This window comes from Poeciliopsis prolifica, unplaced genomic scaffold (genome assembly GCF_027474105.1).
Source record: "Poeciliopsis prolifica strain line A6 unplaced genomic scaffold, Auburn_PproV2 SCAFFOLD123, whole genome shotgun sequence".
In the NCBI taxonomy this organism is placed as follows: Eukaryota; Metazoa; Chordata; class Actinopteri; order Cyprinodontiformes; family Poeciliidae; genus Poeciliopsis; species Poeciliopsis prolifica.
In genome coordinates, this window is record NW_026562498.1 from 633,347 (window position 1) to 687,366 (window position 54,020).

Genomic DNA, 54,020 nt, shown 5'->3' on the forward strand with positions numbered 1-54,020 from the left:
ATTCATTTTGGGTAAAACTATTGAAATATTGTTAATTTTATCACTTTTCTTTTAGTTACATAAACTACAAAGTACTCAACAAAAAACAAAGTGCAACATGCAAGATGAGAATCACAGATGGAGATGGAACAACGCTGCCCAACATTTGAAGTTGCATAAAGAACAGTAGGTGGTCATTTCCATTACTACCATGAGATAGCTGACTTCAGCTAACTTTGTGCTATTAGCTAGTGTTCTCCAGGCCACGCTGAGTTTCTAGCAATCTTTGTCATGCTTTTTTAAAACCGGTGCTACGCGCTCATCCATGAATAAGTTGCAGCTCGTTTGCCGTTGAATGGTGAGCGGGGCTCAGAGTCAGAAAACTTCACTTAATGAAGAGTTTATCTCAGTTTTCTCTCCACCGCAACGTTGACGTTGGTCCGTTTAGAGGACAGATCATGTACTGGAAGACATTTGCATGTTGACAATAGATTTACTCCAGGCAGTTAATTTTTGAGTGAATGTTTCTTTCTTCCTCTATATTTACTTTAAAATATAGAGGAATTATTTTAGGATTACTCTTTTTATACTTTGTAACTTCAGTTGCACACTTTGTCATGGTTTGAGATAAATGCAGATTTATCTATTATTTACATTTAACAAATAATTGCAACTTTGTTAAAAAGGACAGAAAGGACTTTGAATTCCCAGTTTAAGACCTGGAACTTTTCTGAGACTTGACTCAGACCTCGAAGATAAAGACCAGAGTCTTGCAGAGTAATGACTTGGTCCCACTTGTGGTTGTCACATTAACAATTAAATGTTAGTTTTTTCCTAATTTAGCAATCTACCCAGGGAAGTTGTGGGCTACAATGTAGCTTACCGCCATCAGCATGTGAATGTATTCATTTATATTCACTGAGTGTGTTTCACTATACACAGTGTTTCATTCTTACAAAATAACCTAAAGTTAGAAATTCAGGTAAGTTGTCGATCTGAAGCTGTAACCCAAGCCATGTGTTTTGATGAAGGTAGGATGTTGTGATGTTTTTTAATTTGTCAGCCATGAGCTACCTCCATTTTAAAGTGGTAAGTTTTTCTGAGGTAGGAATTTGTTACATCAATATGTTACGGTGGCCCTGAGGTGCAAAACACAACAACATTAACAAAAACACAACAACATTAACGAAAACACAACAACATTAACAAAAACACAACAACAACATTAACAGAAACACAACAACATTAACGAAAACACAACAACATTAACAAAAACACAACAACATTAACAAAAACACAACAACATTAACAAAAACACAACAACATTAACAAAAACACAACAACATTAACAAAAACACAACATTAACAAAAACAACAACATTAACAGAAACACAACAACATTAACGAAAACACAACAACATTAACAAAAACACAACAACATTAACAAAAACACAACAACATTAACAGAAACACAACAACATTAACGAAAACACAACAACATTAACAAAAACACAACAACATTAACAAAAACACAACAACATTAACAAAAACACAACAACATTAACAAAAACACAACAACATTAACAAAAACACAACAACATTAACGAAAACACAACAACATTAACAAAAACACAACAACATTAACAAAAACACAACAACATTAACAAAAACACAACAACATTAACAGAAACACAACAACATTAACGAAAACACAACAACATTAACAAAAACACAACAACATTAACAAAAACACAACAACATTAACAAAAACACAACAACATTAACAAAAACACAACAACATTAACAAAAACACAACAACATTAACAAAAACACAACAACATTAACGAAAACACAACAACATTAAGGAAAACACAACAACATTAACAAAAACACAACAACATTAACAAAAACACAACATTAACAAAAACACAACAACATTAACGAAAACACAACGGAAGAGGTAGGTCCCAGTGGGAGACCTAAGAAGTCGCTGATTGGACGACAGGTCGTTTTACTTTTGAACCGGAAGTTATGCTGGAGTGCTTCTTTTGAATGAGAACCCAAGGAAGCGGGAATACAGTCACTTCGCCATGTATTGCCCGAACTGTGGGAAGGAGGTGGTTGAGCCGTCACCAAATTTTTGCAGTAATTGTGGCAAGAGGCTTCAAGAAACTTGTATGGCGGATACTCCACAATGTTCAAGTAAGTTAAAAAGCATAAAGGAAGATTCATATTTCTTATGGATGTAGTAACTTGCTAACGCTAGTGGTCTCCAGACCGTGTCCACTGTCATTTAGTTGTTCATTATAAATGCAATTAAAAGTACACAAAGTCGCTATAATACAGCAGAATTGTATTAGCTATATATCGTAAGGTCCGTTACAGCCTTAGGCACTACTTTTTTAGGATAATTGGTGTCGTTCTGGTTCTGCTGCACTGCGATCAGGCTAGCCGCCTTTTTGGAAGCGAACTCGCACTTAATTTATACTTGTGGCAGCTTTACTTCAGTTCGTAATACATATCGTCTGTTTGCATGAATGTGATATGCGACATTTTTTATTTGCTTTACTTCTAGCACAACAGACTATCCCATCCTGCCCTACACCAGCCCTCAGCACCTTCCTTGAATACAGAAAAAAGAAAAATGAGGAGCGACAAAAATATTCTCTTGGGAAAAAGGGGTTAAAACAAAAGGACAAAAAGAAAGTTAGGGTAGGTCCGGTATGGCTCCAACCAAAACAAGCAGCTTTTAACTAATGGACTTGCTTAAAGAAAGTTCTGCATAGCACAGCTATACAGAATAATTGTTTAACAGTAACAGCAAACTGTCAATTCATGATCAGTCAAAACAGTAAATCATCTATTGATTAATTACTGAGTAATAGTTGTCAAAGCATTGTTCTGTTTGTATCCAAATCTGTAGTTCAAAAGTAAAAGCTTGAAAATGACTGATATGAATAGCTAATGGATCTGTTTGCATGTTATTGTAATATAAGCCAGGAGGAATTAAAAACAACACATTTTTTTTTACTATTCTTTAAAAAAGAAAAAAAACATTGCTCAATCTTCCACATAATTTTTTGTTTCAGATAAATATTGGATTGATGACCATTCTGAACAATTGTCTAAAGCCACGGCGTGGAAAAACCATTTCGGTTGCAACAAACCCAGAAGTCTCTGCCACACCTCTCCTCAGTCTTGCTATTAAAAAAATGAAGGACTTCAACAAAGATGTCAAAGATGGACCTTTCCTCCTTCTGTACCCAGATGGGACAGAGGTTATTAATATCCCTGGGACACAAACACCTTTTACCCTTGCAGCTTACAAGGCTGAAGTTGGCAAGACATATCAAAGGATATGTCTTTTCCTCTGCTTGAAAAGAGACTTTGAAGAAGGTAAGCTCAGATGTCTGCGCTTACATTGGCACATTGCAATAACTGCAATAAATCTAAATCTTAAAGCTGTGCAATTAAGCATTAGTGGCATGAATCAATAAAGTAATAGGTGTACATAGATTGGCTCTGACATGTGAAGTTACTTTCTGGACACTTGATAGGTACATTCAGTTTTTTGTTTTTACCAGTGCTATGTTTGTCCTTTCTGATACAATGTAATATAGTTGACCGAATACAGTACTATCACTTAGTAGAAGTTAAGTTGGTTTGTTTTTTTCCCCTTGTTTTGCAGTTGGAAAATTGTCAGACTTGTCCGATTCTGACCCAGAGATTGTTATTAGAAAATCCTCCGACTTTGATCTTGCTGATACACTGGTAAGTCCAACTTCAAATGTATTTGGTCTGTCATTTTTATTTGGTTGAGTGATCACAACAAGCGCATTTTACCTAAGCTTCATTGGACTATGAAGATGTTAAATTGTGTTTCATTTTCTTCAGCCATGGGAACCTATGGATGAGAGCAGTCGTTTACAACAGGTGGCAGAAACACAGTAAGTTATTTTAGGGACATATCATAGCATGATGTGTGTACATGTATCAATAGTATTATAACCTTCATTGCATTTCATATAGTATGGATTGGTGACATGTTGAATGTGGATATTTGTAAATTATGTGGTTATGGGAACATGTCCAATGAAGTTTTTTTTTTTTTTTTTCAAGATGCTTGTTTTTAAATGTTGAATATACTGGATTGGAAATAATTATTAGACCACCTTTGCTTTCTTCATATGACTTCATATGTTCAAATTACCCATTAATATGTTTTTTCATTGTCCTTTAAGTAATGGTGTTGGGGATCTTGCACTTGCAAATGAAGTAAAACAGGTACAACTTTTTATTATGTCACACCACAATCCACAGATTTTTATCTCAAACCTTTTAGTAAAATATTTTGATAATTAAAATAACTGTAGAATAGTCAATTATTAAGTTTCATTTTACTCTTTTCTCTGTTTTTCAGGTTATGGATTTGGATGACAACAGCAACAATCCAAGCACCAGTGAATGTGTCCCTGTCCAGAGCTCCTGTTACAGGTGTGTAATGGCTTCTGTCATAAAGAAGAAGGGTGTGTGTTGTGTCATCATGACAAGGTGATACTGATAGATCTATTGTGTCATCTAAAGTGCATTTATTTACTTCGAATGTTGTAAATATAACTTCTGACATAAATGGAATGTTTTGTGAAGGACAGTTGGAAGTTCCCCCCCCTCCATCTATATTGTGTGCACGTTTTTGCTCCACAGAGACTACACCAATCTCTTTGAGCCCATTGTTATTGATGATGATGATGATGATGATGATGATGATGATGGGATTGAATATTTAACCGAAGACAAAAAGCAAGACCTGCCCCCAGAAGAACATGCGTTAGTAATTTTAATATTTTGTATTAAATTAACCAGCATCCTGCTCATGCATAATTACATAATGCTAAGTGTGATCAGTCAACTGCTTTAAAATATTTTTTTTCTAGAGAAACAAATGTGCAGCCACATGATATTATTGCAGAACTGGCCATGGGTATTGACCACAAGAAAGTCAGCCGGTTCAATATATGTCGGACTGATGTGTGGGATGGAGCTGTTCGGGGCTTTCAGAGGAGCACATACTCCGACAAGAATGACATGTTCATCAAAACGATGATGCTGGCTGGTTGGAGGAAGGGTTGGACACAGGTGGCCCGAGGCGTGAGTTTCTCACGCTTCTCATGGCCATTCTGAGAAATCGCCCGATCTTTGATGGACCCCAGAAAGTCGTTACATTGTGTGCAATTCGAGAGGTGAGACATTTTTTTGGGTTTGTGAAGTGGTAGTACTTCTAAAATCAAAATTTGCTGAAAAATCAGCTTATGTTTTTGTCATAAGCAGATCTAAGATTTAATTACCCACAGTAATTCTGTGCTCTGTACAACAGCTGCCAGGGAAGATGAGTATTTTTTAGCAGGAAAGATGATTGCCGTATGTATTGTACATGGGGGACCAGCACCACATTTCTCTCAAAGAACCTGGTCAACTACATGATAGGGAATCCAAGTTTCAGCGCCACTGTTGAAGATGTTAAAGATGAGGAGATAGGGAAAGTTCTGAAACAGGTAGGAAATTACCTAGGCATAGGGAATAGAGTTATTGTATGCCAACTGGAGATTATTTTCATTTTATTTATTATTATTTTCAGATTGAGATTACGAAATGATTATGACAAAGTACCAAGTTTGTTTTATCAAAGCTTGACAAATGTTTTTGCTGTGAAAGGCCCGATTTCAGCCTGTCTCAACAGATGTTACATTACAAACACACAAAATGTTAATGCTATGTTTTTATTCATAACAAAGATGTTTTTAAATTATAGTTCTGTACTTCTTCTGGAATACTGCTTGTTTTGTAGGTCCTGGAAGCTGATTCAGATGAATCTCTGCTAAATGTAATTTTGCAAAACAGTGGGATGTTCCAAACTGCTGGATGCTTCAGAGGGGTGAAGGCTTCTGAGAAGAAAGCTTTTGTAGAGGAGTATCTCAGATGGTACATCCTTGACAGAAACCACAGTGCCATTCAACGGTAATCAATAAATAGTTATAAATAATTAAAAACTATTCTGAAGTTCTATGCTCAGTACTCAAGATCATTGAGTGTTGATCTAGAGTATCGATGCTCAATGTCAATACTGTGAACAACTGCCACTGACATCATGACACTAATTAACTAAGAAAAACTAATTAGGTATAAAAAATTGGGATCAGATTAGAGATATGACATTAGTAGATCAGACATCAAATTTAACCAGCTTCCTTCCTTAATTGTTTTTGTTTTTAATCTGTCGTAGGTAACACATCTTTTTTTTTTTTCTGAAAAATTGTGTGAAATATTAGAATATACAGAGCAATACTTGCCAAATTCTGAGTTTCACCACTTCTATCATCCATTCGGAATTTTATGTGCAACAGGTTTTGAATCGTTGTTCACCATTACACAGATTAATCATAGGCATGGCACATGAAAAATATTTCAATGTGACTTATAAAAATATACTGTTGCATGACAATTTCGTTTTTTGCACAATGAAAACATTTTTTTAAGTTTCGATTTTATATTTTACTTTTAATGATAACTTTTGAGCACTGTGGAAAATTAGCTTTACTTTTATTTTTTGTTTATCTTTTTGACTTTATATATACTCTATCAATACAGTACATTGCTTATCGTTAACAGATTCAAAGATGGACTGGCAAGTCTTGGTTTTTTTGCTGCACTGCAGCAGCATTCCAGTGTCCTGTCCCCAGTCCTATGTTTCTCTGCCAAGGCTCTGACTGCTTCAGACTTGGAGACCATGTTCCAACCAGATCTCAGCCCTGTAGGAAGCAACAGGCGGCAAAAGGAGGGCAAAACAATTGTTTCTGGGCAGATTATTTGCTTGATTGCGAAGGTTAGTAAGAACAAATTGTGTTATTCTAAAATTGTTTGTTTTATTGGAAAACAAAATAAAAAGAAATAATTTGTACAAGGCATTATCTATTAACTACATTGTTTATCATCTTTCAGAGAAAACAACTGCTGTATCTCTAGAGGAAGTCCTGATGTTTGCAACAGGTCTCACAACGATTCCACCAGCAGGGATGATCCCATCCCACATCTTGAGTTTTTGAGTGATTCACCCTTTCCTATTGCAAACACCTGTGCAAACACACTTAAACTGCCACTTTTGGAATCTTACGCTGATTTTAGAGCTAACATGGACTTTGGAATACAAAATGCTCCGGGATTTGGATGTTACTAAAATTGAAAAACATGGTTCTTGGTTAAATGTGTTTCCAAAAAATAGTTTGTTTTGCAAAACCTTTTTCTTGTTATGTTCTTTCTCGCAACTTTTAGCAAGTTAAAACAAATACTCAAAACTGTTAATTAAGAGTGTAATGTCAGATTTTATCTTCATAGTTCAAACTAAATGCACAATTTTGTGTATTAAAAAAAGTTTAATTCTGAATAACAATGAAGTTTTCACTTTATATCAACAAAATGAACAGGAGACAAAATATAAGATTTGATGTTGCTTGTTTGTGTTCACAGCCTCGCAATGTTTTTGAGCAATAAATACAATTCCATTGCTGACTCCCAGTCTTGTGACTGCTGTTGTCCATGTTGTTGCATGGCTTCCTGTAGGTATTCCTCGATGTCTTTATCCCCACACAACTCTGTCACCTGACTTGCTTCTGGGAAAACATCCAGATCGCTGTCCTCAACAGGAAATCCACAATCTCTTGATCCATATCTGCAAAGTCAGAATATAATTAATAATAGAATTGTGACAGCTGTTTTCTCTATTTAGTACAAATACTTGGAATCGTCTTTTTTTTTGCTGGCTATAGTGAGCACTATCAGTGACAGCTTATACAGTGTATCACAAAAGCAAATACACCCTTCACATATAAGCTGTACTCACACTACTTTTCATTGTGTCAAAGTGAATTGTTGGTGTTATCCCATGACAAAATATACTTTAATAGCTGCGGAAATGTGAAGGGTGTACTTACTTTTGTGTACATTAATAGCTATAGGTTACTTGTACATAGATAATAAGTGTCCTAACAACACTTCTGCATTATTATGTAATGTCAAGCATTATTTCTATTTGTGAAGATGTCAATTACCTGTGAGGCAAGAGATAGAGTTCGTTAGGAATCCCCCCAGGACATGATGCAAGTCTGCTTGGCCGGATCCTGTGGTTATTCCAGAGACCTTTGCATTCATCCAGGTCTTTCTGCAGAACTCTGGTGAAGCAGAATCTGAGCAAGCACTGGTGCTCATGGCTTCCGTTGAAGTTTCCAGAGTCTCTTAAATCTCCGAACAAGTCCATCCAAAACTGAGACCTGAGGATAAATTGAATTAGAAACGGTTCTGTTCTTTTTCATATTAAAATGATAAAAACAAATTGTCCTTCTCCATGTCCATAACATTGAAAGCATGCTATAAATGTATGTCACACTGAATATCGCGCCCTACTTTTCCACGTGCAAACTAAAACTTTGTATAACATCTGATACCAAACAATGAAAAATTATAACTTGGACAAAAAAATTGCAAAAGCCTTATGAAAATAAATGTTTGAAACAAATTCACTTATTACCTGGCAACACGATAGCCATGTGACTATCAACTCCATAGGCACTTCCTATGAAGTTGTCATGACAACAATAAACAAATCACAAGCTTAAACCTGCCTAACTAGAAAAATTTGCTTCACTGACATCTGACTTACGTGTATGTTGCTATAATCACCAGAACCTTGTTTTTCACACAAAGAGTTTGGACGTACTTTATAAATCCGTTTAAACTCAGACTTTATGCTTACATGGACTTTACACTGTGATCAGCTTTCGCTGTACTTCACATCTGAAAAACACAGATGTACCCACCTTCCTCTCCTGAAAGAAGACCACCATGACTCGATGCGTTGATTCCCTGTGGATGATCCGTAACTGTGGCTTGATGATCCAGCATAATAATCCGTATGCGCATGCCGGAGGGTACATTGTACTGCTGCCATAGTCCCGTTCTCTGTGCCTAGGTCTGTTCGCAGTCTCATTGGTATTACGCCAAGACTCTTGACACAGTTTATGTAATGCTGGGCAATGACAGAGGGATTGTTGTTTGTTGCCCCACAAACAAGCCACATCATTCTTCTAGAAAACCCATCAATGCATCCTGAGATGGCCAAGCCGAATGGCTTCAGTTTGTCGTAGCCATCTACATGCCATATGTAATTGGGCCCCATAGAGTGGTACGTGCGTCTGGTAAACTTCCTGCGAGTCCTCAGAGCGATGCCCTGAGGATTCAGCTGCCTCAGCAGTCTCATTACAACATCACGTTTGACACGCAGGTTGTGTTTTTGTTTGAGAACCTGCCACATGGTCCGATAGCCAAATAATTGGCCTGGTCCTCTAAGCTCGGTCATAATGGCACGTCTCACGTCAGAAAGTGGAGAGTAGTTGCCTCGTCTATGCAGCCCTGCTACTTTCAAATGAGCCTTTAAAGAACGCAGGCTAACCGACACTTCGTGGTTGGTCTGGAGCATGTCCAGTATCACCTCGTATGTATATCCTGACTCAAAATATTCCCGAATAACGGTACTGAGGTTTGGATCACTGAGAACATTCATGTTTTTAGCAATCAAGTTAAAGCCAGAATAACTTCCGGTTCAAAAGAGAAACGACCTGTCGTCCAATCAGCGACTTCTTAGGTCTCCCACTGGGACCTACTCTTCCGTTGTGTTTTCGTTAATGTTGTTGTGTTTTGTTAATGTTGTTGTGTTTTTGTTAATGTTGTTGTGTTTTCGTTAATGTTGTTGTGTTTTTGTTAATGTTGTTGTGTTTTCGTTAATGTTGTGTGTTCTGTTAATGTTGTTGTGTTTTTGTTAATGTTGTTGTGTTTTCGTTAATGTTGTTGTGTTTTTGTTAATGTTGTTGTGTTTTTGTTAATGTTGTTGTGTTTTCGTTAATGTTGTTGTGTTTTGCACCTCAGGGCCACCGTAATATGTGCTACCCAGGTATACAAATCCCTTTCATACTGTAATTAAAGGATTTTAGTGTCAACATGCACTACATCTGTTTTTTTAAAAGTAGCTGTTATGATAAAGGATTATAAAAATCAAATAAAATCAAGTTTATCAGTATAGCACATTTCAGCAATAAGGCAGTTCAAAGTGCTTCATATAAAAACAAAATATAACGTCATCAAACAGACAACAATTGAAAAAGTGCATCAACATGTTCTGTGTCTTTATTTTGTATAAGTGTTGGACGTTCTGACAAGTTTTAGTGCTTCAACACTGTGGACCACGACATATTATTGAATCGACTGGAGAGTTGGGTTGGACTCTCTGGTTCGGTGCTCGACTGGTTTGAATCCTACATAAAGAACAGGGATTTCTTTGTTTCAATTGAAAACTTCTTATCAAAGAGGTCAAAGGTCACATGTGGGGTACCCCAAGTTCAATCCTAGGACCCCTCTTATTTAATATTTATATTCTCCCACTAGCTCAGGTTATAACAGGAAATGATATTAGCTACCATAACTATGCGGATGACACACAGCTCTACATTATGATGTCACCAGGTGACTCTGAACCCATCCAATCACTGAATAAATGCTTAGAGCAGATAAATGTGTGGATGTGCCAAAACTTTCTCCAGCTGAACAAAAACAAAACTGAAGTCATTATTTTTGGACCTAAAGAGAAACGATCTAAAGTCAATGCTCAGCTTCAGTTATTACAACTAAAAACTAGCGATCAGCCCGAAACCTGGGAGTAGTGATGACCTCTGACCTGAACCTTCAGAGCCACATAAAGACAGTAACAAAGTCGGCCTTCTATCACCTGAAGAACATCTCCAGGATTAGAGGACTAATGTCTCAGCCAGATCTAGAGAAACTCATTCATGTGTTTATCTTTAGTCGCATTGATTATTGCAACAGCGTCTTCACAGGCCTGTCCAACAAATCAATCCTCCAGCTGCAGCTGATCCAGAAGCTGCTGCTCCTGTTCTCACTAGAACCAGGAAGATAGAGACATAACAGCGGTTTTAAAGTCCCTCCACTGGCTCCCTGTAGCTCAAAGAATAGATTTTAAAATACTGTTGTTAGTTTATAAATCACTGAACGGTTTAGCACCACAATACATCAAAGATCTGCTGTTGTTGTATCAACCTTCCAGACTCTCAGGTTCTGGTTCTGGTTCTGCTCTGCATCCCCAGAACCAGAACCAAGAGAGGAGAAGCAGCTTTCAGCATCTATGCACCAAACATCTGGAACAAACTTCCAGAAAACTGTAAAACAGCAGAAACCCTGATTTCTTTTAAATCGCAACTAAAAACACACCTGTTTAGAGTTTGATTAGAAATGTAATATGGAACAATGTGTTGTTTATTCTATGTTGCATGACTTTGTGTTCTTGTGTTTATGATGTAAAGCACTTTGAAATGCCTTGCTGAAATGTGCTATACAAATAAAATTTGATTTGATTTTGATTTGATTCAATAAGTATCCTATAGTTGGTTAAGGTATTTAAAATGAACTGGATTTAAATAGTTATTTTCCACCTACTGACCATTCAAAAAGCTGAACACTAGAACAGCATTCACCCATTTGCACTCACACATTTATACATTTCTCTAGTGTATTGGACAGCTGCTAGCATTGACTTTTAACAACTTCATCTAGTGGAGAACAGAAATAATTACATTGTTTCAAGTTAAAGTTTGATTCCCAACACTCAAAAATGCAGTTTCCTGTTCAGGGTTTACAAAACCCTGCATGTATAGAAAATGGATGGATAGATTGATGGACTATGAGCATTTATAACAAAAGGACTGGGATAATAACTTGGTTGTGTGTCTATGTACTTCAAGCACATAAGATACTTTGTGCTTTAGTGATATTTGTGTCTTCATTCGCGTGTTCTTGTACCAGAACGCAATGAGCTGTTTCTTTCATCGTCATCTCTCAGGATATTTACTTGTTTCTTTGTATCCTGTCTCCTTTCACTGCTCCTCCAATCAGATATTTTAATTTCAGTCTCCTCTGTGGCTGGTATGTCTCTCCTGTCTCCTCTCCTGCTTCATGTAATCTGCTGTTAGTGGTGTATTGAGGCCCAGGTTGACTTTGGTTGGAGTTGGATTCCTTCCATGATCTCCTTCTGTTGGGCTCTTTATCCACACTTTCTCTGTCGTCCTGAACTTTCTAGACTTGTCTATCTAGTTGACTGACACTGAGCAGCTTCTACTCTTTGAATACTTATTAAACAAGCAAGAGGTGTATGATGTTGCATATTTTGGTATTGATCTGATGCCAAGTAAAGACAGGGCCAGTATCGCCAATTCAGAGTCTTTCTAAAGGTAGGAATTTATTGCTACCTTTACAATAAAAAGGTAGCAATAAATTCCTGCATGTCTATTATGCAGGTTCCTTACAATATGAAAGGAATGCAGATTCCTTTCATATTGTAATTAAAGGATTTTAGTGCATTCGCATGTGCTACGTCTGTTTTTTTTAAAAAGGTAGTTTATGAAGACTGTTTTTCATGTATAAGTCTGATATGTCCTGAAACTTCTGACCTTTTGGTGGTTTTTCCTGTGAATTTGAAACCTAGAACATAATTTAGACCAGGGGTGTCAACATCCTGGTCTCAATTACAGCGGCTCATCTAAAGGTGGCCGCTGTCCTGCCACCTTTAGATGAGCCTCTGCTGCAACACCTGACTACAATAATTAGGTCATTAAGGCTCTGCAGAACAAGGAGGTAATGAAGCCATTTCATTCCTGTGTTTTGTACCTGGGATTTTTAGACATTTTTAGAGCAATGTCTAAAAATCCCTCTGAATGGTACTAATTCACAACAAATGTGTTCTCAAGGCCTTGATCATTTAAATTCTATCACACACACATTCCAATTGATCCTGGTTATCAATCAGTGTAGCAAACTCGATCAGTTATTCTATCGGCGGAAACTCAGCAGATTACAGTCATTGACTTACAGCATTCAAAGTTAAAGCATTGATCTTACCACGCTAGTACCGACCCAACTTGATATCAATATTATCGATATTTTGAATTGATCCTCTCACATGTGAAATAATTTGCTGTTCCTCTGAAGAAGACTGCTTTCTTCTTCAGAATGGCTGTTAGTAAAATTAGTCCAATATTAATGTTAGCAGGGAACTGCAGCTTCTCACTAACATGGACTTTATTACCTGTTGTTTCAAAATGCGGCAGTCAAACACCTGGAGAATTTATTTCAATTTCTCACAGGAACACTTCAGTCAGCTGCAGCACTGACATAAAGTTTCTAAATTAGTGCAGGATTAAAAAAACAAGAATATAATTTTCCCTAAGATGCATCAGAGAAAACAGGAGACAAACATGCTTGTTTTCGAATCTGTTTAATCAATTATGAGGTTAAAAATGCTTTATTGCCTTTTTGAAATAATCATCTTCACAGTTTATTCATGCAGTCTGGATACATTTATAGCTATGCGTCTTAGATTCCTTTGGAACATTCTGATTATTTGAAAGAGTTTCACAATGTTTTTATTTTTCTGTTGTCATACTGTTGTGAACACTTAAACATGTTTTCTACCTAAAACAGTTTAATGAACCACTCTCCACCTGTGTGGGTGGAAATGAAACTGCATATAAACACAATTGTTCCTACAATAACCTCCACCATTAATTATAGTTGTTTCATCACATCTTTCATAAACCAGACCATTCATGTTTTCTGTATTCCTGTAATTGAGACCCTTTCTGATGTTTCATAAGGAATTATGTAGCAAATGAGCAAGATTTTCCCTCCTCCACTCTTTGTTTGATGATAAATTTATTTTGTATTACATGAAAAAAGTAACATCAAAGATTTAATCAGTGAAGTCAGAATAATGACTTTATTGTTGCGTCTCCAGCTGATTCTCTGCAACATGCTGGTATTGCAAAGCTGCTCTGCTTCCTTCATCCATGTTTCTTTTAATTCGTTCTAGTTTCTGGACTTTCCTGTCTCCTTTCTCTTTCATCTTCTCAATCAGAAAGTCCAGCTGGACTAAAGTAGATGCTGAATCAACTTTCAGAGCAATCTTCTCTAGTTTGACCACATGCTTGTAGGACTCATCCAGCAGCTCATCTTTCTTTGCAGTCAGATGTTTAATTTTTGTCTCCAGACCTTCTAAGTAACTCAAGTTTTTCTCTCTTTCAGTTTTACTGTTTTCATACTTTTGCTTGATTTCTTTCAGAGCACCTTAAACATTTCTTGTCTTGGTCACATATCTCCAATTTCTTTCACATGATCAGATGTGGGACACTTCCCACTACAAACGATGCAGTGGCCATCTTTGATGACATCACAGAAGGCAGGACTTGGGGCCAGTTTGCATCCAGGATAGTGACAGTTCTCCTCACAGCGAGTACAGCACATTGCTCCTTCAAAAGAACCACCTTTAAACCAGTTTCTGGCATTTATAGGTTCTTTGACTTTGTAGGACTCCTCTATTTCTATAGTAAAATTTTCATTCTCTTTCATCTCTTTCTTATATTTCATCAGGTCACGTTGAATCTGTCTGATTTGCTCCTGTTTGTGTTCAGTTTCAATTATTCTTTGCTGCAGATTTTGAATGCAGGCTGTCAGTTCGCTGCGTTCCTTTATAACAACAGCAGTTGCCTTCACATTTTGAGGTCGCGCCTTTTCCAGAAAGGCAGTGAACTCTGTCAGTCCTTTCTCTGTTATCTTGTTGGCCCCTTCCAGGTATTCTGCGACTTCGTCCCGGTCTTCGCTCTGACAGTTATTAAACAAGAAGTAGACAGGCTGCTTCTTCTCATCTTTGGCACACTTAATGGTTGAAACTTCAAGAGCTTGAATGACGTTCATTGGTGTTCTTCCATTTGAGTGAGTGATGAGCGCTACGATGTTGTCTTCTATGTTTTTTCCAAAAAGCGACATGATGGAATTCAAGATATACATCAGTCGGTCACTGAGACGATTATCGCTTGCTTTCATTACCAGACCCACTCCATGAATTGCATGAACACCATCCACTGATTGAAACAAGTCAAATAACCGCTGACTGATGTTAACATCATGTTCTATCCCTCTGGTGCTTCCAAATCCTGGAGTATCGATAATGCTCAAAGAGTAGGGCATGGCTTTACCTTCAAAACCAAATATTTCATAGACAGTCACTTCAGATGTTTCATGGTCCACCTCCTCCACGATTTGAAGCCAAACCTCATCCTGAAACTTCACTCCCATGGTGAAATTGACCAGCGCATTGATGAAAGTGGATTTTCCTGCTCCTGTTTCACCAACCAATAGGATTGTTTTATGTCTCTTGCATCCATCTTTTTCACCAACTGTCAGTTTTGTCAGCTTTGCAGATATTTCCTTTTTTGGCCTCAGCTGGTAAACGGATGGATTTCCTGGTCGAATCAGAGTACTTTTGGAGATCATGGTGTCCAGTAGGGAATTCCTAGGAGAGGAACAAATTTACTCAAACCATTTTGACAACTTACATACTGATTTCATCCTTGTTAAAAGTAGCAATATTGAATATTTATCACGCTTATACTTAAGCCTTAGAAACATTTAAGACTCACTGACTTCAGTATATGGGCATCTTAAATCTAGGAAGTACGATAATTTACAATAGCAGCTTGGATGGAATCAAAAACCACTGAAGGAATATTAATCTAAAATATAATCAGCAATACCTTCAGAGTGATTGCAGGTTTTTTCCACTTGTCCTTTGCATCATGTCCTTTATAAACTAAATGTGTTTTTATTGATAAACTGTATAAATAGGTTATGTAGGGTTCTATTTTTATGTTTGAGTGAATTTAGGTATTTTCATGTAAATTAATTTAGTTCTGAAATATTTTTGCTATCTTAGTGATGCCCTTCTTAGGGCAAATAGTACCTAAGCAGTTGAATTTTCTGATTGGTTACAGTGGAAAAGGTTGATAGTTTTGTCATAGCCAAGCTGTCAGGTATAAAACCATCCTATTCAGACACAGAGCGCCACCGGTGGTGAGTCAGTAGTTGGAATAGTGAGTGTGATTGTAGCAATCATTGATTGATGCCATTTTTCAGCTTTGCAAATATGTGATTCATTTGCCATGTGGTGGATACACAGCTCGAATAATAAGGTTACAGGTGTTAGTAGTGCTAACAAACACTGCTAACAGTGTTTGTCGTGGATGTTTTAAAGATTAGCTTCAGGGAAGATTCCTCCTTACGTACCTCGCTGCTGCACTGCTGATGTCTAGAGAGGGAGGTTCTGCTCTCAGTTTAGTTCGAGGCAGAGGAGCAGGTGTACGAGCCGGTGAGGTAGAAGATGACGGTGGGCACTTTGAGTCACTCACCTTGCTTGGAGGTTTACTGGAACATAAAACATAAGCATGAAAACCATCTCCTATGTTTAGGTCAGTTTATTATTACGCTTTATGTCAGATACACCAGTAGATATTTGTATTTGTTCAAACAAAAAATAAATAGAATTTAAATGCAGCAGAATAATAATGGATATTATTAAGATTTGCACAAAGGCAAATCTGAGATGGTAATGTCTCACATACTAGGTGTCCAATATCAAAATGAGTATATAAGAAGGAAAAGATGTAGCAAATCAAACTTGTTCCTGCTCTGATGAAGGGTTGAAGGGACTAAAGGCAAGACTCCAGATTCCTGTTGTTACCAGCAGACTATCTTTAAAGACTCATAGTCCAAAACACACTGGTAGAGTATGAAGTTGCAGAGAATATTTCCAGTCTAATTTAGAAAGTTTCTGTCAACTTTAATATTACATTTTCACAATGAGTCTGAATTTAAACAGATATAAGTGTCTGTACAGATTCCATCACTGGTTTGAGTCAGATCTAAAAACACACGGACCACACTGTTTTTATCAAACATTTCATTCACAGAAGACTGATAATTTTATGCATTAACTGCAGTGTCTCAGGATATATACAGTCAACCACAACCTCATTTACAAATATGTCACAAAGGAAATAAAAAAAGTGTTAATGGTCCAAAATATTGAGCTAAACTTAGACAGCATTTCTGGTCTATTTTACAGCTAAAACTGATGTATTATACTAGTCAACACTGCACACAGTCAACTTGTACTTTTAAGGCAAATTGTTTTGGAGAACATCTGAATTTCAACTGAACTAATTCTGTTTAGTTCAAGAAAATACTTAAGAAGGTAAAACAAAAACAATTTTCAATATTTTTGATCTATGCTTTGAATTATATGAACATTTTAATGCATCAAAATGGTGTCAAAACATTTAAAATTAAGTGTTTTTCCTATAGATTGTTCTACAGTCAGAACAATACCAACACTAACCTACCCATTGTTAAATATAATACACGGGTTACCAAGAGTAGTGTAATTACTGTTGAACATAGCTGCACATACCATCTTTCTGAATACATTTACATTTATACAAACTTTTATTGGAATAGTGGAAAAGATTGCAAAAACTAACAGGTCCCAACATAATGCTAATTTATCAAGTTTGCAATTTTATCATTATGATACATCCTCATTTTTGTCATAACATATTGGTTTGCTCCTTGTTACTCTCGCTTCTCATCACAAGAAACAAGAAATGCAGTCTGGTTAATTGTTGTGGTTTCTCTGATATTTTGCATCATATTTTCAAGTTACCACAAAGATTAAATAATAGTTGAACAAATGATAACGCAATTTATTATCTTAAATAATTAAATCACTTTGCCCTTATCAAAATACTTTGTTAAATTCCTTTATTAAAAACCTGATCACAGTTTCATGAAGTACAGCCTTCAGAGGTCATGCACCTCATGACACTTTCTTGTTAAACAGGTTTGTTCTTCACTTCTTTACACGCTTGTTACTCTGCCCCACAAATACTGCAGTGCTAATTTGGTTCCTTCATCCATTTGGGTCCTCATCTCATCCAGTTTCTGAACTTTCTTCATGTCTCCTTTCTCCTTCATCTTTGCAATCAAGAAATCCAAGTGAACCAAAGTGGTCACAGCATTAACTTTGAGGGCAATCTCCTCCAGTTTCATAACATGTTGGTACGCTTCATCGATGAGCTGGAACTTCTCTGATCTCAGTTTCTGTATTTCATTTACAAGACCTTTGACAATATTAAAGTTCTTCTCAACATCACCCTTCTCTGTCTTTATCTCTTTCTTAACTCCTACAGTCTTCTTAACCTTCTTGGTCTTGATGACATATCTCCAGTTTTCCTTCACATGAGCCGATGCAGGACATTTACCAGTACAGACAGTGCAATGCCCTCTTCTAATGACCTCACAGTGTTGGGGACTGCGAACAAGTGTACAGCCAGGATAGTGGCAGTTCTCCTTACAGATGGTGCAGACCATTGCTTTCTCAAAAATATTTTGCCTGAAAAGTCTTAGACTTTTCAGAGGCTCCTTTTCTTTGAAAACAACATCAACTTCAACAGTGAATGTCTCTGATTTATTCATGTCTTCTACTTGCTTGATGAGAGCTTCATGAGTTTGTTTGAGTTCCTCTTGTTTCCTCTCTATTAGCAGGATTCTCTCCTGCAGGTTTTGGATACAGGCTGTCAGGCTGATGCGTTCATTCAGGACATCTGTAGTCGCCATCAGTTTTTGGGCTGTTTTCTTCTCCAAGAAGGCCGTAAAGGTTCTCAGTCCTCTCTCTGAAATTTCAGTAGCAATTTTTATAAATTCAGTTTCCTTTGATCGGTCATCACTTTGGGAGTTGTCAAAAAGAAAATAAATAGGTTGATTCTTCTCATTTTTGGCACATCTTATTTTTGTAGCTTCAAGAGCTTGAAGAACATTTTTAGGTTGTCTTCCATCTGAGTGAGTTATGAGAGCCACAATGCTTTTCTCCAGGTTTTTCCCAAACAGAGACATGACTGAATTGAAGACGTATGAAAGGCGATCATTCACTCGATTATCTGTGGCCTTCACCACCAGACCCACAGCGTGAATCTCCTGAATTCCCTCATCTGATCTAAACAACTCAAACAATCTTTGGCTGACAATAAGATCTTTTTCAATCCCTCTGGTGTCTCCAAATCCAGGCGTATCAATGATGGTCAAAGAGAACGGCAGAGTTTGATCTTCAAACCCAAAGATCTCGTAAACAATCACATCTGATGTCTGACTTTCAGTCTGCCCTCTCTTCTCATCTTCTACAATCTTAAACCAGACCTCATCCTCAAACTTCACTCCCATGGTGTGGTTGACCAGAGCATTGATGACAGTAGACTTTCCTGCTCCTGTTTCACCAACCAGCAGCACCGTTCTGTTGGCCTTGTTCAAGTTTTTCTGTCCGAGAGTTATCCTAGTCAGAGGCCCAAAGTCCTCTTTCTTTGTGCTGAGTTGGAAAACGGATGGGGATCCTGACTGGATCTGGAGACTTTTTGAGATGATGTCCTTGAATTTAGATGATGTATTCCTGTTGAAAAAATTTATAATTTACTAGCTTAAATTCCTAAATGCCTTTTTAAATTAATATATAAGAGCCAAATCAAAATATGCAATTTGGGTAATATATTGTCATTGTATGATGATGTACAATGCTAAAGTATTAACATAGTTAGTATTAATAATGAATGGTACATATCATGCTTATTTTTTAAATATGTGTCACATCCAGGTAGCCATTGCTTGGACTGATTGGGTTCGGAAGAGCTGTTGATTATGAAGAGAAGAGTTTCCATTCTCATGTTCTGAGTACCCAGACCGGAATAAAAATGGAAACAATTATTCTGAAAAGTAAATAATGTTCATATTAATGAACATTAATATGATGTTTCCTCCAGGTTTTTCACTGGTACTTCCATTCAGTGCTTTTATCTGTTTCATCCTGAAAGAAACATACTGGAAAAGTCTCTGGATGAGAATCTGTGACCTTGTAACATACAGACATTTGTCCTTTTTAAAACTATATCTTCAGTTAAGTTATAACGTTTCTCTTCATCTTAAAAAACTCTTTACTCTCCTTTTACTATGCATAAATGATAAAGTGATTGGAAACATGTTAAATATGTTTTTTTAATCAATAGTTAAGTACAGATTTACATAAACTGTAACTATAAATGTTTGACTTACATTCTTTGCATGATGATGAAGCCTTGAAGATCACTCCTGTGAGGTTGAAACAGGTTCTTATGACTAATCAAACACAACAGTAAAGTTACTGCTGTTATCTGTTTTAATCTTGTTTTTATGTCGGTGTGTTAAAGTCATTCATCAGACACACTTTGTTGTGTGCACAGAAGTGACCTGACAGAGGAAGCACAACTGGAATTAGCAGATCTGTGTTTTAAAACATCAAATCAGCTGTAAAACCCAACGTTCATATTCATCAAATGATTCAACAGTTTAAGCGGTCCAGTTTGATGTTTCAGTTTTTATTCTAATCTCCAAAATTCAGGTTCTAACATTAGAAAGTTTCCTACCTGTGCAGACAACCACCTGCTGCTCTTTACGATGCTCAGTGAAAGCAAGAAGAGTGAAGAGAGTCAGCATTCAGGGATTTATATTCTCCCACAGAGGAGGAAACTGGTCACATGACTTCACTGAAGTGTTTTTTGTTCAGCTGAAAGCTTTCTTTACCTGCTTGATAAAGTCACACCTAAACAGTGTAGCTGCTAATGAAACGGACTCCAGGGTTTCAATATTTCAGTTTTGTTTTCATAAAACTTATAACACTATCAAACTTAACTTTACATTGTTTAGGTGTCTGGTAATCAGTTCCAGTTTCTTTGTACTAGGAAACATTTAACTGTTCAGTGTTTTATAGCATTTCTCAAGACAAGCATGAAAAAGACAAACTCAAGTGTTAAACTATTGTGTCTCTTAAATTAAAACTCTTGACAATCTGAAGGAAGTGATGTTGTCCTAATGATAAGTATTACATGTCCTGCCTGATTTGAACTGTAACTGTCTGTCTTTTGGAGCAACCAACAACAAATTGGTTTTATGTAAAATACCTTCATAGGACTGGACTTCTAAATCCTGAATTAAAACATATTTAATTGTTGTCATTGCTGGCACATCAGGCTCTCCTTCTATCCAAACTAACTGAGGAATGCTGAACGTAAGAAGGTAAAATGACACATTTTATCTTTATTGGCTTTACACCAGGCATTTCCACTCCTTGATGAAAAAACAAAAAGAAATTGTTTTTCCTTTAACTGTGTGCAGAGTAATGAGTTTCTCCTTTGTCAGTTTAATTACCAGTTAACATAAGTATGTTGAACGTTTCATTAGCAGAAGCTTAACTGCGTCTGGTCAAAGTTTGTGGTACAAGTCTGGAAAACTGAGCAAAGATTTATTTTTGTACCACATTGTTTTTATCTCAAGTAAAAATACTCAGGTTTGTTTTCAGTAGACTTTTTTAAACCTGTATTGGGAAAAAAATCACTGCAGAAAACTGAAACTAAATGTTTTCATAGCAGCTTTATAGATTTGACCCTCATTGCTTTGCAAGGTCAGAAGACGGTTTCATTCACAGCCACTGATCTGAATCAGCCGATCTGATGCTGTCGCCCGTGTTCAGATAAAGCTTCTTAACATGCATCATATCTAAAGTTTCGTTTTTGGGCATTCAAACGATTGTTGATATGTACTGAATAACAAATGTTATCCTAAGAAAGATCTTTTAGGCTTGAGACCTCATGGTTCATCGTGATATATTTTATTTGTGACTAATTTACTATTAGAAGTTTTTTTTTTCTGAATCAGATTATAAATCTATTTATCGAAGTTTTAAGGACATTGAAAACACTAAGCTCACTAGAAGTTACACTTTTAATGTCATGTTCAGTAATTTCTGTATATATTTAGGTACTGAGAATACATTTTTTAAATTATCCTATTAGGAATAATGCCAAATATTAAAATATGTTTATAATAAGACAACATCTGACAAGCTCGATTATTTGGAAGGATGTTTCCTGACAATAAAATAACTTATAAAAGGTTTTTTCCAGTGAAAATGTGTTTGACATATATAATTTTGTTTTATTTAAACTTAGGTAACTGGAGAAGATTTACATTTATTTATTTGCTTTCATATGACCTGTCGCAGCCTAACATGCGAAGGGAGAAGCTGGTTGTCTAAATGTCGAAGGGCTACTTTGCGCTACAAAACGGATACCTATACATAGTAGATGCTTTCTTGATTGGCTCTTTATCTCAGGGTTTCAGCTCACATCTTAGTGGACAGGTGGCAAAAGTTTTCTCACCTCGACAGAACAAAAAGAAAAAATGTTTTAATGATACTAAAATGTTTGCGCCCTTGGATTTATAGTGTATTGTACATTTAGTGTCTGTCACCAACGTTTGACTTGATTCCAAGTTTCTGACATGCAGCTCAGTAGATTTTAAAGCAGCAGGGCGGTTGTTCTGCACAGGTAGGGAAACTTTCTAATGTTAAAACCTGAAGATTTTAAAGCAATGTCCCCCAGAGGCAGATTAATATAGTAAAGTTTCAGTTCTTTACTTGCCTTGAAGGATCTTCAAAGCAGCTGTAGACACTTATTTCAATAACCTTTGCAAAAGGAGTTTGTCTGCTCCTGATCCACAGAGGTTTGTCATTGTAGTGTTTCAGCTTTACTGAGCTTCAGTAGAAAGAAGCAACATTTTTCTGCTGTAATCGGCTTTGAGACGGTTTGTTGTAAAGCCGGATGACATTCAGTTGTTTCATTCAGAACCACTGCACCGAAACACCCTGCTATGGTTGGTGTCAACTGTTTTCTGATGAAACATTTTAAAAGGCCCAGCATAGTGCACAAGACATGTCGCTTCTCCAAACATCAAAACTAATTTATTTATGATAACGTGCTAAACAAGGATGAGTAATTCACCACTTAAGGTCTGTTTTGTTTTTCTGATTTAAAATAGCTTGTACTCCATTATTATCCACATGTTATTGCCTTTAAGTTATTTATGGGAATTGGAGAAAATCTGATGTGTCACAAAATGTCAAACATGTAATATGTTTTTGTTTGTTTATTTTGAGAAATAATAAAAAAATATTTTCCAGTAAAAATGCAATGCATCTGCTTTCCTTGGAGCAAAACATTTGGTCATGTTTTTTCATAAATTGAAATGTGAATAATACTAAGTAGTCAGCTATTTTCTGTGACGGGTCCAGTGGGCTTGATGGTGACGTCTTCCTGATGTTGTGGCTGCTATTCTGGGCTTAACGGGGCAGAAAGGGATTCAAGGCACCAGATAACTGTTTAATTCCCTTTTATAGTTGCTTATTGCAAAATGCTTGAGATGTTTTACGTTAGAACAACCAATTACCTGCTATTGATGATTTTATGTCATCAAATTTTTGTATTCAGTCCTGATAAGTATTTGAAAGAAATCTTACAGATATGAAACAAGTGACATATCTGTCACCTTTGCACCGCCGGTGGTTTGGTCATGGCGGTCACACAGGCTTCATGTGGAGATTTGTCTTGTTTTTGTCTGACAGCGACACAATGCTATCACCTAAACAGAATGCTATCTTCACATTCCTTTCATACAAACCCTGACAATGTTGGCTCAGATGTATTTAGATGGAACATTTTAAAATGCACAGCATGACACGTAGCACAAAAACAGTCAGTATGTGACCTTGTAATAGGACATTAGAAGGCCACAAAACACACATTAAGTCCTCATATGCATAAATATTCACACACACACACAGATATATGTGCAGGTCAATATGTATCAGATCTGATTCTAACTTCATAATTTAACATGGAAAAGAAAGAAAATTATTTCAAACACTGCACTTCATAATTCCAGTTCAACTTGGTTCAATAAAGAAGTTGACAGTCGTTGCACACAACAACAAATAAATCAATCAAACTTACAAATTTGATCAATGTAGCTACAAACCAAAATATCTTTGGTACCAGACTTCATTGCTGCATCAGCATGGAATACAACTAACAACCAACAATTATCAAATCTAGGATTAGGGGAGTTGCCATTAAATGATAAAGGTATTGCCTTTGATTCAGCTTATTTAGTTTGGTTTTACATTCAGTAATTAAATACGTGGATTGAACTGACCTGAGCAACTGATAATCGAGTTAATAGCTAATGCTAACTGGCGGAGCGTAGCCAGAAATAACGCTCTACTTTTGGTTTAAATATGACATCGACTCACCGTCGAGTAGTGAATTGTTTGAGGAGGTTGATGCAACGTTAACCGTTCGAAAGTAGCAGCAGGAAACTATACCAGCTATTGTTGCAGGTACAACATTGAATCAGATCGTAGTCAGTAACATAACTCACCACCAATCGTCAAGTTTCACATATTAGTCGATTCAGATTTGGAGACGTCAGATTGTTCTACATGCCAACAACCACAGTGAGCAGCAGCATGTGGGAAAACCCAGAAACAGGAAGGTGGTTTGGTCGTGGCGGTCACACCGGTTTCATGTGGAGATTTGTCATTTCCAAATGGAGCCATAAAGTTTGTGTAGCTGATCTATTTTAGGGCTTGTTTTAGTACAACACTTAATAATGACTGACAAGAAACAATGAATGTCAAGAACCACCTTGGACAGGTTGTCAGACTCCAGTCCTCAAGGGCCGGTGTCCTGCAACTTTTAGATGAGCCTCTGCTGCACCACCTGAATAGAATAATTTGGTCATTAAGCCTCTGGAGATCTGATCTACACCAGGAATTACACTGGTAATCCCAGTGTTTTGTACCTGTGGCTCATCTAAAAACTGCAGGACACCTGGAGGACTGAAGTTTGACACCTGTGAACTTGTACATACTAATAGACATGTTTATAATATAGGCCTGAAGTCTTTCTTCCAAAGACTTCAGGAAAGTTGTTAGATTGCACAGAACATGCCTTTTACACTATGAAGAAACTGGATAAAAATTGATGCCATTGCCCAAAAAATGCAAGTAGTCACTAGCAAAATGAACCATGAGGTTAAGCAGATGTATGAAAAACCAGGGAATCAAATCTGACTCGCAAATATGTTGCTGATCAGGAAATGTTATCTTGTACTAAACAATAGTATCTCTTATGTATGTATTTTTCCACGCCAGCAGACGTCTTTGAAACACCCTGCCTGTTGGAACACCCTCATGGCGGCTGTTGGGAGTGTCCAGATAAGGTTTTCAGAAATGCATTTCATTTTACAAAATGAATCTTAAAAACTGTTTAAGTTGTATGAGCAGACTGAGTGAGTGTGGAAAATACAAAGGGAACGTTTCCATTGGTTAACTGACTAAAAAATGACTTAAACTCTGTATGTCAGCTGTTCAGACATCATTATCTTTCTATTAATATAATATATATTCTATTCATGAACACATTGGCATAAAAGCTTTTCATGGAGATTAAAATAGGCATGAAGTGGGGAACAATCAAAGTTTTAACTGCAGAACATTGTTGTGTTTTGATCCTGTGCAGGAGTGTGACGTTTGTGAAGTTAAATACGGCTCTCGCTTTATGCCGCATTGCATATGTATTTAATAAGTAAAAGTGCTGACCCTTGTAGGCGTTTACCTCTCAATCAGTGGGTTGCTGGTTTGATTCCTGCTGCCTGCCTCTATCAATTCAATTCTAATTACAACTGTTTTTGCTAGTTCAATAGCATAATGAAGTAGTCATGTCACCTTCAGCTGTAAAAATGCCATATGTATCAAATGAGATTTAAAAGAAAATTGACTTTATGTGAATGGCTTGAAAATGGGCTGCTGTCTCTTTAAGAACCTCCTATTGCCTCCAAGGCATAGCTCTGTCCACGCAGGCATTTTGCACAGCTGAGATTGATTTATGGAGATTGATTTCTCAAACTTACATGAAAAGATCAAGACAACACTCTGAGTGTGTTTTTCATGAGAATAACATTGAAACATGATGTGCTGATCAATTTTACATAATACTGCCCCTTTAAAATGAAGGCAAATTAATGAGATTTTATCTCGATTTTGTTTCAAGGCAAAACTTAAAACACAAGTGACAAGAACAAAGCTTTTTCAGGCATTTATTAATCAGATGTGTTCATATTTCACAGAATTGACATCAAATGATTACAAATAGAAGAAATATAGTAAAATATGAACATAATGTCAAACAATGATCTAATAATTTCTTACAATTCCAATGCATCTCTAAGGATAATAGTTTATTAGGAAATTGAAGTATAAAATGTAAGTAAAATCACTATGCATTATTAGTAATAAAGCAGTTGAAAATCAAGGAGAGTGAAACAGTTCATGTAGTCAAAACCATAATCATGATGCTGCTGCTGAGGCAATACAATCATATTATGAACATTTAAATCATATGTAATATAATCACCAAACTCAGCCAGAAAAATACCAACTGTGCTCCTCCAGCTGCCATTTGAAATGTCATCTAAACTATGATAAATTATAATGAAGTATGAAAAGCAGCTCAGTCATTAATCACAATGCTGAAGCTGACGGTTGTAATGAACATGCTAAGGAAGCTACAGTGCCAGTGCACGGACAAGAGGGATATTTTTAGTATTGGGATTTTCATAAAGGATTTTTATTTAATGTCTTATTGTGTGAAAACTAAATCAATAGAAACAAAAATGATGTTTTTTTTACCAGTTACCTTTATCTTGTGATCGTAAATCTTTGGTTTATGAACAGGAGAATATTGAGTTCAATGAAAGGAAATTGGAAAAGTATCAATCTGAGACCCGACCTTGCTGCGCTTTGGCTGGTTCCTCACGTCAACAGTGGTTTGTTTCTTCTGATAGCATTAGCATTTTTTTTTTCTAGTAGTGCTGGACTGATTTTAACATTAGGAATGTGTAGAACTGTTTGACATGTGCTGTTTTAAAGTATTTAACAGCTTACATAAGAAAACCTTATCCAGAACATTTATCCAAGCAACAAGTACATTAATTTAAAGATGCACTGAAAAGATCCCTTTCAGCTGATTCCAGATTTGCTACTTGAAAGTCTGTTGAATTTTTTGGGTAGCTGCTTTCATTTTATCCCATACAGACAGGATGATTGCTCTGGTTCCTTCATCCATTTTGTTTTTTATCTCCTCCAGTTTCTGAATTTTTTTTGCTTCTCCTCTTTCATTCAGCTTTTCGATCAAAAAGTCATATGGGACAAATGTGGACACTGAATTAACGTTCAAAGCAATCTTCCCCAAATTGTCAATATGTTGGAGAGCTTCTTCCAGCAGCTGTGACTTTTCTGCCTTCAGCTTTTCCAAGTCTTCCTCAAGATTACCCAAAAAATTCCAACAATTTTCTCGTTTCGATTTTCTTTTAATCTCATTCAGGCTTCTCCGAACCCTTTTCGTCTTGTTAACATATCTCCACTTCCCTTTCACATGAGCAGATGCAGGACACTTTAAAGTGCACACAGTGCACCGGCCATCTTTCATCACCTCACAGTCCTCAGGCTTTCTAGAGCTTGAACATCCAGGATAGTGACAGTTCTCCTCACAGATTGTACAGCATACGGCCCCTTTTACTAAAATCATCAGCCAAATGTCTCCTTCAATGGCTTCTTTGCCTTTGTAGGCTTCATCAAATTCTACAGTGACCGTCTCATTAGTTTTGCTATTTTTCTGTATCTCCATAGCTTCTTTAATCTGTTTAGTTTCTGCCTCTTTCAGCTCAGACAGTCGGATCCTTTCCTGCAGGTTTTGGATGCAGGCGGACAGTCTGATCCGTTCATTGAGAACATCTAAAGTCACATCTAGTTTTCGGGGTGCAGTTTTCTCCAGAAAGGCAGCAAAGCCACTCAGACCTTTCACTGCTATCTTGTCAGCATTTTTATAATGCTTTTCTTCTATCTGCTCTTCATGTCGGCAGTTATTGAAGAGGAAGTGAACAGGTTGTTCCTCCTCATCTTTGGCACATTTAATCTTGGCAGTATTGAGAGCTTGAAGCAAGACCCTTGGTTTTCTTCCATTGGAGTGAGTGACCAAAGCTACAATGTTTTTCTCTATGTCTTTCCCAAACAGAGACATCACTGACTCAAAGATGTACTTAAGTCGGTCACTCAGTCGATTCACGCTCGACTTTACTACCAGACCCACTGCATGAAGTTCTTTTATGCCATTTTTTGATTGAAACAATTGAAATAATCTTTCACTGACAACAACATCATATTCAATCCCTCTGGTGTCTCCAAATCCAGGAGTATCAATGATGGTCAGAGAGAAGGGCAGAGTTTTACCTTCAAAACCAAAGAGTTCGTACACAATCACATCTGATGTCTGGCTTTCTGTCTGACTCCTTTTCTCATCTTCTACGATCTGGTACCAGGCTTTATCTTCCAATGTCACTCCCATGGCGTAGTTGACCAGAGCGTTGATCAGAGTCGATTTCCCTGCCCCTGTTTCACCAACAAGCAGGATGGTTTTATTTGGTTTGTTGTGGTTTTTTGTGCCTACAGTCAGTCTGGTCAAGGTTCCAATGACTTTTTTCTTTGTTTTGAGCTGGTAGACTTTAGTGGATCCAGAACGAATCGGCTCATTGTTGGCCAAGATTTCTTGTGGATCGTTGTTGCTGCAGAGAAAGCACATTTATTTTAAATGTATAAAGATAAGTTGGTTCTATTCAAAATATACATTGTACAAAACATTGTCTCAGGTTTTCAGTATGTAAGTGTTAAAAATTCAGAATATAAGGCAATAAATAATTTACAGGACTGTATAAAGGACTTATTGTTAAATGAAGAGATAATAATTGATCTTACTTGCAGTTGAGCAAGGCTTTGACCCTTCCATCCATCTGCTGGTCCATCTGCTGCAGTTTCTGTTGCTTCTCTGAGTCTCCTTGTTCTTCCATCTTCTCAATCAGGAAGTCCAAACTTATGTAGGTGGAAAGGGAGCAAACTTTAAGAACTGTCTGATCCAAGTTTGCAACTTTTTTGAAGGAGTTTTCTATCAGTTGTGTCTTCTCTGACTTTAGACTTTCAATCTCCTTTTCCAGAATCTCAAGAAGCTTTATCTTATGGTTTGATGCTTTCTTATACATCTTTTTATATTCCTCTTTGGTTCTCTGCACTTTTTTTGTCTTGGCCACGTACCTCCAGTCGGCTTTAATATGTGTTGAAACGGGACATTTACCAGTGCAAACAGTGCAGCGACTGTTGTTCATGACCTCACACTCTTCATGGTTCAGGGCCATCGTACATCCTGGATAGTGGCAGTTCTCCTTACAGACGGTGCAGCAGACAGCCGATTTTAAGAAGGACATCTCACCACCAATAGGTTCTTGTTCTATGCAGACTTCATCTACTTCGATGACGTTCTCAATTTTCTTCTCTTCTTTTTGTTTCTTCAGAGCGTCTTGAAGCTGCCTAATTTCTTTCTGCTTCAGTTCATTTAGCCTGATTTTCTCCTCTAGATTTTGGATAGTGGCTGCAAGTCTTATTTGTGAGTTAAACCCAAACATCACCTGTAGCTGCTGAGGTGAAGCCTTTTTAAGAAAAGACATGAACTGACTCATCCCTGCCTCTGTCACTCTCCATGCTTTTTCCAGATCTAAGCTAGTTTCCTCTGTTCGAGCCTCATTCTGACAGTTATTGAATGTAAAGTGAACAGGCTGGCTGTTCGCGTCTGTTACACATGGAGTCCCTGCACCTTTAAGGGCTTGAAGAGCAGCCGTAGGTATCGTCCCATCTGAGTGTGTGATCAGAGCCACAGTGATGTTTTCAAGGCCTTTCCCAAAAAGAGGGATCATTGACTCCAGTATGTATCTCAGAGAATCACTGAACTGATGCTCAGTAGCCTTCATCACCATTGCCACTGCATGGATCTCATGAACTCCATCTTCTGATCGAAATAAGTCAAACAGTCTCTGGCTTACAGTCACATCACAGTTCATCCCTCTGTGGCTCCCACATCCAGGAGTATCAATGATGGTCAGAGAGTAGGGCAGAGGTTTATCTTTAAAATCAAAGACGTCATACACAGTCACATCTGATGTTTGGTCATTCTCCTCTTCCTCCACAACCTGAAACCAGACTTCATCCTCAAACCTCACTCCCATGGCGTAATTAACCAGAGCATTGATCAGAGCAGATTTTCCTGTCCCCTTTTCTCCAACAAGCAAGATGGTTTTATTTATCTTCCTCACATCTTTTTCACCTATAGTGACTCTGGTCAGCGTCCCAAATGTCTGTTTCTTAGTTTTCAGTCGGCGGATTGTCGGGCATCCGACACTGATCAGGCCACTGTGGAAAGCAAGCAGTTTAACCAATCATTATTTGATCATTATATGTTTGTCGATGACTATCCAAGGAATCCTGTGTCCAGCAGGAGTTTGTTCCCTGAATGTATCTGTTTTGACTTGTAACCCTCTGTTGTTGATGACGTAGTTTTCCTCTGAGAGAAAACTTTATTTTCCAAGAAACCCATCAGATAGTGACTCATGGATGACAGACGCAATGCGAATTTAAATATAAGTTAAGTGCACAGTTAATTATTACAAAGCAGCTGAAAAAAATCAAGAGGAATAAGATTTCATTCTATGAAAAACGTCAGCTGCTATGGGGTGTCATTTTCAAAGTTACAGTCAAAAATTAATAACAGTTAGGGTTATTTAACCAGTCATTCTTTCACCATGTTATTTATAAAGGTTACAGAGTAAGTATTTATTTGCTAAGCTAAATATTTACTTTGTAAGCTAAACATGAAGGTATAAAAAATCTGCAGTAATCCGTTTTTTTTCTGCATTACATAGGAGAAGATTTTTAATTTACTCACATGTCCATGTTGTTATGTTTTCCTAATTTCAGTGAAGATCTGTCAGAAGATGAGGACATAGCACCTGGATATTATTTCTGGAAAACATTCACATTACAATGATCAAAACTAAGCAGTAGAAGTAGATCAAAAAGCTGAATCACAATTTTCTTTTAGGATGTGGCCATAAGATTGCAGTTCGGGGAACTTTTTCAAACAAATCTTTTGAAATGTGATTTATAAAATATCTTTGTAATTAACCTGCAATTGACATTGTGGCAGCACAATTTTAAATGTAGAATCTGAACATATTTACAAATGTATAAAGGGTGAAACGAATGACAGCAAGTCTGGCATCAAACAGACTGCAGTACATTATGATTGTAGAGTGGAGGCCAGCAGAGGAAAGTGACTGAACTAATAATCCCTGCACTGCCAGGGACATTGAGGAGTTCCTGAACCAGAAGAGCAATCAGAGAGAGATATGGAAAATAAAAACGAATGCAGTGGAGCAGAAACCCACCAGCAGAGTATGGAGGATGATGAGGGACTTTACTTGCTATGGATGGAAGAACAGTAAGTATGGATTATGATGCCATGAGTTCAAGATATTCAGTTATGTTCTCATGCTTTATATATCTGGTTTTTTCTATTAGTTTCATCAGTTATTCTTTCCTTACAAATTGCTGAAAATCTGTGATAAGTTCTCTGTTTATTTCAGGTTTATACTAAGTCTGACCAACAATGTTTATGGAGTCACCAAGCTCCTGTACTTCAGCCTTCAATAATATCCTGTGTTTCTGTCTTTGCTCTGGTTTCCTGTTTATCATGGCGACATCAAATCCATTGTTTAAATTCTGACTTGCTGACCCTGTATAGTCCAGCGTTTTCTAATAAATAAAATATTTAATTTTAATTATCTTTGCAAAGTACTGACTTTTGTATTGGTCTGCTAAATCCCATTTTAGGTCACCATCACCTGATTCAGTCACAAAAACAGAGCAGAAGTGATCAAACATGGATAAATATTTCTTACCCAGATTGTGAGTCCTGGAGGAGATGCAGGAACTCTTCAACGCTGAAAGAAATACGAAACATCGGCATCAGGAAGGAATCTGGATCTGGAGGTTCTCCCAGTTTAGATCTGTGGATGTTTGTGATGCAGAGCTGCAACTGGAATAAAAGCGATTCCTTTACAAACTCATCCTCAACAGATGAGCGAGTGCTTCATCTGTGCTGCAGAGTGAAGAAGTGTCTTTTTATATGAACCACTTTCTACATTTGTCAAGTTTTTTTTGAACAAAAAAGTTTTGGCTTAATATGAATCAAAATGATCTCTTGACTTCCAAAGATGTAATTTATTCGACAGTCAACATGTCAGGCTGTTGCTGTTTATAAAGCTCTGTTCCCTCATTTTAACATGAAATTACATAAATACGGACGGATTGTCAGAGCATAAGTCAGGTATTGTTGAGCAAACTATATCAGAGAAATATGATTTACTCAATAGCTGGAATATTTCAGATGTGTGTGCAGCGTCATAATCAGACAGATCTGTGACCTGATTGCTAGAAATCTAGATCACAATCATACAAAAGGCTGCAGTACGAGTAGCAGCTGGACTGGTGAACAAGCAGAAAGCCGCAGATATGAAATATGAGACGTGGCACGTGCTTTTTATTAGGCTGAATATACAGGTGAGCTCAAAGCCTAAATAAAAATCTAAAATATAATAGAAAAAGATATAAACATTACCAAAAACAAGGAAACACCCAGTTTCTTTTTTGTCACAGAAACCTTTTTAAATAACTGAAGTAATTGTTTAGCATTCAATTAATTTAATTAAATATGTCAAACGTGGTGGTCACAGCAGATTACTATTGATCCAGTAATGATCTTACCTGTTGTGGCTCAGGAATCTGTTCTGATGGCCGTCAGTGGAGGAACGAGCCGAGTTCAGACTTTTTAAGCTCTGTGGGAGGAGACAGGCAGGTCACAGATGTTTAAAGATAGTCTTGCTAAAAACAAAGCACAGCTTTTGAACTGAGGGTAAACATTTTATGTTATAAAATGATTTCTGTCAAACTGTAAGAACAAAAAGCACATTAAAGATTTTACCATGTTTATTTAGTAAAACAGTCAAAATGAAAAAAATATCCCCCCAAAGAACTGGATTTATGCAAAATGTCTTAATCTAAAGCAGATGTGCTTTCTTATGTAACCCTAACCACAGGTTTAGATTCAAATGGGAAAATAAGTAATAAACTACCACCATAATATAGTACCGTTACCAATATGTTTCTGAGTGTTTACTAGTACAGTTATATAGGGCGGCGTTAACGAGGAAATATATTTGGTTCATCAAGTTGTTGGTGTCAGATCATCTGGTACCTGAATTATATGAAATATGTTCCTCATGCTATTTATGGTTACCCTGGTGCACACTTGTCAGCACTGCTTCCTGTCCTCTGAAAGGTCTTGGGTTTAAATCCCTGCAGGCTGGACTGATTGAACTATTCATGAACTCATAGGAAGGGAAACTGAGAATCAAGTAGAATATATGTTACAGGACTCTCAGCTCACCTTGTTAACTGTTTTCCCCATGTATTCAATGCCATTTCTATATTTGCTCAAATGTTACCACTTTATCTCTGAGTAATTATATGAAGCATTAGTTTAAACTGATGCTTAATATCAGAAACGTGAGATTCCCCCGAGTGGCTGGAGAGGAACGTCTCCTTTCTTAGACTGCTTCCCTTGCAACCCGACTCTGGATAAACAAAGAAAGAGAAAATGGAAAATGAGTTTCAACTAAGGTCTACAAATTAAGCTAAATTCTGCTATTACCACAATACTTTTAACTTGCATATAATCTTTGGCCTCCAGTGGTCACAGGCACTATAGGACTTCTTAAATATTGGTATAAAGTATGTATACATATAAGTCTTATATATATGTACAACTTCTTTTGTTTTAGTCATGATCAGCAAAATTTGGCCTTTTGACATCAAAACTGAAGACAGATTTCTACAAACTAGTGAAAATAGTGACTTGAATAATTATAACTAACATAAAATCAGAAAGATCTGTGATATCAAGACTGATTAATAAAGGAGCTAATACCTTTCCTGGCAATCTTTATTAGATCATACTTGTATTTTGATATACAACCGTCACTTTGATGAATATGAAGTAACCCAAGCAATTTCACTAAGGAAAAATTAAAAATCAAATGATTGAGGTACATTGTACTGGCATTTCATCAAATAATCACCCGGCACCTTTCCAAATTCAGTTAGTGTGCTATTGCCAAACTAAAGGATAGTACTGGAGTTTTTAAAAGGTTAGTATATCTGCGATTGCATATATGCTAACCTTGTTGCTAACCTTGTTCTGTATTCTAGCTCTAATGCTACATCAGAGCTCAGCTGCTGTCCTGTGGTCTGTCATGTCTGAACGCTTCAGTGTAGAAATTCACTGCATTCATGCTGAGAAAAATAACAGGTTTGGTCTCAGTTTTATCCAGGTGTCTGCAGGCACCATGTGTTCTCATTGCATCAATCCCTCAATCACAAGTTGACACTTTCACAGGTCAGCTGATACAGAGCTGCCTCCCTTATTGAGTCAGACAAGACAGTGGTAGGTTGAGTTTAGCCCCCTTTTCACAGATTAGCTTGAAATGAAAAATGTTTCATTTTCTGCCAGAACCTACCAGGTATTTATCCATAATGTCTCGGTAGTCATCTTAACAAGTTTCTTGAATCCTTTGGAAGGAAAACCAGCCCACAGCGTCACCATATATATCAGTGTAGATGAGGTGGTTCTCAACATCCTTTGCTTTTTGCCTCTTGCTGTGTTACAGAAAAGCTCATCTCTAGCTACAGCTACACAAACCTATTTTGATTCTTAGTAGTAGTTTCATAAACTATTTGATCATGGACAGATTTTCACTAACAGATAAGGACAAGTTATTACCTCTGGAAGATTGCTATGAATAAATACAACAGTGACTCTGACATACTATGGATTACCTTAATCCCGGAATGGAGGCGATAACTTTCTATGAACAACTGCAGAGTTAAATTCTCCAGTTCAACACAAACTAACATAAACCTGAAAAACCAAATGGGAAGTAAGGAAGGAGGCTGAGAACTGGCGATTTTAAAAAGAGAAAAACAATTAAAATAAAAGGCCATTGCATTGTGCACATCAGTGACTGGAGTTCTTTTAGGAGGACAAAAAGAAATTATGGCTGAGGTTAACTATTGCCTTCTTTACAATAAAAATACATGCAATAAAGCAATTTTCTGACATATTTAATCATACATAATTAATGCTTCAAATGTTGGCAAATATACACGTTGCATATGCTGTGCATTTTAAAATGACTCATCAAAACAAACACCAAATCGAGGTTTGTGTGAGATGAACATAAAGATTGTATTGATTCTGTCAAAGGGATTACATGGCAGTCAAAGATGTCTCTTTCCTCATTACTCACATTTCTGCAGGAAGATTTCTTTCAACCACTTATCAGCATGGAATGTAAAATTCTATCAAAAACAAAACTCATCATTCGTCTCCAGTCAGACTGAACAGATAGTCCTGTTCCCTGATCCGTTTGGGCTCAGCAGCACTACTGAGCATCCTGACACTTCAGTAGCTGCATAAGTCAATCAGCTGAAGACAGTTGGAGAAGTGGCATGTGTTGCGTGACATACTGTGCATTGTAAAAGGTCTTATCTGAAAAAAGCTGAGGCCGACCAGAACTAGAGGTTTCAGTCAGTGGTTCTGAATGAAGCAGTCGTCTGATTTTGTAGACAAAAATACTCTAATCATTAAAGCTATGAGGGTAGCTTAAAATACTTTCAGTTTCTCTTCACAAAAGTGCAAAAATGTAAAGCTCTGAATTAAAAGCAGGCTTAAAATATAATTGTCAAATTTTCAGCAATGGAGCCCTGATGTAGCAAAGCCAAACAAGCAGCCATGAAAACATGTTCAGGGTTCCTTTCTGTAGAGTAAAGCTGCCTTACAGCCTGTGGGCCACCAGCTTCCCCAACGACAGGACATGATATACATGGCAATAAATCACCTTGTCTTCTCATTCACCATTTACAGGTTTTGGGAAATGTGTGTAGCAGAGTATGAAACCTAAAGATATCCCAGGTCATAAAATACATACAGTGAATCATGAGTACAAGGCTTCAAGATCTTTCTTCTGATAATTATTCAATGCATGTTAACAAAAGGTTGAATGTCCAAAAGTGAAACCTTGTATACCATGCTGTGCATTTTAAAAATGCTTTATCTGCACACAGCCAACCATAACAGCTGATTCAGATCAGTGGTTGTGAATCAAACAAGCAATGCAATGAGGGTCAAATCTATAAAGCTGCTATGAAAATGCTTCTGTTTGCAGAAGTGATAACATTTTGTTCCAGTGTGAGAGAAAACTCCTGCTGAGCAACATATTTGTAGTCATTTTAGCATTTCTGATGAAATAAAATAAATTGCCATGGAAGATAAATGTAAACTTAAAGTCCAGACTTGCAGCACCAACATCGTCTGACTGGAGATTCTTCTAAAAGTTTAAAGTACTTGTGTTGGTATAACTGGGATCCTACATACTAAATGTATGATACTCTTAAATTGAGATATCAGGCTCCATTGATCTTGTTTTTAATATTTAGAAATCTATGAACAGTCATGAATTAATTAAATGTTATGTTTGATATTAAAATCAAAAGCACCTTGTTTAACTTAAAACCAGAAACTTGAGATTAATGGAAATTTAAGTGTTTGTTTCACTTCTTGATGGCATTAATATTCATAGCAAATCAAACTGAAATATGAAGAATGAGACAGTGAGTTTATTTAGCAGGTGTGCAGTTTAGCACAGAGTTAATCAATTAGACAATGTAACAAAGATTAGTTCATTGTTGAACAACTAAAGCTTCAGTGAAATCATGTGACCAGAGTTTCCTCCCCTTCGGACACAATATAAATCTCTGGAAGCTGATTTCTCTTTACTCTTCCTGCCTTGACAGCCTCACTGAACATCGTGAAGCGTAGTTCTGTGTCTGACTGCACAGGTAGGAAAACCTTCTAATTTTCACGGCTCGATTACAAACTGAGACATTTACTTGTTTTGTGCACATTTTTAAATAAATACTTAAACAGCTGTTTAACAATTAGTTGAACATGAATATAGATGGTTACATGAGTAGTTGCACTTTCTCCATTATGATTTTCCTAAATATTGTACATGAATTAGTTTTGAACAGATGAGGGCTGGTAAGTAATTCACAGTGTGCCTGATGTGAGATTAACGACACTCAAACATTAAAACTATTTGAGAAATAACAGTAATAATAACTATTGTCTTTGGTTAGTTGCAAAACCTGTTTCAACCCCGACTGGAGTGAACATCACAACTTCATCATCATGCAAAGAATGTAAGTAGGAAAAACATCGGTTTATTTTTTACAAATAAAGTTTACATTTTCACTGATCACACCAAGGACAAGTTTTCAGTAGCATTCTGCAAATGTTACCTTATTGTTTATGTGTAATAAGAGGAAAATAAGTAAAAATATAAGAAGAATTCAGCTTCTGTAAATTTAGAAAATTTTGAGGTCAAAACATTCATCCTGTAGCTTTTTGTGCACAACTTTATCCAGCATTAGTTAATCAGGTTCATATGCACAGCCTGTGAAAGAAAACCTCTAATTTAAATCAGACACAAATAAGTAAATGTTAAAATTATGGAGTTTGCAACATTATGCTCAGTGCAGCAGCAGGTGTTAGTAGACAATGTAAATACCTGCAGAATATTTATGGTGATGCAATAAATACAGCCAGATTCTTCCCATTTCTGACCACCTTTGTGCCAACTTTGCATTTCAAATTATTCAATAACTTTCTATCATTTTCTCTGCATATTCTTTTCATGTATTAGGCAAACACACTTAAAGTCAAATAAATTAGGAATTCTGTAGATTAAACTATTTTTATGTTAAAAAATGCATAAAACAAATTCTTGGTTGACTTTCCCATATTTTAAATAACTGTCTAATAGCCTCTAATCCAATTGAATTATGGTAGCTTTTTACAATTAAACAAATAAATGCACTGACTGAAACTACCACTGAGAAAATGATCAGACCACATTAATTTGGAAAGTATTTCCATTTCAATAGCAAATATTTTCTGCTCATTTAACTGGACCTGGTGCAGCGTGTTCCCAAAGTGTTGTTTCTGGTCTCTGAGTTGCATTGAGCCCAACTCATGATACTGTAGCTTAACTTTAGCAGAGCGCTAACATCTAACATAATTGAGTCAACATAAAGTCATATTTGGGGTGTGTTGTTCAGTTCAGGAAACACTTTAGCGACTTCAGGCTTTCATGTTTCATCAGTTTTCCACTTTGATGAGAAAATCAGCGTACAGCTTGTTGTTCTTCATTTTCTAGCATAATTTAGCGCAGAAGACGTGTGTGTTTAGGTTCATCCTCAAAACCAGGTCCAGCCTGAAACAAACAATAAGGGCTGCAGAGAAGCTAACCTGCCCTCCGTCCAGGACAGGTCAAGAGTCAGGAAAAGGGCAGTTAATCTCTGCAGACCCCACACATCCTGGACACAAACTGTTTAGACTGTTACCTTCAACCTTTCTCTCTGAGTTAGCTTTGCCTGGTTCTGGTGACCTTCATTTGATAGTGGTCAAACACGAATGCGAGTTGTGAGGGCAGGGAAAACATGCAGTAAAGGTCAACAGGTCGAGTCTTGAACCTGTGAGGCCTCGGCGAGAACCAAGGCCTCTGTGTTTGGGTCTCATGCTTTACATTCTTAAGGTTTTTTGGGCTTTATTTGAAGTTTCTCAGACAGGAAAGCAGGTAATGACTGAGAGGGAAGACATGAAGGAAAGGTTTGCAGGTTGTGCTTGACCCCTCCACCACCACAGCACCAACATATTTACATTTAAAGTGTTTTTTGAGAGTGAAATCAAACCAAAATGAAATTCAGTTTTTGTACTAAAATCTGGTGAGATTTTCATGGAATAAAAAAAACTTTAATGTGAGATTTGCTGCTGTTTAAGATGCTGCAAAATTAATTATATGCTCATTCATACTCATCAGCAAGTTGTCATATTTTATCAGTCACCCTCAAGTGGAGCCTCCTTTGGATAATTACCCTTTTTGTCAAGGGTTTCATCATCTAGTGCCACACAAGGGTGTAAAACTATCAACTTGTGATATTTCTGTTTGCTGCCATCTGCTGGTGGTTCTGAGATACTGAGGAAATGGAACAAATTCTTTAAACGTTGCAACAGCACTATCTTATGTTTGAACCAATCACCAAGATCTACCATACATTAAACTCAAAGCCGTCTTTTAACAGTGGAGCAATTTTCTGCATATTTCCTGTCAGGGCAGAGATTTGACTAGACCACTTCAGAACATTATTATGACTTCTAATCAGAAGAAACCCATTGGTCACATTAAAAGAGTTTAACCTAAATCTGCCAGGGGTACAAACAATTTTGGGCAGCCAGTATATTTCTGCTTAAAATAAAACCCCAACATCTGCCCTTCTTACATCTATAAGGGGTAAATTATTGATTTTTTCTACAGGAATTTCTCCACCAAATACAAGGATGTCATCTCTAAAAGTCTTCTGATCCAACCAGGATCTCCTGCTATCTACCAGCTAAAGCTAAAAAAGGAGGAGCTTGGACCTCTGACAAAAGTAACCTTGGGTAAAAAGAACATCAGCAAGATAAACAAAATCATCTTACTTGTTGGAGAATCAGGGGCTGGAAAATCAACCCTGATCAACACGATGGTCAACTACACCATGGGAGTTAAGTGGGAGGATAAAATCTGGTTTCAGATTGTAGAGGAGGAGGGAGGAGTCAGTCTGACAGTCAGACATCAGACGTGATTGTGTACGAGATCTTTGGATTTGAAGGTAAAACTATGCCGTTCTCCCTGACCATCATCGATACTCCTGGATTTGGATTGAATATGACGCAATAGTCAGTCACAGATTGTTTGACTTGTTTCGATCAGAAGACGGAGTTCATGAGATTCATGCAGTGGGTTTGGTGATGAAGGCTACAGATAATCGTGTTAGTGACAGGTTATCATATGTCCTGAACTCAGTGATGTCTCTTTTTGGAAGAAACCTTGAGAACAACATTGTGCTCTTCTCACTCACTCAGATGGACAGAGACCCAGAAACGCCATCGAAGCCCTTCAACAAACAAAAATTAAATGTGCCAAAATGAAAAGAACCAGCCTGTTCACTTTCTGTTTGATAACTGCCAGAATGAAGACCGAACAGAAGAAGACGACGCAGAATTCCTGCAAATGGCAGACAAAATTTCAGACAAAGGAATGAGAGCACTCACAGGATTCCTGGAAAAAACTGCACCTACAAGACTGATGACCACTGCTGAAGTTTTGAATGAGCGCATCAGCCTGATATCCTCTCTCCAAACCTCCAGGACAGAATCCAACTGACTGAACAGAAAGAGGTGGAAATTAATAAAACCCTAGAAGCTATCAGGAAACATTCAGAGGAAATGAAGAAGAATAAAAACTTCACTGTAGAAATTACAGAAGTCTACAAGGCGAAGGAACCTACTAAAGGTAAAAAGTTGATGAGGCTTAGTTATTTGAAAAAGCTGTGTGCTGCACAGTCTGTGAGGAAAACTGTCACTATCCTGGATGTACACTTGTTCCGAGTCCGCAACACTGCGAGGTGATAAAGAGAGGCCGCTGCACTGTCTGCACTGGGAAGTGTCCTGCATCGGCTCATGTGAGAGAGGCCTGGAGATATGTCAACAAGACCAGAAGAGTTCAGTGGACTGTGAAAGCTATGGAAGAGAAGTATATGAAGAACAAGGCTGACTGTGAGAAGAAGTTAAGTCTTTTAGAACATATGCAAAAGGAATTGAAGGAACTTTCAACAGAGAAGTCCCAACTTGTTGAAGAAGCCTTCAAACATGTGGTCAGACTGGAGCAGATCGCCCTGAAGGTTGATTCAGTTTCTACATTTTTGTACTTGGACTTTCTGATTGAGAAGATGAAAGAAAATGGAGATCGAGCGAAGGTGCAGAAGCTGGAGGAGATCAAGAGCAGACAGGATGAAGGAACTAAATTAGCTCTGCAGTATGTGTGTGGTAAAATGACAGACACAACGTAATGAACAGAAGAGAAACATACTGACACCTTGAACATCAATACACAACCCTGGCCAAAACAAATGTGAAGCCTGCTGTAGATGTCTTCTTTAGAAACTGATATAAATAGTTTCCTATAATTCAAACAACACTATGTAACCCTCCATATATTTTACTTCATTATTATTGTACAGTGCATGTGGGAAGCATTCACTACACTGTGTTTACCCAAAGCTGTGAATACTTATGTAAATGTGATTCATTGGTTTCTAATATTAATGCATTTACAAAACTTTTTATAAAATGTCCAAAGTCTATTGATGGGGCATTTGTGTAGAGTTTGAAGAAGGAAACTAATAATATTTGGGAAAAGGCTGCAATAATAATCTGGAAACAGTTAAGGGCTTTCTATACTTTCCAGATGGACAGTAATGACTAAACCTAAAAAGTTTAAGTTTAGTTTTTACAACATGAGAAAACTGTTTTCTTAGCAAACTTTATTTCTGTAAATATGCTAATTTTAATCAATAGATTTTCTTGTAGTTTTTCCCTAACAGATTACAGTGAATACATTTCTGATGTGTCATTTAAAGGGATGGAGAACCGTTGAATGCATTAAATCTCTGAGCTGTGAAGTTGGTTAAGATGTTTGTACAGCCTGGAGTCTGATCAGACAAGCCAAGTCAGAACTTGTTGAAATGCTTTACAAACATTTCTTTACAGTTCAAGATATGTTAATATGATATAAAATTATTGTAATCAATTTTCTTGGTTGTACAATAGACTGGCTTGGTAAAGTAAATCTGTCTTTCTTTGGCTTTGAATAAAGGAATATTTGTTGGATAACAGGCATTGGTTTCTTAGTGTTGCATTTCATCGACATAGTTTATTTATATTATACAGAACAAAATGCTTTAATCGTGAGAAACCAGTTTGTACCTGGGTGGAAGGAGAAATCATTAAAGGATAAAGAAACATTTAACACTTTAGAGGAAAACAATAGGAATGCAGGTTTAAGTTTAACTGGCATGTTCCCTGTAGAGTATTAGAAAAGAAGATTGTCAAGACTAACACTTTAACTACTTTAGGGAAAAATAGCTACCTGGATGGGCCTTTAATTGGATGTTGTCTCCAAACAATGTCTCCCATTAAACTCTATCAAAAATACAATTACACTTTGTATTTTTGTTTATTTTTTGTTACTCTTCCTATATGTACCAAAGATCAAAGGTCCTTTGAGCAAGTTTGTGCTTTTTCTTTTGCAGGATCAAGAATCCTACTCTCACAAAACTGATTTCCACGAGTGACTTAATCTCCTCAGGACATCCAAAGATCTATCAACTGAAAACAGAAACGAAGAAGTTTGGAGCTCTGTCCAAAGTGACTTTTGGTACAAAAGACACTAAGCAGATTAATAAAACCATCTTACTTGTTGGTGAAACAGGGTCAGGAAAATCCTCTTTGGTCAATGCTGTTTTCAACCATGTAATGGGAGTTCAGTTTGAGGATGGGGTCTGGTTTCAGATCGTAGATAGGCAAGAAGGTGAAACACCAGATGTGATCATATATGAGATCTGTAGTTGTGAAGGTAAAATTCTGCCCTATTCGATCACCATCATTGATACTCCTGGATATGGAAGCAGCAAAGGAATCGAACAAGATGGCGTCGTCATTGACAGGATGCGGACCTTGTTTGAGACAGAAGACGGTGTTCAGATACTTCATGCAGTGGGTCTGGTGATGAAGGCGACCGATAACAGACTAAGTGACAGATTGATGTACATCTTTGATTCGGTGATGTCTCTGTTTGGAAATGACATGGAAAAACATTGTGGCTCTCATCACTCACTCCAATGGAAGAACACCTAAAAATGCTCTTCAAGCTCTTGAAGCTGCAAACCTCAGATGTGCAAAAGATAAAAACAATCAACCAGTTTATTTCTTGTTCAACAATCAGCAGAACGAAGATCACACAGACGAAGCAGAATACTTTACCACAGCTCAAAGAATATCAGACAAAGGAATGCGGGAGTTTACAGCCTTTGTTGAAAAAATGTCACCTCAAAAACTGAAAACAACAACAGAAGTGATGAATGAACGCATCAGACTGACAGCCTGCATCCAAAACCTGCTGGACAGAATCGGGCTGACTGAACAGAAGCAGACAGAAATCAAACAGATTCAGGAAGGACTGAAGATGCATGAAGAAGAGAGAAGGAAAAAGAGGTCACTATACATGTTGATGAGCCCTATGTTACTAGAGAACCTATCAAAGGTGGACAGAAGTGGCTAATCTTCTACCAAGGAGCGGTGACCTGTCCTGTCTGTAAGGAAAACTGCCACAAAGACGGATGCACCAAGACCTGGCTTCCTGAGTTCTGTGAGGTGATGAGAGGAGGCCGCTGCACTGTTTGCTCCAGAAAGTGTCCTGCATCAGCTCATGTTAAAGCAAAGTGGATATACAAGATCGAAACAAGGAGAGTGGAGAAGAAAATACCAAAGATGAAACATGACTCTGAAAATAAAACAAAGTGTGAGGAGCAGACACACTCTCTGGAAAACCTTGAAAAGGAAAAGCAGCAACTTCTGGAACAAAAGTTCAAACTTGTGGATGAGGCCTACCAACATGTCATAAGACTGGAGCAGATTGCTCTCAAGGTGGATTCAGTGTCTATTAATGTCCACTTGGACCTCCTGATTGAGAAGACTAAAGAAAAGGGAGACCAAAGGAAAGTCCAGAAACTGGAGGAACTGAAGAGGAAAGTGGATGAAGGAACCAAAGCAGCACTGAGATACAAAAATGCTTCTCAAGTATAGTTTATGAAGAGAAATACACTGCTCAAAAAAATAAAAGGAACACTCAAATAACACATCCTAGATCTGAATGAATGAAATAAATATGAAAATAATTTCCACCTGTTGTCTATTCCATTTGCACAACAACAGGTGATATTGATTGTCAATCAGTGTTGCTTTCTAAGTGGACAGTTTGATTTCACAGAAGTTTGATTTACTTGGAGTTATATTGTGCTATTTGCAAGACGACAACTCTGCCACACAGCCACAGTTGCCCACAGTTGCTAAAGTTAATGTGGTAACCTGAGAGAAAAGATAATGCAAGCTAATATTATTGCAGCGCTATGCCTTGAATGGCAGTGACTGATTTGCAAGGGAAGTCAGTCACTGCTGGATTTATGCATTGCTATGGGCAGGCCCCAATAAAAATTGAGATGAAAATACTAGTTTAGTTTTTCAAAAGTTTATTTTATGTGTTTGGTTTTATTTCAACATTGTTTTGAACTCTCAGGTGTGTATTTCTGCCCATTTTAGGACATTGTCTTGACTTCCATTCACTTAGTAGCTTCATCTCTCACACACACACACACACACACACACACACGTTATGCAATAAAATTAATGTTAAGAACAAAATTCACTCAAAATCTCAGAAAAATAGAATATTTTAATTTATTTCTCACATAACCTGTCAGTTTTTGTTCATCAGTACTTGTATATTGCCTGTTATTCGCTCATGTTCATTATTTATTGTTGCTATCGTAAATTGGTATTTGTGTTAATGGTTTTCTTGACTCTAAGCCTGAACATGAGTTTCTGTGGACCAAAAATAGATGAATAAATGTCCAACAAACATCTTGACTAACTGGACCACTTCTTCTTGGTCCCTGTTAAAGAGGAGATAGCAGCATTGCCTTCAGCTATGATTTTGTTGTTGCTATAATTAACAGTAAAAATCATTAACAAAATACTCACTGATGCATTGTCATTCTTGAAAATTTGTCATTTTTTGGCTCTTTCTGGATCAGATGCTGACCACCAAACATCTCAGGGTCAAGTTGTGCTTCACAAAAATGGTCCATTTCAACATCACTGCTGTGAATCTATGTTGTGTTTGGTGGAAATGAGTTGCTATTAAAGCTATTTTTAGATACTTTTGCTCACTGTGACGGAGGAGCCGTCACGATTGGAGAGTCCCTGTTAGCAAACATGCACAATTCTAAACTTACCTGTTTCTTTTCCTTTTAGTTTGGATTGAGGCGATTCATCGTCGGTGCACACGCGGTGTTTTCGTTTGACGTTCATTCTAATCGGTTATTCCAGGTAGATGTTTTTCCGGTTTTCTTTTGGGTGAAGTTGTTTCCGGCTTGGAGGCGGAAACAACTTCACCCAGGAGCCGGGAGCCAATTATGTGATGTGGCATCATCACAATGTGCTGGTTGTTTTTGTTTTTTGTTTGGGTGTATTTTGATTATAAATGTATTTATTTTTCCTTCCTTATTATTATTTTGTATATTTCAAGGATTTGAGTTAGAAATAATTGCTTAGTTTTGTTTTGTTTAGTTTAGTTTGGTTTGATGGGACTTCCTCTGGGCGGAGCCTGCAGCTATAAAAGCAGGGCTGTTTCACAGAGGGCAGTCGGCACCTGGACTCTAGAGGTGTCACATTGGAGGTCATGAACTGGGATTTGAAGGTACTGCTGTGCTGTGTTGATTTTTAACTCATTTTTGGACATTTTTATAAGTATCCTTCATCGACCACCTATTATTCACTGTTTTGATAGAAAATAAAATTCATTAAGATAATCTCTGGCCTTGGTCCGTCAATCTTTATGTGTGGTGGCCCAAGTCATAAAAGAACCCCGTCACACTCACCAAACATTTATTTGTGCATAACTTTGACACAGCTCCTCTCCTGACGGCCTCAGCTTGCTGTCCCTCCGATCCAGCTGTCCCAGACTTCCTAACTCTGGCAGTGTGACAGTCAGTCCGTTAAGCAGAGAGGGAGATATAAAATTGTTTGTTGGACCAAACAAAGCAATAATCCAACTGAAACAATACAGTATGAATGACATGAGGCTGTTTTTGTAGTTTCATATTCTGAACATCCTTTAATAATATATTACTACCCATTATGGAGATCACTTGCAGGATATGTTTATTCTAGGAAAGTCTACTATATACAAGTTCCAAAGAGCCTCACCTCCTTTATTTGTTATACAGATGTACCCTTTCTGCAGATATCTAGTGAAGGTTTGGCCTTTAGGCAATAATTTGTTCCAATTACAATTACAAGAGACTGCAGAGGAATTAGATTTTACCACAAGGCTCAACACTCAAACAATGAGGAATTGGAATCCTGATATTCTGCTGATCATCACTGCTGATCTGTATGTGCACAAAGCACAATACATTTAAGAAAGCACTAACTTATGGAGGACACCCCAGGTCCCTGACAGCCCATTTAGTTAGTCCACCAATAAAAGGAAGTGCAGCAACAATAATATTGCTAAGCCTCTGCTGCTGATATAACACTGTGTCATGCTAACTCTCACTGTTTTGCAGCATCAACAGTACTGCTGTTTTTATACTTTTCGGTTTTGCACTTTTTATTAAGAATGTTTTGATATTCTTATGCCATCGTTAAGTCTATTGAGAAATCCAAACTTTCAGGCTTGTTTTTCTCCCGTTGCGTGTTACCGTGTTACCTCCGTTCCATTGATGAGGGCTTTTGCTCTATTCGCATTCATAGGTGACTTGATCCTGGATTGAGTTACCTGGTGGATCTCTCCATTTCAGAGACTGAAAACCCTGAGTATAACAGGTTTATTCAGTGTCAATCTATTACAATATATTTGTAATATTCTGAAGGAATTTATCTTTAGAAAATAATTGTTTTAATGATTAGCTATTTTATATCATTTAAAAATCTGTCTCCAAGTAGTAGGAAGTGAAGGTATTGCCTTTCAAGAGTGAATTTACTGTTATCCCTAATTGTTTACTGTCTTTTTACCTTTGTACATTTTACTTTGATAGGAGGTGTAAGAACTCTGTGTGCGTCAGACAGGCACTAATTCAGATCTCTCATCAATTGAATCTTCCTCTGTTAGAAGGAATAGGCAACTCTGCAGATGCAGCTTCGAAGGTTTATTGTAGACTGACAAGCATCGATGAATATGGGATGAAAGGTGGTACAGTAGATGAGTTTATGTATGTGTGTGTGTGTGTGTGGTTATATCATATAGAACGCACACAGGTTTTACACAAACAGGATAAAAGGGATTGATGGTGGATGTCACCCGCAGACGCCACTCCTTACAACAGTAACACAGGAACATGAGATCAAAAAACTAGCCCAGCTATGTGCAACGATAACAAGCAAAGGAAAACACAGATGCACCATGGGTAATGTAGTTGTACCAGAACGGACAGACTTTTAACAGGAGGTCTTGTTATAGAATTTCTCAGTTCAAGTAATGTTAGCCAGTCTTACTGAGGTCCAGATAACTGCAGTTAGCTCAGCTTGGTCTTTAATCACCATTTATTTTAAATGATCATATGGTTATGGTGTGTGTAACAAACACACTGAGAACTTCTTGCCAGGACCATGTTTGTTCAGAATAATATTTATCAAACATATGAAATTCCTCTTATGTCCAGTCAGGATTTTTAATCTCATTTGCATATCTATCAAGATTAGAATTTTTGAATACTTGTTTGATGATTTGTAGGCCAATCTTTAAAGTTTTTGGAACTTGCTCCTCCTCATATAGTGTGGTAGAAGAGCCTGATCAATAACAGCTGCATCTGATCAGCCAGCAGGGAACCGTAGCTCTGGGACTCCCTCTAGTGGACAACTGTAGGAATGACAGGCCCACCCAAGGCCCAAAGCCAAAACTCCCAACAAATTCTGTCTCCTGCCATCCAAGACAAACACAGGGCTTTAGGAAAATTATTCAGCTTTTCAGTTGTAAAGTGGATTTTGACTTTAATAGTTTAATAAATAGTTAATTTAATACTTTGTGCCATGACTTGATTAAAAATGGCACTATGTCTTGTTATCCTTGTGTTTGCTCTTAAACCTCCAAACAAAAATATGACATTTCTAATGATGAGCAGAAACTCAGCGCTCAGAAAGGACCTGTCAGAGCCGACACAAAGGCGTTTGGGACATCCCACTTCTGGAAACTTGGGACTATAGAAACCTGGCTTTGATATATTTTCTTGTTTTTAATATATAATGTCTTGTTCTTCATAGGTATGTTTAAGCCCCTCCTACAGCCAGTACTGATCCTTTATCATCTAACACTGCAGGCAGGTTCATCGGGGCTGCTGGTGCCGACCTCCAGCAGTCAGTGGACTCGAGGTTCGCCGTGGCCGCCAGCCCATCACAGGCTCCACTGTGCAGTAAAATATTATAAATCATATCTCAAACACTGTCAGGAAGCTGGAAAATGTATACATTTATACATTGAAATTATTACGTGGAGATGGGAGGATTTTATAATTCTTCTGATGATTCTTTCACTTTGCATTTTGTAAATGTATATCCAGTTTTAAGACATATCCAATATTTTCATCAGGATTTCCTTTGGGTTATTCATTCAGGACATTCCTCTGTTATCAACCTTTAACAGCTTTGAAATGGACACCTGCATGTGCATAAATAAGGAGCTATAGATAAGGAACTATATGTATGCAGAGCATTTACTATTTACCTGACCACATTCGACTACATCTGTGGTCCCCAAAGTGTGGGGCGCCCCCTGGGGGACGCAGGAAGCAGTACGGATCAATGAAAAAAGACAGTTACACAAAGTGTTTCACTGTAAAGATGGTGTGTAGTGTGTTTTGCTGCCAACTGAAGTGTGAAAAAAACTTCAGTGGAGTTTGAAACCAAAATAGGTGTAAAGTTTATGTCTGGTGAAACGATATGCACAGTTGATTTTTTCCAACCAGTGGTAAAGTTTTTCCGCCTTGTGGCGCAAGCAGTACAATAAAACCCTATGAATATTATTGTAATCCACAGAGGGGCCAGAAATCTTTGGGAACCTCTGGACTAAGTGATGATCTAACAAAAATACATTGAACAATTTTTACACAGATTTTATTCAGACTCCAAAAACCCACAATAAACCAAATGTGAATGAATGAATCAGTTGGATTCAAAGACGTAACAAATTATTTCTAATGGTTTTAAAATATGTTGAGTAAGTAAATATGGTAAGGCGTGTGTGTGTGTGTGTGTGTGTGTGTGCGTGTGTGTGTGTGTGTGTGTGTGCGTGTGTGTGTGTGCGCGTGTGTGTGTGTGTGTGTGTGTGTGTGCGTGTGTGGGGGTGCGTGTGTGTGTGTGTGTGCGTGTGTGTGTGTGTGTGTGTGTGTGTGTGTGTGTGTGCGTGTGTGTGCGTGTGTGTGTGTGTGTGTGTGTGTGTGCGTGTGTGTGTGTGCGCGTGTGTGTGTGTGCGCGTGTGTGTGTGTGCGTGTGTGTGTGTGTGTGTGTGTGTGCGTGTGTGTGTGTGTGTGTGTGTGTGTGTGTGCGTGTGTGGGGGTGCGTGTGTGTGCGTGTGTGTGTGTGTGCGTGTGTGTGTGTGTGTGTGCGTGTGACACTTTGTGTAATAATTTCCAGTATGAACACCAAGTCCTTTAGATATGCTTAATGCTATGCTAGCATATATTTTTTCAGCATATCTTGTACATTTGATTAATTTCTGTCATCCATTTAACAGATTTTACATCAAGTATTGTTAAATTAAAAACCAAAAGACAAATAAACTGTACTTCTGATTTTAAAATCCTGTATTTTTATCTCAACCTGTAAACTTTACTGACAGGCAATAATCCCTCCACCACATATTGAAGGCAACGTATGATGAACATTTCTGAACCAGTGGGTTAAACTTCTGGATGTTTCCCATGAATGTTTTCACAAATGTCTTTCTCTTCATAAACTATACTTGAGAAGCATTTTTGTATCTCAGTGCTGCTTTGGTTCCTTCATCCACTTTCCTCTTCAGTTCCTCCAGTTTCTGGACTTTCCTTTGGTCTCCCTTTTCTTTAGTCTTCTCAATCAGGAGGTCCAAGTGGACATTAATAGACACTGAATCCACCTTGAGAGCAATCTGCTCCAGTCTTATGACATGTTGGTAGGCCTCATCCACAAGTTTGAACTTTTGTTCCAGAAGTTGCTGCTTTTCCTTTTCAAGGTTTTCCAGAGAGTGTGTCTGCTCCTCACACTTTGTTTTATTTTCAGAGTCATGTTTCATCTTTGGTATTTTCTTCTCCACTCTCCTTGTTTCGATCTTGTATATCCACTTTGCTTTAACATGAGCTGATGCAGGACACTTTCTGGAGCAAACAGTGCAGCGGCCTCCTCTCATCACCTCACAGAACTCAGGAAGCCAGGTCTTGGTGCATCCGTCTTTGTGGCAGTTTTCCTTACAGACAGGACAGGTCACCGCTCCTTGGTAGAAGATTAGCCACTTCTGTCCACCTTTGATAGGTTCTCTAGTAACATAGGGCTCATCAACATGTATAGTGACCTCTTTTTCCTTCATCTCTTCTTCATGCATCTTCAGTCCTTCCTGAATCTGTTTGATTTCTGTCTGCTTCTGTTCAGTCAGCCCGATTCTGTCCAGCAGGTTTTGGATGCAGGCTGTCAGTCTGATGCGTTCATTCATCACTTCTGTTGTTGTTTTCAGTTTTTGAGGTGACATTTTTTCAACAAAGGCTGTAAACTCCCGCATTCCTTTGTCTGATATTCTTTGAGCTGTGGTAAAGTATTCTGCTTCGTCTGTGTGATCTTCGTTCTGCTGATTGTTGAACAAGAAATAAACTGGTTGATTGTTTTTATCTTTTGCACATCTGAGGTTTGCAGCTTCAAGAGCTTGAAGAGCATTTTTAGGTGTTCTTCCATTGGAGTGAGTGATGAGAGCCACAATGTTTTTCTCCATGTCATTTCCAAACAGAGACATCACCGAATCAAAGATGTACATCAATCTGTCACTTAGTCTGTTATCGGTCGCCTTCATCACCAGACCCACTGCATGAAGTATCTGAACACCGTCTTCTGTCTCAAACAAGGTCCGCATCCTGTCAATGACGACGCCATCTTGTTCGATTCCTTTGCTGCTTCCATATCCAGGAGTATCAATGATGGTGATCGAATAGGGCAGAATTTTACCTTCACAACTACAGATCTCATATATGATCACATCTGGTGTTTCACCTTCTTGCCTATCTACGATCTGAAACCAGACCCCATCCTCAAACTGAACTCCCATTACATGGTTGAAAACAGCATTGACCAAAGAGGATTTTCCTGACCCTGTTTCACCAACAAGTAAGATGGTTTTATTAATCTGCTTAGTGTCTTTTGTACCAAAAGTCACTTTGGACAGAGCTCCAAACTTCTTCGTTTCTGTTTTCAGTTGATAGATCTTTGGATGTCCTGAGGAGATCTGAACACATTTGGAGATCAATTTTGACAAAGAGTAATTCTTCGTCCTGTAAAGAAAAAGAGTACAAACTTGCTCAAAGAACCTTTCATGTTTTGTACATGTTTCCTTAGTGAACTAAATGTCTGAAGTCGAACAAAAAGTAACAAAAAACCAACTAACTTAAGTTTCTGATATTGCAAAGTAGATTATAAAGCAATTTAATCTAGAGCGAGGTATTATTGCATACAGTATTTGAGACAAAATCCCACCTATGAATGTATTTTCTATATTAGAATTTAGTTTGGGTCTAAAAATTTCCCAGCCCAGATATTTCCCATGATATTGTGTCAGAGCTCAATTAAAGCACTTAATCCAGACCTCTGACTTTGCACTCTGCTTGCTTATTACTATAACTTCCCCTATTTTTAGCACTTATTTAACATCAAGCATATAATTTTGTCTTGACCACATCCAAATTTCTGGTATGTGTCAAACTTTATATTGCTCTCTAAACTCTACTCCAGAAAGAGTAACATGGGTATTGCTTTCGTATTGACCCAGTCCGTGAACGTCTGCATGTAGTTTTAGCATTGGCAGTGGAGGAAGTGAAGGCAGCCATTCAGGCCATCTTGAACACATTTTCAAATATCGAATCAACATAACACATGCCTAGTTTGGATGTCTTTGCAATTTGTGTGTTAGTGTCGAACTGGGTATAATTTAAAACTTCATCAGAGTCAACATCTCCAGGAAGCAATAATTTCACAGTAGCTGAGAGCCCATAGCCTCTGAATGAAGGAATGCATTGAAATAAGGGGCTAGTTTTACCAGGCTAGGTTTAATTAATAAATTTCTATTTTTCCTCTTCTGGGATCTGAAAACAATTATTGCAGTTTAATGACTCTTCTGTCCACATACGCACTGCTAGCAATTTTAGCAAGATTAAATCATATTGTATGACAATTTACTTTTTAATGTTTCTGCTTCATTTTTTTCTTCTGTTTGAATTTGTTTGGTAATATTCATTGAAGTAAAGCAATGAAGAATGGAATTGGTTTATTTGTAATGAACACTGAAAGCTCGTACAAGCTGACTAGCCGCAGTCTACACCTTTTCAAACTAAACAACCATTAAATAATTTCTGTTTGACTTAATTTTCAATCTTACTGGTCGGAGTTGGTGTTGCTTTACTGGAACAACTATCATTTCATGTGTTTGAGATGTAATAACTATCTTAAATATTCTGAAAATACAGCATTTACTTTGAAATAGTTTAAAAGTAAGAAATCAACACAAACAATCTAGTACAGATTCCTTTATTCACCATCAAAGAAAAATATTATTCACAAATTCATCTTAAATATTCTCAGTTAACAAGTCAAATCTGTCCATAGTACAAAGAAAATTGAATATGATTATAAATGCAAGCAAGCAACAAGTAATTCCACACATCACCACTTCAGGTATTTCCTGCTGTGCTAAAAACAAAGATGTCCTCACATAGCATAACCACTATCATCTTAATAGATTTTATTTTCATATTGTTGTATGAAAGTGCTTATTGCACAAAAAATAAATATATGAAACAAATAACTATGTCAATTAATTAAATCCCTTTCTGATTACCATGACTCCTACAGGCATCACTTTTTAAAAAGCTTTTCAATTAGTTCTGAGCTGGTTCATCTGATCAGAACTAGTGTTGTACAAATACTTTTACCAAACTTGACAGTTTTATAGTTTCAATGCAATCAACACTTCTCTACTTCTACAAATAAGACAGAAAAAATATATTATCAAAGTTTGAGATTCTTACTTTTCAATCACATCAAAACCAGTTTAGTGTTTAGTATAATGCAGAAAGTTGAAGCTTGAATTATATTAATTCAGCTGCAGGATTACCTAATAAAACCATCATGCCATCACTTTATGACAATGTAACAACTTTGTGGCTGAATTTTCTTCTGGAGCACATCTATATAGCCAGCAGTAAACTGCATTATAGAAGTATCAGCTTGAGATAAAATAATACTGAAAGACTGCTGATAATATTTATGCAATCAACTGATTGGATTTAAATATTGTACCATGTTTGTACAAAGCTGAACATTAACCCTGACCCCAAGCCAACAGAGACCAGAAAACCATCATGAATTCAAAATAATGTTGAAGGTAAAACAATTAAAATAGCTCTTGTGCACTCTTTGAGTTATGGAGTCAAATATGGATGTTTAGAGCTTTATTTTGATTTATTGTAAATGTTTTCACTGTTCTATCACTTTGAAGTACTTATTTAAAGTAAGCATATTATTATTATTATTATTATTATTATTATTATTGTCTTCATTATTGTCACTAGTATTATTGCTACCTGAAAGTCCATGTCTTTCAAGTCTCTTATGGCCATTCTGCACTAAAGACAGTATCAATAGACCTAAGAAACTAATTGATTAAACCCATGAGTGCTTACCCCAGTGAGAAATGGGTGAGAGTGGAAGTGTCTTTGTAGATGGTGTGCAGCATTCCCACTAACTGCACATGCGTTTTTTTGGACTTGTAATTTCACACTCCTTATTTGGCATCATTTAAGCCCAGACCTTTAAAAGATGCCTGAACTAATGTATCTGCTGCCACATTGTGCTAATAATTAAGACTTAGCATACATTTGGATTGGTGTAATTCTGGTTCCAGTGATCCCACATTGTCCACCTAACTTATTTGGACATTATTGACCAAATATACAAATACAACAAACATTCCATTGTAAAAGCTTGATCATCTACAGTGTTTACTAACACTGTGGTTAAATGCTTCTCATAAGTATCATTCCCACCAAATTTATTTACATACATTTTTAAAATAGTCTGTGGTTTTCACTTCAGATGAAAATTTACTAAATACAGCTACTA

The 54,020-nt window shown here is 37.2% G+C and overlaps 4 protein-coding genes and 2 pseudogenes across 9 annotated transcripts; 2 read left to right on the plus strand and 4 right to left on the minus strand.

Moving 5' to 3' along the window:
• Positions 1-2,111: 2,111 nt before the first annotated feature.
• LOC129355023 (uncharacterized) lies at positions 2,112-6,864 on the plus strand (annotated as a pseudogene).
• A 369-nt stretch (positions 6,865-7,233) lies between these two features.
• LOC129355022 (uncharacterized) lies at positions 7,234-9,671 on the minus strand. The gene is made up of 3 exons (XM_055024573.1): positions 8,847-9,671; positions 8,082-8,300; positions 7,234-7,702 (listed from the first exon to the last, which is right to left on the minus strand). Exons 1-3 carry the CDS (start codon positions 9,587-9,589, stop codon positions 7,495-7,497), a joined length of 1,170 nt encoding a protein of 389 aa, XP_054880548.1. The 5' UTR covers positions 9,590-9,671; the 3' UTR covers positions 7,234-7,494.
• Positions 9,672-14,235: 4,564 nt separating this feature from the next.
• LOC129355009 (uncharacterized) lies at positions 14,236-16,386 on the minus strand. The gene is made up of 2 exons (XM_055024562.1): positions 16,210-16,386; positions 14,236-15,439 (listed from the first exon to the last, which is right to left on the minus strand). The coding sequence occupies exon 2, from the start codon at positions 15,418-15,420 to the stop codon at positions 14,236-14,238; it is 1,185 nt and encodes a 394-aa protein (XP_054880537.1). The 5' UTR covers positions 15,421-15,439; positions 16,210-16,386.
• Positions 16,387-16,964: 578 nt separating this feature from the next.
• On the minus strand, positions 16,965-20,474 carry LOC129355045 (uncharacterized). 3 transcript variants are annotated; one of them, XM_055024600.1, is made up of 3 exons: positions 20,427-20,474; positions 20,077-20,112; positions 16,965-19,420 (listed from the first exon to the last, which is right to left on the minus strand). In XM_055024600.1, exons 2-3 carry the CDS (start codon positions 20,085-20,087, stop codon positions 17,839-17,841), a joined length of 1,593 nt encoding a protein of 530 aa, XP_054880575.1. In that variant the 5' UTR covers positions 20,088-20,112; positions 20,427-20,474; the 3' UTR covers positions 16,965-17,838. The 3 variants fall into 3 exon arrangements, with proteins under 3 accessions (XP_054880575.1, XP_054880574.1, XP_054880573.1); XM_055024599.1 differs by having other exon boundaries at positions 20,077-20,250; positions 20,427-20,467; XM_055024598.1 differs by lacking the exon at positions 20,427-20,474 and having other exon boundaries at positions 20,077-20,416.
• Positions 20,475-26,082: 5,608 nt separating this feature from the next.
• Positions 26,083-45,063, minus strand: LOC129355046 (uncharacterized). Of its 4 annotated transcripts, none has more exons than XM_055024603.1 (6): positions 44,906-45,063; positions 32,600-32,670; positions 31,735-31,776; positions 30,720-30,758; positions 28,706-30,187; positions 26,083-28,515 (listed from the first exon to the last, which is right to left on the minus strand). In XM_055024603.1, the coding sequence occupies exons 4-6, from the start codon at positions 30,725-30,727 to the stop codon at positions 26,934-26,936; spliced, it is 3,072 nt and encodes a 1,023-aa protein (XP_054880578.1). In that variant the 5' UTR covers positions 30,728-30,758; positions 31,735-31,776; positions 32,600-32,670; positions 44,906-45,063; the 3' UTR covers positions 26,083-26,933. The 4 variants fall into 4 exon arrangements, with proteins under 4 accessions (XP_054880578.1, XP_054880577.1, XP_054880579.1 ...); XM_055024602.1 differs by having other exon boundaries at positions 30,720-30,796; XM_055024604.1 differs by lacking the exon at positions 44,906-45,063 and adding an exon at positions 33,282-33,288.
• Positions 39,320-41,015, plus strand: LOC129355010 (septin-1-like; annotated as a pseudogene).
• Positions 45,064-54,020: the final 8,957 nt, after the last annotated feature.

What these genes read in the sequence shown, in the direction of transcription:
- LOC129355022 (XM_055024573.1), bottom strand. Translation starts at nt 9,589, where the DNA reads ATGAATGTTCTCAGTGATCCAAACCTCAGTACCGTTATTCGGGAATAT. An exon ending in TCTTCTTTCAGGAGAGGAAG is followed by an intron (nt 8,301 to 8,846) that starts GTGGGTACATCT and finishes ATTTATCCTCAG; the next exon opens with GTCTCAGTTTTGGATGGACT. An exon ending in CTCTATCTCTTGCCTCACAG is followed by an intron (nt 7,703 to 8,081) that starts GTAATTGACATC and finishes CTGACTTTGCAG; the next exon opens with ATATGGATCAAGAGATTGTG.
- LOC129355009 (XM_055024562.1), bottom strand. Translation starts at nt 15,420, where the DNA reads ATGATCTCCAAAAGTACTCTGATTCGACCAGGAAATCCATCCGTTTAC.
- LOC129355046 (XM_055024602.1), bottom strand. Translation starts at nt 30,778, where the DNA reads ATGTCCTCATCTTCTGACAGATCTTCACTGAAATTAGGAAAACATAAC. An exon ending in AAACATAACAACATGGACAT is followed by an intron (nt 30,188 to 30,719) that starts GTGAGTAAATTA and finishes TGCTTTCCACAG; the next exon opens with TGGCCTGATCAGTGTCGGAT. An exon ending in AAAGCCTTGCTCAACTGCAA is followed by an intron (nt 28,516 to 28,705) that starts GTAAGATCAATT and finishes CTTTCTCTGCAG; the next exon opens with CAACAACGATCCACAAGAAA.